The following is a 72,089-nucleotide window of genomic DNA, read 5'->3' as shown; positions in this document are numbered from 1 at the left end:
AATATGGCCCCAACACAAATACCACCAATGGGTATGGAAAGACCACAATCAATGTTGGGTCAACAGCCTCCCTATCCTAAACTTAATGCAGTGCATGTAAAGTACATACATTCAGAAGGAGTCATGGATGAACAAGCACTAGTGCCTGTTACGCCTTATATTGAGTCTAGCCCATTTACAGTAATGGTAGAAGGAGAGTGGTATAATTCACATCCACCTTCAATAGAAGAACCTGTGACTTATGCTACACCAGAGCTTACACCGATGTACTTTGTAACTAATCAAGGTGTTAGACCTCCTATGGTAAGACCCATGATTAAGCCAAGGACTGGAAAGTTCCATAATTGTGATGCAGATGATCATTGAAAAAATGAATGTCCAGAACCTGACAAGAACATTAAGCCAGTTGAAGATTTTTGTACACAATGTTGCAAAAAGGGTGGACACTTCCTTGAAGACTATCCAAAAAATCTGTTAAACAAGGGAAAAGCAGTGGTGAATGTAGTCCAAGTGATACCTAGTAGCTCTTTGAAAAGTAAACCTATTGTTCCAATCAAGGTGATCAAAACATAACTCCTCTGATGAATCAAAGAATACTAAAAATCCCTCTCCAAAAACCAAGAAAAGAAGAAGCCAAAGGTATGAGATGAGAAAACAGAAACAAAAGGACGAAATTGAGGAAAAATCCAAGAAATTATTCCAAGAAAAAGTAAAATAAACTGGAAGTGAAATCAAGGAAACCACAATAAAATCTGGAGGATCGATTTTGGTAGACAAAATTTTTGAGCCAACCAATGCAGCTTTGGAAGCTTTCCAAGCGGGAGTTAAAGTAGGCCAAAACATGGAAAACAAATGGAAAAACTATCCTTCTCCATATATGGAAGCAGCTAAGCTTGAAGCTTATCAAAATATGGTAAGAATTACTCAAGAGATGCTAGAAAAACAAAAATCCAAGCTTGAGAGTATAAAAAAACCTGAGGAGCTTGTGATAGAAACCAATAAAGAGAAACCCCAAGTGGTGGTAGAACCCCTCCTTGAAACTAAAGAGCCAAAACTCATAGCGCCTGACAGTGAAGATGCTTTAGATAGAATTCCATTTGTGGAGGAAGAATGCCCATGACATTTATGGTAAAAAGTAATAGAGATTAATGATGGGAGCATAACTTTGAACTCAGCTCCTATAGAGGAAGTTTGGTTAGACGATTTACCTCATGATATGGACATTGATATACAATCCTTGTATGGGGATTGCGGCTCTGAAGCATTAGGAATGTCTAAACCATTGACTCTAAAACCACTACCCTCTTACTTAGGAGACAACGAAGATGAGTCCATAGTGTGCAAAACCACTCAAGTAAAAAGAGCATAATAGACCCTAGAGGTAGAGAACATCCTTTCAATCATGTCAACACCCATTCAATGTACTCTTACCATGGGAGAACTATTAAAAATCAGACCATATTTATGGAATGATTTACAAAAAACTCTAGAGAAGGTGGAGATAATAGGGCTAATCGCAAAAAAATTGGGTAAATTGAAATATAAAATGGATAACAAAGAGATTAGATCCGTCCCTATGAACAAATTTGGAGAATACTACGAAAGGGAAGAAGGAAACACAACCCTTCTGGATAAGATATAATGATGTAGAAACCATGTCAATACTAGACAGTGGAGCTGGCATAGCCATAGCCACAAAAGCAGTATGGGAATCGTGGGGAAAACCAGCCATTAGACAAACTCAAATGAAATTACAATTGGTGGATGGACACATAGAAAAACCCTTATGACTGCTTGAAAAAGTGATAGTTAATTCCTGTGGAATTGATTATCAACATACTTTTGCAATAATGGACTTTGAAAAGAAACTTAATTACGAAATCATCTTGGGAAGGCCATTCATGTGACAAGTACAACTCATTCAAGATTGACGAAACAATTACCTGTATTTGAAGCAAGTGGGATCGATCACGAGGGTTAGTTTGAAAGAACACACTTATAGAAATGTAATGAAAACACCCATTCAAGAATTTGACTTAGTCTCTTCAGTTAAATCAAAGCTTCCGTCTTGGCTAAACAAAAACACACTTATTTGGACGTATGGTACCTCAAAAAAAGGGAGTTTAAAACGAGAAGAATGTATCTTAGAAAGGGATTGCACAGATGAAGCATTTATACCTAAACCCTTTTCAAAGCATTTGTTTGCGCAATTTGAATGGGCTCAAATTTTGGCAACAATGGATGTATGTGTGAATACGTCTATGCCTACTCATTTTTGCAATGAGGATGGTTATGAAATAATTCCCATACAAATAATCTCAACCATTCACATTGAAGATGAATTTACGAAACCCCAGGACTTAGTGAAAGCTCAACAAGTCTTTTCAAACCTCTATTATGATGCTACGGATGAGTTTGAAGAACATTCAGCTACATCTAATGATTCTGGGTCAGAAACAGACCATGTTAGAGCCCAACTACTCCTAAAACGAGCAGAGAAAAAGTTTTTTGACTTTTCAAACCAAAAAACAAGAAAATAGAAATGGTATAGAAGAAAAAGAGACACAAAAAAATTGAAATCTAGACCTATGCCATCAGTTTCTAGCAGAACACAGTTTTGGATGGAGATAGATGCACATGATTGTGTCAAAGACAAAATCATGGGTAGATATCCTTTAAACAACAAACAAGGGACATCAAAAACATAAAGGAAAATAAGAAAGGAAACTCAATCAAAACCTAAGCATCAGGATGATGAATCATCCATGACATGAGTTGAAGGAAAGAATAAAATATCAAGAGTTGAAGAAAACTCTAAAGGAGGTGTATACCACTGAAATGGAAACAATCGAGGAAGAGAGTAAAGTCTTAATGAGTGTTTCATCCCATTACAAGAAATATACACTCCAATATCGAAAGATCATAGTCGAACAACTTGTAAGGGAACTAAGAAAACAGGGTGAGTCATATGAAGGACTGAAAATGCAAAGAAAATAGATATAGCCGAACAAAGAGAAGAGCCCAAACCTGCCTACATTGCAAACAACTTGATTGAAGAATAAGAAGAGCTTTTGCTAAGCTTACTGAAAGAATACTAAGATATCTTTGCTTGGTCTTATAAAGGTCTCAAGGGTGTTGATCCAGAAATTTGTCATACCTATGAGAGATGATGTAAAACCAAGTAGACAACGGCCATATACTTATAATGAAACATTTGCCAAAAAGATCAAAGAAGGGATAGAAAACTCAAGGAAGCCGAATTTATTTATGAAATTGAACACACAGATTGGGTGTCTCCAACTGTGGTGGTATCCAAGAAAAATGGAAAATTAAGAGTGGGTGTCAATCTCAAAAAAGTGAATGGAGCCACCATTAGAGATACACTCTTCCAATCACCGAGCATGTTTTAGAACGAGTTATAAGAAAAGAAGCTTACAGCATTTTAGACGGCTTTTTAGGGTACAATCAACTTTTGGTTGATCCCAAAGATCAACATAAAACTGCCTTTGCAACTAAATGGGGTATTTTTGCATATAAGGTTATGCCTTTTGGGTTAACTAAGGCTCTTGCCACATTTCAAAGATTAATGAGTCATGCCTTCAAAGAATATCTTAGGAATTTCTTGGAAGTATATATGGATGATTTATGTATACATTCATCAATCCGGGCTGATCATTTTGAACATCTCAAAAAGGTATTCGATAAATGTAGACTTTATAGGATTTGCTTAAATTCTAAAAAGTGCACCTTTATGGGCAGACAAGGAAAAATTCTTAGACATATAGTGTCTAAAAATGGCATGGCAACCGATATGGGTAAAATTCATGTTATTGTTGAATTGCCTAGACCAACAACATTCAAAGGGGTTCAAGATTTCATGGGACATTGTGGATATTACAAACAATTTATTTACATGTATGCTATAATTGCAAAACCCATGTATGGCCTGATTACACTCTTTGTATGGACTGATGAGTGTGAAGAATCCTTCATGAAGCTTAAACAAGCTCTCACTTCAGTCCCAATATTGAAAGCATCAGATTGGAATAAGATATTCCATATACATATTGATGCTTCCAATTTTGCCATTGGGTGTATATTAGCTCAACCAGGAGACAAAAAATTTGATTTTTCCATTTCTTATGCTAGTAGATAACTGAATGTGGCAGAGAAGACTTATACAACCATCAAAAGAGAAGGATTAGGGATGATCTATGTCGTAAAAAGGTATAGACATTACCTATTAGCCAACAAATTTGTGTTCTGTGGACCACCAAGCTTTATTGTACTTGGTCAACAAGCCATGCAACACATGAACAATCGTAAAATGGTTCATCATTCTTTTGAAACCACACACCAAAGAGTATATCATTTATCAAGGATTATTTCAGGAGAACCACCAAAAGGGGTGGAAGATGATCTACCAGATGCAAATCTGTTCTCCATGGAAATGATACCCCGTTGGTCAGAAAATATGGTTTCATTGATGACCATAGCTTAAGTGGATTCTCAAATACCACTTCCGATTACACCAGGATTAATTGGGCAATCAGCTATGTATCAATTACTAGCTGGAAGGCTACAAAAGAAATTGAGATGGAATATTGCTTTTGTGTATTAATCATGAGGAGAAAACCCAATACCTAAGTCCAAGCACACATGACCATAGTAGGACTTCATGTTGCTTTTGCAAAATGGGACCCAATATATCATTGTAGCTACGGACTATTTGACAAAGTGGACGGAGGCTAAGGCAACCAAAAAGAATGATGCTAGAACCACAGCCGCATTCTTGTATGAGAAGGTATTCACAAGATATGGACTTCCAATAAAAATTGTCAGTGATAGGGAAATTCATTTCCTTAATGAGGTAATTGAGTATCTGCTGAATGAATCTATGGTCATCCATAACAAATCCGCTCTATATCATTCGCAAGCAAATGGAAAAGCTGAGCACACGAATAAAATTCTTAGCTCGGTATTGACTAAAGTGGTTAGTTTAGGACGAGCTAATTGGGAAATGAATCTACATGCCGCTCTATGGGCTTATAGAGCTTCATTCAAGACAACTTTAAATGCTACACCCTTTAATCTTGTTTATGGTCTTGATGTCATACTACCGATAGAAATTTTTTTGCCGAAACTAAGGATTTTTAAAGATCTTGAGTGGACCGGACATGCATTGTCAGAGAGGCTTGAAGATTTAGAGAAGCTTGATGAACAAAGGTTAACAGCTATAGCTCACATCTATGCACAAAAACGAAAGCAAAAGCAATTTTTTGATTCACATCTAGCCACAAAATCTTCAAAAAAGGGGACCTAGTTTTAGTTTATTCCCTTAAGCAACACATTCTTAAATTCAAGAGAGCCTATCACTTATACACATCTATCTCATGCCACATGTCAAATTTGAGCCCAAACGTTTAAAAAAATCTCAGATTTTGTCAAAAAACGCACTAAAGGCTCTTTTATCCAAATTTTGAGTTAATTGTCACATTTTTTGATCCAAATCATCCCATATCTCACACAGAGGCTCTATAGCATGTCTAGAACCAACTTGCAACAAAAAATGTCCAATTTGATGAAAAATTAATAATTGCGATTATTTACTTTTTTACAAGAATGAGATCAAATTTCAACTTTGACCTTATGGGACCAAAGTACATGATGTGACAAGTCCACCAATCAAGTTTAATCGCATTTGGATCTCAAAAACCCAAAATCCCTTCATATCTACTGTTTCAGAGTTTGAAGCCTAAATCTGGCACCATTCTCACCCTGTGCACTCAAATGAGCCCACACTTCACTTAGAGTATCTAAATCACATGTTTTTCAAGCTCATGAAGTCAAAAATGCAAAAGGTTGGAAAAATTCCCCTACTGTAAATAATTGCAATTATTTACTTTGGTTGCAAATTTTGCCTAGATTGAATGATTTTGATATTTACATATTTTATGCATCTATGCATGCTGCAAAATTAATTTGAAGCAAAATGGACATCATTTGCCAGCAATTCAAACACAGGGCATTTCAGAGTGGAATTTGTGGAATTTTCTAACTACAAATTGTATTCTCCTAATAGGTGCAATGCAAGCGGCTGAGAAAGCAAAGAAGAGAATGACCCAGAAAGAAAAGCTGCAAGAATTGCCACCATATCAATTGGAGTCGAGTTCAGTGAAAACAGCCAAGGTAACCTACCTATCAAAGGAACAGCTTGAAGAACACAACACCACAGTCTTCACTGGTAGGTTCAAGAGTGAAGATCGAAATCAGGTAGAGTTGCAAATGCTACCCAAATAAGTTTATGATGTAGCCGCAAAGCTAGCAATAAAAGAAGCCAACAGAAGATTAGGTCTTCGAGAATTCTACAATCAAGAGCCATGTGGGTAGACTTTCAGTGGGCTTATGAACTATTGTCAACCATCAAAGAGGATGGAGCTACCTAGATTACTGATCAGCAAGGGCAAAAAGTCGAAGTGGTCCGTAACAAAGACATAGTGACTGAAGCACTAAAACTTCCCACTGAAGTTATAACAATGAGGGCCAAAGATAGGAAGACAGCTGGTACATTCACAAAGGATACAGCTACCGCCACCTTCTCCGACCTCATTCTAAAGCAAGTGGAGGATCCCAACTGTCTCTATCACCAGCACCCACTTCCTCTCAAAGAGACCACCAAGATATACTACTCCAAATCATGCAGTTGCAACCACCTTCACATAGGTATTGAGGTCAGCAAACAATAGATCATGCTCAGTACGTGCTTACAACACTCAAGAGCACAAAGAAGGAAGGAAGGGTAACATATCTGGGAGCTCCATAAGTTCTAACCTGGATTGCATACCATGCCATTGGGCCCAGATCAGGATACATGGGTGGTCTCAGCTCAACCATCTCCACGAGAGAGAGAGAGAGAGAGAGAGAGAGAGAGAGAGAGAGAGAGAGAGAGATGCCCTTTCGGAACAACTACATCTTGAGTGAAATTGAAATGGTGAAGATCTAGGTTTTACACTTCTACAAATCTTTACTTATTACCTTCAGTTAACGATTGCTTTTAGCTTAAATGATGGTTCTTTTACTTTTCCTCGAAGAGAGGGAATGAGAGAGTGCAATAGAAATTTGTAAAGGGAAAGAGAAAGAGATAGAAGAGGAGAATGACACCAGATGGGGTCCCAACCAACCCTCTCAAGGGCCCCCCATCCATTGTTGCCAATGTGGTATTTTCTTTTGATTGCATAAATGGAATGTACACACATGCAACACCTCAAGTGTAGACTCTACTGACTTGAATGGTGAATGTCACTTTGGTAACTCTTTTAGATGAAGCATCTCCGAGGTTGATTTGATGCACCTTTGGAACCTTATTGATGTGGGATTTTAGACAGCCACCAAGGGATAGATCTGGGACTAAATTGCACTCCTAAAGCGAGAGGAATGAAGGATTGAAAGCTGGTTGCAAAAACGCAAATTTGGCACTCAAAACGCAATAGATCTATCATGTAAACCAGGGCTGAAAACGTAGATCTCAATGAGCTCGATCATAGAAATCAATGATAGCACTTGATGGTGGCAAGGGAATGATTGAGGAGAGGCTCAATGGGCTGCCAAAGTACTAAATTACGATGAGAGGCTAGCGAGGCTAGATCCAAGCCGATCCAGAGAGGGAAGGGCTAAAAAGTGAAAACGCTAGGGGTGATATGCAGTGATGCACAGCGCTAGGGGTTGATCTGATGATGCAAGGCAAAAGTGCTAGGGTTGAATCCTACTGTTAAAACTGCAAGGCTGATTTGAGAAAAACGCCAATGGCTACTCCAAAAAATGATAGCTTATCTGCAAGAAAACACTAGGACTGATCTACTCCTCCACCTGGTGCTGGGTATCTTACTAAGATCGATGGATGCTTGGGTCTGCTTTATAAGGTTGAATTTTAACAACACTAGAGCATGGGTGCTATCTGTAAACTTATAGAATAGATAGGTTGGGATCTCCCTTTGTAGGCAAGTTTTCTGGTTCTAAACCCCTTAAGGCTTAGGTAGGGCATAACTGGAAGACAAAGCTATAAAATAAATCACTAAAATGAGTTATTAAATAAACTTCACTTCCGCTAAGTTCTGGGTGAAACTAGCACACATTTATCCACCCAAGGATCTGATCGATGCGGGCAATAGCTTGTTGGATTTCAGTCACCCAAAACCACATGCACGTCATGCCATATATCCACCGTAGTGTTACAACATCTGTCAAAACGCATGTACAAACCATTCATGGAAGAGGGTTCCAAACTAGTAAATTGGCTCTAGAATTCAATGAAGGATGTCCATGTAGCACATAGAATCATGTACACATGACATTCCCTCATGTTTAAGGTGAGGTACTGGTACCGAACTCCATGCACTCCATAAGATGGTCTTGGATGAAGTTCCATCTTGGCAAACAATGGACTATCTCTTGGATCAAAGATGCCCGTGTTGGTTATCGAAAAACTGTAACCTTTGCTGCCCCAATTTGGGTGGTGCGAACCAAATCGCAAACCAGAGTGCATGGCTGGATAGGTAAATGTCGATGTCCATGAAGGTTACCGGCAAGCCTATGTTGCTCCTACACGGGAAGATTGGCAAGAGCAACGCCAAATTGGAGATGAAGATGGATATGTCCTATGGAATGCCCATGAACCATGGCAAGTCCTCTGTATGATGTCTCATGAAACCACCAAGTAACTCCCCAAAGATAGAGGCTCATATTAGGGATTCGACTAGAGTGCTATAGAATGGAATCTTTAGATAACTCCTCGTCTCTGCAAAAGATGTGATTGCGAATGTAGGCTCACGATGCCTGTGAACTCCAGTGGTGGTTTCCTCAGATTAGAACCCTTTGGCTTCGGATTAATGGCTACCAATTGCTAAGAAGATGTAGATCCCGATGTGTTGCCAAAGATGCAATGGCGATGCAATGCCTCTTTTGGAATGATGGAATTCTCCAAGCAGATGAGAGAGATGGGTCTTCAAAAAATGCCAAGACTCCAAAGCTAGTAGGCTAATCTAGATGGGGTCTTCCTCTGTCATCATAGGCCGCTAACAAATCCTAATACTTGCAATCAATATCTTCATGTTTCCTGTCTTCAATGATGCGGTCTATCATGTCAAAGAAGTTATGAATGCAAATATCCATGCTAGGATCTCTTTATGTCAAGATGGTCGAGCGCACACACCAAGTCAACTACCCTCTCGCAAGCACACCACAATTGTAATTCTTGGTATAAAATGTTTGCATTTCCTACGCTCAAGGTGCACAATCTTACGTGCAATGACAAGTTCTGCAGTTCTCTAAGTGAGAGAAGCGTCCTTGGACAAAACGCTATCACACACACTCAAACACTCAACGAGGAAAAAAATTTCAAAAGATTAGCGGATAAATGCAAAACCACAAAGCTTTGATACCAATGTTAGATTCAACGGAATTAAAATGGTGAAGATATGGGTTTCAAACTTCCACAAATCTTTACTTCTTTCCTTGCATTAATGATTGCTTTTAGCTTAAATGATGGTTCCTTTTACTTTTTGTACAGAGGGAGAGAGAAAAAGAAAGAGAGGAGAAGAATGACAGCCGATGGGGTCCCACCCAACCCTCTTGAGGGGCCCCATACCATTGCCAATGTGGTATTTGCTTTTGATTGCGTAAATGCAATGTACGCACATGCAATACCCCAAGTGCAGACTCTATTGACTCGAATGGTGACTGTCCCCTCAGTAACTCTTCAAGATGAAGCACCTCCGGGGCTGATTTGTTGCACCTTTGGATCCTTCTCGATGTGGGATTGTGGATGGCCACCAAGGGATAGATCTGGAAAAAAATTGTGCTTCCGATGTGAGGGGAATGAAGGTTTGAAAGCTGACTGAGAAAATGTAAATTTGACATGCACAACGCAACAAATCTATCGCATAAACTAGAGCTGAAAATGCAAATCTTTATGAGGCTGATGATGGACATCAATAGGAGCACTCGATGCTAACGAGGAATGGCCAAGAAGAGGCTCCATGGAATGTTGAAATATTGGACCATAATGGAAAGGCTAGCGAGGCCAGATCCCAGCTGATCCGACAAGGAAAGGGCTAAAAACTAAAAATGCTAGGACTGATCTGCAGTAATAGGTAGCTCTAGGGCTGATCTGGTGATGCAAGGCAAAGCGCTAGGGCTGCATGCTGCTACTAAAAATGCCAAGCTGATCTAAGCAAAAACGCCAAGCTAAACTAGTTGTTGCAGATGCACGAGGACTATAATTAGAGCTACATGAGGTGGTGTCGACAAACTTAGGGCATGCTGCATGGGTGGAGAAACCCGAACAAAAGCTTGATGACCCGTATGTTGTAACCTCAACCTTCCGCACACATGAGCTCATCCAAGGATGCTACGACCATTGCGTAGATATATGGAGCCTTGTGATCCTCCTCTACCTCATGCTCATTGACATCATGCCCTTCATCTAGCACCTTGCTCACAATGCATGTGACGACAACATCCGTACTGCCAACCTCTCTACAAGCAATCTCTGGATGGCTCCACCCTTGTTGCCTCAAGTAAGAACCTCCTCAGAGGCATTCTTAGCAAGGACCCCAGCATTGCATCACCCTCCAACATCATCCCTGGATTGTCCTCAACGTCTTCAAATGTGACCAAAAGCCTAGTGCTAATACCTTGAACCATGTTGAGAAGAGCCCCATGCCAAACGCTGGCGGCATGATCCACACCACTATAATGAGTAAATCTGATGGCTGTCTTGTATCACCTCAACCTGTAGCTGTGCAACCCAAGGCGGCAAAGAAAGAACTTGTAATTCCCAATACCTTAAACCATAATATTGTTGAGAAGCAGTACGCAATATGCAAGTGGAATAAATATGTGCATCGTGTTGAGGACACCTGCGCATCAACCACATCGCCTCAAGTTGTACAACCAAAGGCAAAGAAAGAGACTATAGTCTCCAATGCTCCAAGACATATTTATACTCGTGCACCACTTATACTTATACCAATATCTTCCACTATGCCGCTCAATGTCACACTAGCAGGGCAAAATATCTATATGCTGAGAAATGTAATACCATTGCAAACAACAGGTGAAGGTTTCCCAAGTTTACAAGGGTAAAGCAACAACGTCGAGCTGAATTGCCATCAACTGCATGCCATCAACGGCATCCGCGAGTCAGAGGCTCATGAAAAAAGGCCGGCTTCCACACCCACCACCCCAATAATACCTACAGAGGTCTTCCTCCTTGCATCTGCTGGCATTTATTGAAGAAGGAGCTAATTAGATATGATGATACAATGAAGTGGACATGTGGAATCTCCATGGGATCCGAATGGTGGTCATGTACATAAAAGTTGGGCGGGATGCATCCTACATAAGGTGAGCACCAATACATGGAACAACAAAGGTTGTGTGGGGGGAAGCAGCAACTCAAAACAACATGTTAAAGCTTTAATTAATGGTGCAACATCTTTCTGGTAACTTCTTATGTTTATTCATTTTCCGGATAGATTCAAAGAGATTCCTCCACACCCTTGAGTGTTGTCTAGTACTCATTACAAAAACATGATCACAGTTTTGAACCTCTACCACTCAGCACAATAGAGATTACAGTGCTTGCCATAAACCAGCAACGCAAGACCTCACTGTGTACAAAATGTCGCTCGCAATAGTTTTTTTAATACATTTTGCCTGCAATCGTCCATTGTTCGTGATGATAGACCTGCACAACAACTCCTCTCCTCCTTGTTTTGCTCTCCTTTCTCCCTGCTTTGTGACCCTTGCTTGACAATGGCCCTACTTTCTATCCAAGGGGCTATGAGTCCTTTTGACAATAAATAACAGAGTGCGCATCCTGTAAGATTTCTGTCAATTCAGGATTTTAAAAAAATCGTGCGCACATACTAATAGCAGTTGATAAACATACTATTAAGTCTACTTGCAATAATGTGGCAACCGAAGATGTCTCATCTCATATAATTTTGGACTAATTGGTGTGTACTCATTTGATGCTGCAGGATCATAATGAAAGATCCAAAAGTGGTAGAAATCCATGTATATTCAATTATATGCCCATCCTGCAAAGCTCTCCAAGCTTCAGGTCTTGAGAGTTACTTGATTTATCCTTCAACAAGCTCATAGGATCTATACCCATAGAGCCGGGAAGCTTGAACATGCTTGCCAAGTTTAATGTTTTTGCAAAGCTCTCCAAGCTTCAGGTCTTGAGAGTTACTTGATTTATCCTTCAACAAGCTCACAGGATCTATACCCATAGAGCTAGGAAGCTTAAACATGCTTGCCAAGTTTAATGTTTCCTTCAGTTAGGGGCTCTCCAGAGAGATAACTATGGGAACACAGGTAGAAGATCAGAGCAACTTCTTGGGAGAGAATAACAAGCTATGCAACTTTCCCAAGCCGGATCCCTGCCCAACCATCCAAGACATTGCAAGTGACAGGCATCTTCAATAGCATTTTGTAGAACAGGTGCAAGGCTGGGAATCTACACAAGGATTGATGTTGGGTTCGTTGTTGGCTTTGCCTGCACTATCATCATGCTTCATGAAAATTGGTGATCATGCAAAAGGACATCTTGAGTACAAACAAGAAAAGATGCAAATCAACCTTATTGGGGTAAGGGCTTCAAAATGCAACCTGATACTCCCATGGTGCCATACCCAGAAGAGAGATGGCTAGGACCTAGATAATCATTACTTTTAGAGATGGGTACCCCCGAAAACAACTGTGGGAATGACGGAGGTTGGAGGAGAATTTGAAGGAATTATCCTAGCAACTCCATTGCACATAGGAGCTCAGAGAGCCTCATTAGCATGGTGAAATAGAGAATTTGTTGCCGCATTCGGAGCATTAAAGCCCATGATGTGAGACACAAAAGATTGGTCATCTCACTAGTAAGCTTGCAAGTGAGACTAGCATTCCAAAAATCACCCTTGCCTCTTTCTGCACTTGCACCTCCTATATCTACAAGGTCAACAAACTCAGTGTGATGTATGACCATTTTATCAATGCTTCTGTCCACCTTGACAAAGCTAGTAAGGTTGGATGAGCTGAGTCTGCTGCAACTTTTAAACTACCTGAACAAAGCAAACAATGTAGATAAAAATTAAGAGAAGCACGCGATAACCCTGAAAGAAAAAAAAAAGAAAGTGTAACGCAAATACCAAGTTACAATAAGCACACTTGCATAGGTCACGCATCATGCCCTTCCATCTTAGCACCTTAAAAAGCAATCAAATGGCATGCGGCAAGTATTATCACAACTGCCACAAAACAACTAACATTTTGGCTGGTTGCATGCATATGAATATTGTACATTGAACCCTGGCACGCCCTCTGACAAGAATTTACCCCAGGGAAAACACCACGTAGATCCTTTGTCTTTGTAACAGGCTTGAGCAGATGGCGAAAATATTCAGCCTGTTCAAATAAACCTAAAGCAAGTAAGAATCATGCCTTGCATTTCCTGTAGCAACTTCTGATCTAAGAAATTAGATCAGACATGACTGATCTTACCTGACATGTTTCCAAAGGTTGAAAGCAAGCAAAAACTCTGACAATCATTATAACATGTCTAGGAATCCCACCTTCGTGTTTGAGTGCTTGGAATTTTCTAGAGGTGGCTCCTTGGCACATCATACCCTTTTTCTCACTAAGAAGATGGCAGTGAGTCTGCAAGACTTAGAATAGTAGCAGTTAAGTCAAAAAGCTGATCTGCTCAAGGGAGGGAGCAACAAAACAATTGGATGCAAAATGTCCACGCACCAATCCACTGTAGATTAAATGCAAGCTTGCGCAAGAGCGGAAACAATATTGCAGGAAGACAAGGGTTGAAAAAAGAGTCTCCAAATGTGAAATGTTAAATTACCAAGGTTGCACAAGTACATGAGCACTAGCTTATATATTTCATGGATTTCAAAAACCGTGGTAAATAGAGAACGACACCCATTTATGCTTAGATATATATCTTGCAAATACTTCACGCAAAGCGTGTGCAATTCAAGACTACTAGATCAACATGATGCAATGTACAAGGAGGGAAAAAGGGTGCTTGCATAGGAACTTGATAGACAACGTTCACAACATACTAGCAATAGGCTATACATCTTAAAGGGGAAGTTGGACAATGTAAAAAATGTAAGTACAAATGCAAGAAGACACCTCGAATGGTGCAGATTAGAAAGATGGTGTAGACACACAGCTAAAGCACCTCACAAGCCAAATCAACAAGTAGTTAAAATTCCTTTCAAGAGCATGTAACATGCTAGAGATGTCAAGATGGCTAATCCAAAATTTGCCATCTCCTCATACCATGCCATCATCAATGCAATATAGCATGGTTGAAAAGCAAGTAAAAAGTCAGGCTAGAACATAAATTATAGTGAACATGTATCACCACTTTACAAAAAAATTATACCATAATAGGCTCTCCGTTACAAACAAAATCAATTATTCAAAGTAAAATTTCAAGATCCCTCGAAAATTAACAGCTAAATTTCACATGCAATGTCCAAAGGAAAGACTTGCTCTGGTTCTTCAGAAAGGATAATAGTGAAGTAAGAATTCATCTGTTGTCAAGTTTCTGGCAGAAAACATAGCATGAGACTGTAAAGCAATGCAAAATAACCGTTATGCAAGGAAGTGTATCCAAAAGAGACCCACCACAAACAAGTGAAAGAGCTTCCACATGGCCTCACTAGATGGTAGACATGCAACTTCTGCAATTGTGGGTGTTGCCCAAAGAATAAGAAGTGATTTGAGTAAATTTACTCGATGTACAACAAAACGAAATGGCATGGAGTAAGCTAGCCATTAGAGGCAAGAGTTAACCACAAATGTGCTCAGGTAGAAATTCTCAAAGTTTGAAAAATGAATGTATGTGCCCTCTCATTGAAGCATCGAATGAGATGAAAGAGTGCAGCATCAAACGAAACGTGTTGGGGCAAGCTTATGGGAGCAAGATAGGCTCTGAGGTATAGTGGGGTGACCAAGGAGGGGTTGGCAAGTTGACTGTAGCTAGGTTACCAAAAGGAGGTGTTGGCAAGTTGAATATGGGACCTGCAAACCCATAAAGTGCACTGAGCAAACCTAGACCTACAAACATGCCTAAAATAATGTGACAAGAATGTCATCATGAAATGAGAAACTAGAAACTCCAAGCATGCTGGCTCTAAATATGACAATCCGAGGAGATCCCTTGCCCAATTAGAAACAAGGAATGGCCATAAATAGATGATTACACAAAGATGACAAATAAGATGATTTTCTAGTGTCGATCGACATTGACCTGGAAGAAGGGATTGCACACAATTTCACTCCCAACTACCCTGCAACATCTAGTAGCTCAAAGTAGTAATAAATCTTGCACATCCTTTGAAATGAAGCCATTCTTCATCCTCACTCTGTTACACCATGATCAACATGAGGTCAAAAGGATAAAAAATTCTTACTAACACTGCACACTACCTACAACGCAAGATCCTGAGTGTATCTGAGAGCCCAAGAACTAACCAACCTTCATCAACAATTTGTAATCTGAGAACTTCTTTCTTAATCATGACACATAAACCTATTTTTCTTCCAGGAAAATAGTGATATTGAGGTAGTCATGTTGCATCCGGCCTCTAGAAATAGTAATATGATAGATTTACATCACAAAAAGCACAAGAGAGTGTGTGTAAAGGCATACACCCTGCTAGCACTTTTGTATCTCCAACCAATGAAACAATTGTCACAAGCATCTGACTAAAGAAGCTAGCAAGCCTCAAGCCACATAAATTTTTGACATGATGTACCACCAGACTCAAGAATGAAGCTACTCCTGGCAGTTCCCAAAGACTTATGCAGAATAGAACCTATGAGAGAAGCTATCTTCCAACAAAAATAGACCTGGTAAAGGTGGCAGCAAACACATTACAATAGGTTCATCCACCAACAGGCGGACCATGTAACAACTTAAGATCACAAAAGTTACAAAAACATTGCTCACAAGGTCAAATTTGTCTACAGCTTACAAGCCAATTGAAAAACCACCTAATCTCAGTTCCAACACACGATGAGCAGAGTGCGTGTGCCCTACACTAAAATTACACATATGAAGCCATAGTATCGAGAAATACGAGGAGAGCTTGGCTGTCCATAATCCATTAAAGCCAAGATAACAGGAGCCGACGAGGATGGTTTGAATCTTGGATCACATTGAGGTGATGTGTCCATTAATATTATCAAGCTGCCCCCGGGGGGGGGGGGGGGGGGGGGGGGGGCACAGTGAAAGTACAAGTTCCAAAGGCCCTACAAGGCTAAAGTTGAAAAGGCACACCTCCAAGATCATCACCTTTTTGCACATTCCTTCTAAAGGAGGGACTGTCTTTTCTTGTGAAAATGGACTCTTTGCTACTGCTTGAGCCATTTGGAGACCTTGACAATGCAGATTTCGTGTGATGCTCACCGTTTGGCTCCAAGTCTGTCTTTCCTTCGACTATACTTGACATTTCCACCAATTTCTTGCCAGAGTAGTTCTTTTTGAAGGATCACTGAAGGGCCTTTCTAGGATGCCTCCACAATTTCCTGTGTGTGTATGATGTTTGAGCCTCATTGGGGTTGAATTTCACGGATGTAGTGTTGCATGAATCATCACCTTCATACATTATGTCATTACAGTAGTTACAACCGTCAATTCTTTTGTCTATGGGCCACCTCTCTGAATCTGACTCCATTACATGAAATGGAGATTGTTTGTTTGTTCTGCATGGAGATGACAAAGGAGGAGAAAAAAATAACGCTGATCGATGGTTTCCATTAGCTTGGCTGGTTCAATCGTCATAGGAAGGGAGCAGGTGCTCCAGCAAGGAAGGACGTGCGCATGACAAGAGAGGGAGAGGTGAGGGAATGCTGGACGAAAGCATACATGGGGTAGTAGAGCATACCCGCTTTGAGAGAAAAAACTTTCCTTTTGTCAAAAAATTCGCGTCCAAAATCTATCAACTAGATGCAACAAAAACGGCAATTGCATGCATGTCTTCCACATAGAAAGAACACCGACCCTCTCATGGCAAATCTGGATTGGTCAAAGCCCCTATCACAAGAAGATTTGGAAATTTCCTCATGTAAGAAAACGGAACCTTTTTCAATGTTTTTCATACAATGCATAACATCATGAGCTTCTGCTCGAGAGGCACCGCATACCTAGCTAGGTATGCGGTGCCTCCCTCAGAGAAGCTCATGATGTTGAGGTAAGTTAGAATGTGGGAATTATTGTGAGAATTTGTCCAAAACTTCTTGTGATATGGCCATGGTAGCAAAATAGTGCCAACAAACCTTATCGTGTGCAAATAATGAGCAATTTTAATGGTTATAATTAACCTTATTAATGCGCTTAAATAATTTTTATACAAGCTTTTAGGCCGACGCAACGAATTGCTTTCCAAAAAATAAAGGGAAAATTACCAAAATTCCCCTCTAATTTGTGGAAATTCCCAATATACCCCTCAAATTTCAAAAATTCCCAAAATACCCTCGTATCTATTTTCGTTGGATTCTTCAAGATTTTCTAATCTATATTCTTGTTTGACAATTGAGATCGGTTTTTGAGTGCTTACATGTAATTTGTCGCCAATTACCTCACACAAAAAAGTGAAATATGTCTAAAATTAATGCAGCAATTCATCTCCAAAGCCTACATAATTGACTCAAATTTTAGTTTTAGCATCCTGTATGGTAGACAATCACTCTTCTTATGAAAAGCTACGACTTTTTTTGTTTTTGGAGAAATTTACTCTCACAACCAGGGGTAATTTGGGAATTTTGGAAAATTTGAAGGGCATTTTGGGAATTTGTGACAAATTATGGGGGTACTTTGGGAATTTGTGAAATTTGAGGGGTATTTTGGGAATTTCCACAAATTAGAGGGGTATTTTGGTAATTTTCCCAAAAATAAATCTGTCCCTCCGACCAGCAATCTCTGCGTGAGTTTCCTCGCAACAGGCTCCCTGCATTCCCCCCACGAGAACTTCCCCCAACAGGTTTCCGCGACTACCTCTCTGCCGCTGCCAACAGCTTTCCACGATCGCCTGCATTCCCTCGCTCTCCTCCTCGACACCTTCCTCTTACCGCTCCGTTCCCTCCACGACACTTTGCACGGAAAACGAAACAGACGGGCGGAAGTCACAGATGAGGAGAGAGAGATAGCAGAGAGAGAGAGGGAGAGAAGTGACAATTTTGGGAGGGCAGGAGAATAGTGTGAAGTTTCTATGGCGGGAGTGTATGGATCCAGGCTACCATCTTCCGCAGCATGCGCATCCTCCTCTTCAGCTTCTTCTTCCTTACATCGTGTGCTCTATTTGTTGACGCTGCTTCTGCTTGCGCTTGCAGCCTTTGCGTTTAGCCTGCAATGGCGCGGAGAGCTCAATGATCCCGCTACCATCAACCGCTTGGCAGGTGACAATTCGAAGCTTCCAGGCACCTCTCCCACCAACTCACACTCGCCTTCTACCCTTGATTGCTCGGATCCCCTTGGTCGATCTGCCTTCCCTGCCTTCCCATATCGCTCTGATTGGAAGTACCGCATTGCCCAGGCTCATCCAAAGGTAGCCTTTTCGCCTTTGCTTTAGCGAACAAGAAAGAAGCATACGAATCTTCTCAGAATCAAGATGGCTATATCAATGGCTGAATTGTTATGGATAGACAGAATGAAAGTTTTCCTGTCTAATTGATTTTGATGGATCTGTCCTGCGTTTAGACCATTCATCACTCGTGCTAACATCAGCATTTGAGATCAAAAATTTAGGAGTCTGTTAGCACGATTCTACATTCAATTCTTATTGCTTTTGGAATGTTGTGTGATGTCCCTTGGTGTGGTGATGGTGAAGGTGACTGTGCTCCATACCATTGGATTTTTTCACTGCTGAGGTGCATTGTATATTTGTCAATGATCGGCTTCTTTGTAACTACAGTTTTACAAAGTCATACACATGTCCTGTATGCAGTGCTTCAAGCATAGTGTATTGGCTTGCTGTCTCATGCTTGTCTTTTCATGAGAGACATTTACATGCTGTCTCTTCTTTAACAGATATGCATTACCACAAGCACAGCTGGTGGCTTAGATCAGATTTTACCTTGGCTATTCTATCATCAAGTCATTGGAGTAACCAATTTCTTCCTATTTGTCGAGGGCAAAGCAGCCTCTGTAAATGTGTCAGCAGTTCTCTCCAGCATTCCTGTAAGCGTTTTCTTTAGTTTCTAGTCTTTTCATAGCTGTGCCTCTCCAGACTACTGTTTAGTTTTGTTTGATTGTTAAGGTCAGCTTTTGAATTCTTGACCTTGCCCTTGCTGATTTTCTTTACAGGGTGTGAAACTTGTTTTTCGGACCAAAGAATTGGAAGAGCAACAAGCGAAAAGGTGATTGTCATGAATGGTGTCTATGATATTGGTTTCTCGTTCCCATTAATAAATTTCACTGCTTTGTTGCAGCCGTATATGGAATGAAACCTGGTTATCCAGTTTTTTCTTCCGGCCTTGTAATTACGAGCTTTTTGTGAAACAATCCCTGAACATGGAGATGGCCATTATTATGGCACGGGTATGTTTCACTTTTAAAGCAAGGAAATGTGATGTTGCAATGCTGATATGATTGTAGGTCAGAACTTCTAGTTTTGCTTCTTGGGTAAGCCTGGCTGCTAGTCTTTTTAAGCCTGTACATAAAGTCTGGGTGATGCTTAGGCTGGCGGGATGAGATGTTGACCGTGTTGTCATTGCGGTTTGACATGTATGCTGAGCATTATGAATAGAATTTGTTGTTAATTACTTGCAAAGGAACTTGACAAGCTAAATGAATAGGAACTTAAACAAAAGGTCCCTCCCATCTCCTGTGGTCCAAGCCTTGAGTTCTTTGCTTTGCATTGCTAAAGTGATATCCTTTTGCAGTGTGGTTTTAACAATCATCAAGATTGCCCAGTTCTTTGACTGAAATAGGTGATGTTTCTCTTATTGACTCACAGTCCTTGGTGCTACTTTTTAGAGCACTTAGGTGTAATATTTATTGAGTACAACAAAGAATGTTTACAAGAAGCTCAAGTCTCAGGCCAATGTTTTTTAAAACCTACTAAAAAACTAAAGCATCATCGTTGTTTAATCCTCCCCTGAATAGTGTTTGTGCACTGATCATCATTGAAAGGTTCAGCCAGTATTAATTGACCTCGGTTTGCTGATAGGAAGCTGGCATGGATTGGATTATCCATCTGGATACTGATGAGTTGCTTCATCCTGCTGGTGTAGGAGAATATTCCTTAAGGCGACTGTTGGCTGATGTTGATAAAGATGTTGATACAGTTATATTTCCCAATTATGTAAGTGGAAACTTTTTAAATTGTTTACTTCTAGTCTTTTCTGGGACTTTTTTGGTGTTTTAAATTTGAGAGACTCTTATGTAGGAATCTGCCATCGAGCGGGATGACATTACTGATCCTTTTACTCAGGTGAATTCTTTGCATTCTTTGAGCTTTGGTATCCTTTCCTTATTTTGTTAAGGTATAAAGTAGTAGTTGCTGTCTTTTTTATTTGGGACAAAAGAAAATCCTTTGACAGAAACCTTTTGATTGTACAAACCCTAGGGTAAGTAAAATACCAGAACAAAGAAAATTGCATCATAAGACATTCTAAGCTTGAGGCTTTTAAAGGATTGCTAAGAGTTTTTGGCCCCATGGTTTCATTTATTTATTTACTGAACAATTTTGTCTGATATGGCGCACACATCTTACACACTAATGTACCCTCCTATGTTAGATTTATGCATAAATGTAAAGACTTAAAAAAAGGCAAAGCATTAGCATTAACATCAATTAGTCCCATGATTACCAAATTATCTTCATCTTTAAGATTTGGCCTCAACCTTGACAAAGTGCTTCAAGGTTACACACATATTTTCATTTTCATGGATAAATTGTAGAGATTGGAGCTATGGTGGGTGCAAGCGTAGCAGAGACATGGATAAGGTAGGAGAGGAGAAGTAGAGGAGTCCACATAAAAAAAGAGAGTTTGAGTAGGGTTTATTTGTCCTTGTATAGGCTTAATACACCTAGAGGATGCTCACATTGAAGCCCAAGTGTGGCCTAGACCCACCAACAACTGCCCCCTTAAGCAAGACTTGGGACAATCACTCTACAACAAATGGGTATTACAATGACAATCTGCCCCCTTCAACAACAATGGGTGGACATAACACGACTGGCCAACAATCAACACGGCCATTGCAACCGCAAATGAACATAGGATAGACATAAATTGGATTGATTGACATGCTAACACGGCTATCTTGACAACAATGCCTCCTTCATAACAAAGTTTTTAGGATGATAACAATGGGTTCACAACATAGGATGAGGTGACAAGGCAACAAGGCTGAACAAGCTCTCCTAGCAACAGTTACCCCAATACAAGTAGACCCACAACCCAAAAAAAACATGAGGGAAGGTCTTACCTTTGGCTCATTCTCATTACCAAGGCAGTGGCTTGTCTTGTACAACATTGAGTATATCAACAAATACATAATGGTTAGATACTTATTTGAATGTGTTATACATAACACGATGATACTTGTGTGAAAAACCACCACTTGATGCCTTATGGCTCTTTGAAATGTGCACTATCATGCAAACCTTGCTGAAAGGGCTTTGCTCACAATTGCCAAGCTCCAAACTAGTTCAAACAACGAAGCCATTTCTCTTTTGTAAACATAGAGGGCAATTTGATCAAACCTTGGGGTGAAAAGGATTGAACATTCAAAGCTTTTGACTATGAATCGAAAACAACTATGAACGCAAAAACGATCTTAATATTATCTTTTTTTGTATCTAGTTAACAAAACTATTGTGTAGCAAACCCAATTGACATGTATCCCAGAGAGCAACTTACTACACAAGGTGGTTCCAAATTGTCAAAGTCGACGATGCGGAAGGGTATAGACCAAGGGGAGAAAGCACAAGATAGAGAAAGAGAGAGATACTGCGAACCAACCAACCAACCTTGGCAATGAACTGATGATAATACAATGGGGGCTGAGGGTTGCTTATATAGCAACCTTAGTGAATTGCCCTACCCAGACTATAAGTCCCCATTCATGAATTGTGAACACATAACGTCCAAAATACTTTCCAAATAATGAACTTTGAAACACATTTTGTCTATAATCCGACCAACAACAATGGATTGGTGCAATCATCCATAGTGTTTGATACGTGTGATTGGTTTCCTGCCAGATGTATGTGATTGGACTCCGACCTATGGGTCCAAACACCGATAATTTGAACTCCAACACAAGGGTCCTAATTAATTATACGGAGCACTTCTTTGCCCCTCTGTGCCACTCACAAACATCCCTCTGGCTGAAGCTAGTGGCGACACTTGCACTTTGACTAGAACTCTGACTTCGAGGCCATTGTGGCCGCTGCCACGTCTGCCATGCCGATCTCCTCTATCAAATCTTTATTATCGTAATCTCTGTCAAGCTTGCCTTTATCCTTGTCTATTTGTGAGTTCCTGCTTTTGCCTTTGGCTTCAAACTCTCGAGCCAAACAAAGCGTCGAGTCACATTCATAACAACTGTGGTCGCACCTCATGGGTACCAAGGCAGCCAATTGAGTACTGGTATTGCCATCCATGTCAAGCTTGCCTTTGTTGTTGTCCTCTAGCGAACTCGTACATTTGCTTTTGGCGTCACAATCTCGAGCCAAACAATTTGTTGGTTTCCTTGAGAACTGTGTTAATGCATAAGCTGCTAACTTGATGGTTGATCTGCTGTCCATAGCCGATAGTTGGTTTTGGCCTATGTCGTCGCGGGTGCTCAAGCAAGGGGAGGCCATGTTGAAGTTGCAAGATCTGAATTTCTTGTGCTCCTTCTCGCACTCCAAGGGTCGTAAAATTCCTCGAAGCCACACAAAATCTCCAAGCAATTTCACTCCTATGGTACTCCCAAGCCGCTCCTCACCCTCCCTTGAGCTCCAATCTCCTCGTTGCTTCCAAGCCACACTCGAGGAAAACTCGTCCGATGCCCTTCTCCGGGGTTATGAACTCCCGAAGCTCCTCCAATGCCCAAAGCCAATCCACACCCTCTCGAGAAGTCATAGTCTCCACAATTTCCACTTCGAAATCCCTACGACAATCCACCCTGGGTAGGTCTCCTCCTAGCCCAAATGGGCCGCTTGTGGTTGCCAACAATAGGGGTTCTCACAGCATGGAGTTCTAAAACGCAAGGGAGGGGAGGTGGTTGGGGGACAGCGTTTTAGAATGCTGTCGGACAAAGCTTGAAGGTCGTGGGAAGTCGCAGTGTTTCAAGACGCTACCTGCAGGAAGGAGAGATGGTGGATGTCGTTGTCAAGCTCTTGGACGCGTGGGACGTCTCAAAACGCAAGCGGGAGGGGGTGGCGTTGCTGCAGATGATGGGTGATTGCTGGGGGCAGCGTTTTGCAGGGCACTTGGTCACTGTGGGAGCCGGCGCCGCCAAGGGCCACAATGGTGCACCTCTCAAAACGTTGTCGCAGGGGGAAGCCCGCCAGGAAATGCCAAGGAGAATGCAACGCAACATTTAAAAAAAAAAAACGCTAGGGCAGAGTGTCGTGGCGAGCTCTTCTTCTTCACACCTTGGCTCTCATCTCCGGACCGCCTTGCTCGCCCAAGGTCCTTTAAGCACATAGCTTTGATACCATGTCGAAGTCGACGATACGGAAGTGTGTAGACCAAGGGGGGGGAGAGAGAGAGAGAGAGAGAGAGAGAGAGAGAGAGAGAGAGAGAGAGAGAGAGAGAGAGAGAGAGAGAGAAAAGGAAGAAGAAGAGAGTTTTAACGTTGTAGGAAACTATCCCAAGAGACCTTAAAGATCTAGCCGACGAGGAGTTGAAATCAAGACCTGTTATTTAAGAGGGAAATGGCATAGATACTGCAAACCAACCAACCTTGGCAATGAACTGGTAATAATACAATGGGGGCTGAGGGTTGCTTATATAGCAACCTCAGTGAATTGCCCTACCCAGACTATAAGTAAAATAAATACCTAAAAGCGAAACTAAATAATGGGAACATTTTGGGCAGTTCACTTGAGATGCCACAACTCCAACACAAACGTATACAAGTGGCAGATCTGTACGTGTCACAAACTGGTGACGTGGCAGGCCCCCGAACAAACACACATACACATGCATTTGCCGACGTGACGGTACAGACAGTTGCTGACGTGGCAGTACGGCCGCCCTCCGAAATTCCGCTGACATGTTGACGTGGCAGTTTCCGTACGGTGCTGACGTGGCATGTCCGAATTTTACGTTGATTGCTGTATGGATCTTCCGCAAATTACGTTGATGCTTTTTTTTTGAAAGATTTTGGGGATCAGTTGCTTTTGGAACAATTGCTTTATTTTAAAAGCTTTTAAAGCTTGAATGCTTTTGAGTTTAACTGCTGTTGGGGCTCTGCTTTTGGCATCCCTTGTAAGGTGCAACGGAAGTGAATGTTTGAACTTTGCTCAAGATGGGTGCTCCGAACTGTGCTCAAGATTCCTTTTGTTCTTATGGAAGGGAGAGCCTTCCGTTCTTAATGAGAGAGTGCAATGAACACAAACAAAGTGAATGGACACTGTGCGTGAAAGTGTGTGAGAATGAGAGATAGAGAAGAGAATACGACACCAGAGACGTAAAACCCTCCTCCGAAGGCCCCACTCTCTATGGTGAGAGCGTTCTACTTATGATTGCACAAATCTCTACAACGCTAGGCCTTTTGTTGAGAGAAAACGCTAGAGTTGTCGTGGGGGTTGGTCTTGCTGAGAAGTTGTCTGTTGAGCAAGGTGCTCCTGTTGCCTCTTCTGCTAGAAAGTGCTAGCTATGGTTTGCTTATATACAAACTTAGCAAAATTGCCTTACCTACTTTCCAACAAAAGTCACGTAAAAATAATAAGTGAAAAATATCAAAAATAGGAAAAATAGGTCTATGCACTGTAAAAATGCTCCGAATGGGTTCTGATGGAAATCTGATAATCATTCTGTGCGCAACCAGAAGATATGCATGTTATCTAAGTGATTGGTGATGCACGGTCTGCGAACAGACTCACAAAAGTGCCAGATCACTTCCTATTCTTGACTGACTTGACTGAACTGAACCCTGGTCATGCTGTAGCTTGTCCACGGACACATAGGGTTGGATGTGTCACGTGACATCCCCTCCTTTTCAAAGTGAGGTACTGGTACCGAACTGTATGGCGTCGAGGGAGATCGCCAACAACATCCGGAATCCTCAAAAGGACTCTTCGTCGGCCCACTCTGAGGTGTGGGTCGTGCGATACTTGAACTTCATAAAGGTCTGCAACGCTTGCTTCTTTGGGCCACGCTGAAAGCGACAAAGTCTTTAGTAGCTCCTTCGATGCTTTAACTTCGTCTAGAGTCATGCTTCTTTCTTCTTCAAGAATCTCCATGGTTGAAAATTCCTAAAACCACTTCCAACACAAAAACATGAACATACCCATTCCATGTAAAGTGACTAGAAAAAATATCGTCTTCCTAAAAGACTGTGCATGCAATGCAGATGAACCAATAGACGAAGTGCTAAACCGTTCACCACACACACGCAAACAATGAGATCGAATCTTGTCTTGCTGATCTGAATCAATCAATTGTGGCAATTCACAACGGAAATGCCCATGCTTGGTGCTCATATTTTCATGTGCTCTTTCTACAAATGTGTCATGCCAAAGAAGAGACATGGAATGTGACTTCCTTGAATGCGTACTTTTCAGCTTTTCATGAACAATCCGCATACATTCGTGCTCATTCATGAGTGAAACGTGCTCAACGTACAATATGTCATGTCTAGGAAAAGGGATCACATAAAGACGCTTACGAAAATACAAGAAACGATCACGAATGAAACACTCGAACAATGCGCGCTGACGAATCATTCGAACACATAGTACTTCCTGTAAGGGTTCTTAGACCTAGGCTTGAGAGCCAAGATCGGTTGTTCCTGAAGGGGTTCTTTGGACCTAGGCTCGAGAGCCAAGATCGATCCTTCGTGATTGATCGAATCTGCAACGAGGTTAGCTTCGCTAGAAAAAGCATCAACCTACATCATCCTTGTGAACAATCATGTAAGGATTCTAGGTACTAATCCTTAATTAAGTACTTAAACTCATGATTAAGACTTAAGAAACTTGAACTGAACTCAGAAACAAGACTCAAAAGACTCTGTGTTTGATTGATTGAATGACTTGAAACTCACTACAATAGGCTCCTTATATAGGAGACGAAGAGACACAAATGAAAAGACATGTCTCTTGGTGAAGAGACATAACTTTATACGTAAAGACATCCTTTCGGCGAAGAGCTGCAACCATTGGGCGAAGAGTCGCACCCGTAGAGCGAAGGGGGTGTGACCAATCGTCAAAGGAGTGTGGCTTTTGACGAAGAGGCACGTCTCTTGGGCGAAGGGGTGTGACCATCCAAGCGTAGGGGTTCTCCTTGGCATGGCACTTCGCATATTTGCATCAATGAGTAAGTATGTAATGTAACTAAGTCACAAACGTGACATTCCCTCCCTCTTTAAACAAAACCCAGGGTAGTTGAAGAAAACTCCGGGAGAAGGAGTGTATTGTTGTTGTGCTTCTGCATCCATGTTAGGTGCAGCGGAATGAATGTTGTTTTTCTCAAGATGAGTGATCCATATTTGCTCAAGGTTCCTTTTAGTTCTTATGGAAGGGAGAGCCTTCCGTTCTTAATGAGAATGCTGTGGTCACGAACAAAGTGAGTGGATTGTGCGTGCAAGTGAATGAGACTGAGAGAAGGAGAGAGAAGAGATACGACACCGAGGGGTTGTAAAACCCTCCTCCGAAGGCCCCACTCTCGTCGGCGAGAGTGGTCTATTCTTTGATTGCACAAATGCGTACAATGCAAATGCAATGGACTGATGCAATGGGACTATGCCGGTGACGACGACGGTGGTGACGACGGCGACTCGATGGTTGAAATCTGTAGGCTTCTAATCGCTGAATTCGGGGACTGTTTGGTGGCTGAAAATGGACTGTTTTTGGCTGAATTGGTCTACTTCTATCTGCTGTAAAAAGGGGGTAACTGCTGCGGTCCTGAGAGGTCTTAGGGCTGATTCACATGGCTGAAATTCCCTGTTTTGACAAGGAGATTAGGGCTGAACAAAACGCTGGAAAACAGGGGTCAAGGCTGCGTTTTTGAAGAAGCTGCCTTGGCTGAAAACGCTGGCTTGTTGCGGTTCTAAGGGCTGAAATCTTTGCCGTGTTTAGGTGCTGCAAACCTGGCTGAAAACGCTGCCAATCATGGTCCAAAAACGCTGCCCAGGTTGATCCAAAAACGCTGGAAAGGCTGGTTATCAACGATCCCAAAAACGCTGGCTGAATTGGACTGCTGGCTGGCGTTAGTAATTCTTGAGGGACTGCTGCCAGGTAGGGATGGGAAGGCCAGGCTTGAGGAGGGAAGGATGGCGATGCTGATCCTGGAAACGCCAAGGGAAGGGAGGTTATGGCGATGGTCTACTACGGCGGGGGGGTACTGCTAAGAAGTTGCTTGTTGAGCGGGAAGCTCTTGCTGCCTCTTCTGTCAGAAAGTGTGAACTTTGGTTTGCTTATATATTAACTTAGCAAAATTGCCCTACCTACTTTTGTTGGAAAGTCACTTAAAAATAATAAGTGAAAATCCCAATAAATAGGAAAATAGGCTAAATGCACTGGAAAATTCCCCTAACTGATGCTAATGGATTCTGATGGGAATTCCGATGATCATGCTGTGTGCAACCGGAGGATATGCATCTATGCTAAGTGACTGGGCATGCACGGTCTACGAATAGACTCACAAAAGTGCCAGATCACTGCAAATCTAAACTGACTGAACTGACGGGAACCCTGCTGTGGTGTAGCTTGTCCACGGACACATAGGGTTGGGATGTGTCACGTGACATCCCCTCCTTTTCAAAGTGAGGTATTGGTACCGAACTGTATGGCGTCGAGGGAGATCGCCAATAGCATCCGGAATCCTGGAAGGGACTCTTCGCCGGCCCACTCTTTTGTGTGGGTCGAGCGATACTTGAACTTCATAAAGGTCTACAACGCTTGCTTCTTTGGGCCGCGCCGAAAGCGACTCAAAGTCTTCTGAATCTCCGTTCTAGCTTCAACTTCGTTTAGAGTCCTACTTCTTTCGTCTTCACGAATCTCCATGGCTGAAAATTCCTGAAACCATCTCCAACACAAAACCATGAACATACCCATTCCATGTAAAGTGAAGGAAAAAAATCGTGTCGGCTCTAAAGACTGTGTATGCAATGTAGATGAACATAGAGACGGAGTGACAACCCGTTCATCAAACACATGCAAACAATGCGATCGAATCTGTTCTGTTTGATCAAAATCAATCAACTGTGGCAAATCACACTGGAAATGCCAATGCTTGGTGCGCATACTATCATGTGATCTTTCGGAAATTGTGTCATGCCAAGGAAGAGACATGGAATGCGACTTCCTTACATACAAACTTTTCAGCTTTTCCTGAACAATCCGCATACATTCGTGCTCATCCATGAGAGAAACGTGCTCAACATACAATATGTCATGCCTAGGAAAAGGGATCACATAACGATGTTGACTAAAATACAGGAAACCTTCACGAATGAAACACTCGAACAATGTGTGCGTATCAATCATACGAACACATAATACTTCTTGTGAGGGTTCATGAGACCTAGGCACGAGAGCCAAGATCTGTGCTTCCTGAAGGGGTTCTTCTTGAGTGGGTTCTTTCTGAGGGGGTTCTGTTGACCTAGGCTCGAGAGCCAAGATCGATCCTTCGTGATCTATCGAATCTTTTTGTGGGGGATCTGTGGACCTTGACTCGAAAGCCAAGATCGATTCTTGGTGATTGATCGAATCTACAACGAGGTTAGCTTCGCTAGAAAAAGCATCAACTAACACATCATCCTTGTGAACAATCACATCATCTTCATGCAATTCATCATGCTTGTGATTGTCATCCAAATCATTATGCAAATCATTGGCATCCAAATCATCATGCTTATCATTGTCATTCAAATCATCATCATGCTTCACATCATCATGCAAATCCTGTGTGTCATGCTGTGGAGAAAAAGAGACTAAGAGAGTCTCCTTATCTCGAACTCTTTCAATCTTGTCCTGCATATTAGCAATGAGAGATGGAGAAGGAGAAGTATCCACTCCATGAAAGACAGTAGGAGAATCACTTTTGGCATTGAGAGTTAAAGTGCTAGCCTCCCAATCAACGAGAGGGTTGATTTCACGAAACCATTTCATGCCTAAAATCATATCACATCTTGAGAGAGGAGAAACAACAAATCTTCTAGTGAAGGCAGTCTATTGAATTGCAAACAACACATCAAGGCACTCCTTCATGATGAGAGCGTCCATACGAGGGCGAAAGCAAGAGACCTCGATAGGAGATCTCGGACTAACTTCAAGGCGGGCTCTCTCAACAAGAGAGGGGCTGATTACATCATGCATACTACCTGGGTCAAACAATATGACAAAACGGTGCCCTGACGTACGACCATAACATTTAATGAGAAAATCATCAATTGGAGGGTCCTGAGAAACTGTGGGCACAATCGTGTTATCATACATTGCATTGACAGATGTAGTGGGTGCTGTGGGTTCTTTAGATTCATTCAATTCAAGCTTAGGACATGTTCTTTTTATGTGACCCTTAATGTGACAATGAAAACAACGACCTTCTTTAGAATACGTGCTTTGTTCTTCCGAAGTGATGTAACCTCCTACAATTCCTTGTGCTACCTTTTCATCTGGAGTAAGCTTAGGTTTAGCAATTGTGTTAGCCTTACCCTTAGATTCATTGGAAGAATTCTTTGATGAGATACTGTTGGTAGAGTGGTTAGAAGAGTTATCATTCTTACCATTCTTACCGTTCTGAGGAGTCTGCGAGGTACTTGTGGAAGTCTTGTTCTCCTTGGGCTTTCCCTTGTTGTGCTTCATCTCCTGTGCGAGAGCAATCGCCACCGCCTTGTTGAGATCGATTGGATCGAATACCTCGACATCGTACTTGATATACTCGTCCAATCCAAAGAGAAAAGCCTCTTTGCGTTCATCATCTGACATGCGTAATTGGGTACCTAGCTGCAAAACACGATTAGAAAAAGACATAACCGGCATACCATTTTGCTTGAGAGCGCGCCAATGGTCTTTCAATCGTGCGAGGTACTAAGGTGGCATAAACCGCGCCTTGAGCTTGTCTTGGAAATCAGCCCAACTAAAAGAGAGGGGCGTGAAATCGTCGGCTGCCTCTAGGTGCGCGGCTAGCTGTGCCTCTTGCCATGCGTGGTACCAATTAATGGCATCACCGGCAAGGTACATAGCTGCCGTCAAAACTTTGCTATTCCCTGTCTTCTTAGTTGTCGCAAAACAAGCATTAAATTGATGCAACCAAGAATGAATCACTGTAGCATCCATCTTACCGTCATACTTACTGAAAGTCAACTTTTCTGTAACTGGATGGTTGGAATCCGCGTCGTGGCTTGCGCCACTTGACGAACTTCCACGATCTTTGGGTGGTTCGGTCTTCGAGGCTAGGACTTGGGCAATAAATTCTTGATTGCGAAGCTCCCTTTGAGCTTCACGCTCGGCCTCCATAGCCAATCTATGCGCAGCACGATCGGCCTCCAATGCTGCGTTTCTTGTTGCGGCTTCTTCCTTCCTTAGTTCCTTTCTTTCTTTTCTTGCGTCGCGCTCGCGTTCCAAAGCAAGGCGCTTGTTGTCCCGTCGATCCATCATGGCCATCATTTGCTTCATCATGGCCTCCATAAGGTCTGGCGTAGATGGCGAAGGGGGAGGGTTGGAAAAACCTCATGGTGGGGAGAATCCTTCGTCGCCTCTCTCATGCTCATCACCTGAAGGCAAAGTATCCATGCCCCTTCGGGTGACGACCATGCACTATGATCTTGGGGTCTTAAGCTCGCGAGGAACTTGGTTCTTGAGGGTCTTGAGGTCCTTGATTCGTGAGAATCTTGGGTTCTTGAGGTTCTTGAGGGTTTCTTTTGCTTGCAAATCGCGTTGGAGAAGGATCTTCTCTTCACCCGAGTTTTACCCTTTTCTGCGGGCGCACCCCTTGGCGGCCTTGCGCTCACACCAAGGTTGCTTTTTTCCACCTCACGTCGATTGGCCGGCCGCTAAGTGCACTGTCCGCTCTCAATGAGTGAAAAGAGACACAAGGGGAGGCTGGACAAGCCCTTCTTTCTTGGGATTCCTGTCACTTTTCAACAAAACACGATTAGGAATCGCCACGCCCAAGTAAACTTGGGTTCGTGCGATCGCAACAGCAAAAAAATATTCTCGTGGTTCTTGTGGTTCTTTCCTTGAGTAATGCAGAATACTTCCAAAGCTCTGATACCAATGTTAGGTGCAGCGGAATGAATGTTGTTTTTCTCAAGATGAGTGATCCATATTTGCTCAAGGTTCCTTTTAGTTCTTATGGAAGGGAGAGCCTTCCGTTCTTAATGAGAATGCTGTGGTCACGAACAAAGTGAGTGGATTGTGCGTGCAAGTGAATGAGACTGAGAGAAGGAGAGAGAAGAGATACGACACCGAGGGGTTGTAAAACCCTCCTCCGAAGGCCCCACTCTCGTCGGCGAGAGTGGTCTATTCTTTGATTGCACAAATGCGTACAATGCAAATGCAATGGATTGATGCAATGGGACTATGCCGGTGACGACGACGGTGGTGACGACGGCGACTCGATGGCTGAAATCTGTAGGCTTCTAATCGCTGAATTCGGGGACTGTTTGGTGGCTGAAAATGGACTGTTTTTGGCTGAATTGGTCTACTTCTATCTGCTGTAAAAAGGGGGTAACTGCTGCGGTCCTGAGAGGTCTTAGGGCTGATTCACATGGCTGAAATTCCCTGTTTTGACGAGGAGATTAGGGCTGAACAAAACGCTGGAAAACAGGGGTCAAGGCTGCGTTTTTGAAGAAGCTGCCTTGGCTGAAAACGCTGGCTTGTTGCGGTTCTAAGGGCTGAAATCTTTGCCGTGTTTAGGTGCTGCAAACCTGTCTGAAAACGCTGCCAATCATGGTCCAAAAACGCTGCGCAGGTTGATCCAAAAACGCTGGAAAGGCTGGTTATCAACGATCCCAAAAACGCTGGCTGAATTGGACTGCTGGCTGGCGTTAGTAATTCTTGAGGGACTGCTGCCAGGTAGGGATGGGAACGCCAGGCTTGAGGGGGGAAGGATGGCGATGCTGATCCTGGAAACGCCAAGGGAAGGGAGGTTATGGCGATGGTCTACTGCGGCGGGGGGGTACTGCTAAGAAGTTGCCTGTTGAGCGGGAAGCTCCTGCTGCCTCTTCTCCCAGAAAGTGTGAACTTTGGTTTGCTTATATATTAACTTAGCAAAATTGCCCTACCTACTTTTGTTGGAAAGTCACTTAAAAATAATAAGTGAAAATCCCAATAAATAGGAAAATAGGCTAAATGCACTGGAAAATTCCCCTAACTGATGCTAATGGATTCTGATGGGAATTCTGATGGTCATGCTGTGTGCAACCGGAGGATATGCATCTATGCTAAGTGACTGGCATGCACGGTCTACGAATAGACTCACAAAAGTGCCAGATCACTGCAAATCTAAACTGATTGAACTGACGGGAACCCTGCTGTGGTGTAGCTTGTCCACAGACACATAGGGTTGGGATGTGTCACGTGACAATGCAAAGCTCTTTCTGTTAGTCCCATGTTATGGCACTGTTATTGACCATGACTATTTTGCCAAAGTGAAAATTAATCATATTTTCAACTTGATAAGTGCCTTTGTCAAAGTCATTTGTAACTTCGAGCTTTGTCCAATAAAAGATTGATTCTGTATCTGCTTCTAGTGAAATTATTGGTAAACTAACTTGAGTTTTCTGTTAAGTGATGACCATTGGTTGTAAATCTGTAAGGTATTCCATTGGTTTGTGTGGAATAGTAAAATCCTTTTGAAGGGATGTCGTAGACTGAGACAGAGTAGTGTTTCGAGGTATATCCATCTGTAAAGGTTTATCAATAGAACAAGTTGTGTTCAAAGATTCAATTGCAGCGACTAAAGTCGTGCTGCAAGAGTTTGTATCCGCTTTATCCTTTGCACCATTGAAGGCAAGGACTGGAGTCTATAAGTTTGAAGAATTATCATTCACCACTGCATTTGGTATCTGTTCAGAAACAAAGACTGTTTTTTCCAAGGGCGGTGATGAGGCTACTTTTCCTGCCTGGATCACGGCCAAAGAAGGGGTTATGTGCTTGTCCGTTGTCACACAAGAACTGGAATCTTCTGAATCTTCTTCTTTCTCAACGGGTATTAAGGCTTCCAATTGACAAGGGGGAGGTTGAGGAAGTTGTCGCCTCTTAGACCTCTGAAGGATTCTCTTGCACAAGGAAAGGATCAGTAAATCTTCAACTTTACCACCATCAGATAAGAAAGACTTAAATGTAGGTATGGCTCGCGAGGGGGAACTTGTCCAGCATCGCGGCGTTCACGACCGAGTACTCGACCAGGGTCGGATATATGTGCCACTAAGTAAGCCCATCTTGATATTGCTGATGATCTGTTGGAAGCTTCATATTGCTGCTTTTGCTGCTGATGATTCTAATAAGAAGTTTGTTGCTTAGAATTGTAACTTTTCGAAGAATATTCATGCTGAGACTTTTGCTGCTCGCATGATGATACTTTGCGTCTAGTTGTCTCTGAGAAACCATGCTTTGGGTGAGAAAATTTCGGTTCTGAAGGCTTATGTTTGAGTGGTTCTTGCTCGTCGACCACTGAAGCGTCGGAAGAAGATGCATGTATTGTCCAAGAAGCTGTTGGTTGACTCCGAGAAGAGTTTGCATTTGCATATGATCCAAGCGACTGTGAACCGATGCGAGGCTTGATGAAATTGCTGCCATCTCCTTTTTGAAAATTGCTATCGGATCTTCGGTGACATATTGTCATCGCCATCTTGTCTCCATCGCCGATTATGTAGCAATAGCTACTGGGAGAAGAGAGTGTGCTGAACCATTGTGGGGCTCTGCTTGTGTGCAAACCAGGGGCACAGATGATGGTGAAGCCATTCGGTAGGTCATAGGTGGTCAATCGACAAGAGCAAAGGGTGGGGTTGGCGAAAATATTGAACCCACACGATGATGCTGAATTCTGTACGCTGGAAGGGCTGAATTCGTGGGTTTTTTTATTAAAATATGCACTGGCTGCCCAAATGAACTAATGGCCAAACTTGTTTAAAAATTTGGTCTTGCTCTTTTAACTTGCCCGGCCACCCACCATGTGAAGTGTGCAATAGGCACCAGCGTAGGAAAATCACCAGCAAAAGGCAATCCCAAAGCGCACGTAGACAGCAATCACCAGCGAAGAGGTCCGAGAGGGTGCGATCTTTTGGAGAGGGTTCGAGACTTTTGGGCAGCCACCAGCGGGTAGAGGTGCCAAGAGGTGAGAGGGTGTGTCCCTCCACCAAGGGGTGTGTTCATATGAGGTTTTTTTTAATAAAAAAATTGAGGCTGGCCGGTCACATTAAAAAAAACCTTTATCTTGGTTTAATAAACTTTATGCGCTGATGGTTATTAGCGTAAAAACAGACCAGCGAAGAGGCAGCGATTCAGCCCAGCGTATCTGTTTAAACCTTTGCTGATGTGGCATAAAAAAAACCTCAAGCGATGCTTTTAGGCAGCGTATGTGACGTTTGGGCTTGCTGCGCATCACAAAGATCGCGTAGGCACGTTATGAAGCTAACGCAGCAACGGTCGAAGAAAGGGTACCACCCTTTGACGAAGAGGTGCAATTTCATATGAATAGGTGCACTCTATGTTGAAGACAACACATTGGTGATGTTTGCTCTATGCTTGCTGGGTTCTCTTGGTAGCGCACACACAAGCCGGCGACACATGCTTATAGAGGTGCTCTCCCTTTGCAAGGAACCACATCCCACTAATACTCTCTCGTATGTTCAGGGCACGAGGAACATAAATCATGGAGCATTAGCATGAATATGAACAAAGGAAAGAAAACGAATGCAGTTGAGTCCTTCAAACCGGTTCATAACGGCAAGGCTAATTCTTCCATGGGTATGGGTGGGTTGGGATGCGAAGGGGTTCACATCAACCACTTACGAATAGGTTGTTTCCACCATCTCTCCGCAGCTTCCATACAACTCCGGGAAGGGGGTAGAGTGTCACAAACGGGAGCGCATAACAATATAAAATACATTCGGATAAATAGGATTTATCACTTATTAATGAAGCCAGAGGGTATAGAGAGAAATAAATAGAGAGAGAGAGAGAGTGAGAAGATCGACACAGTACTGGGGACCAAAAGATGGGTTGGTCCCCCCCCGTAATAGTATCTTTATTATTGAGGAGAAGTCTATACAAGCACTTGAACCGAACGTATTACCACGTTCGTTCTAGAATAAGACTTGATGGTTCCTGGAAGCCTTAGCTTCCGATTCCTAGGGCAAAACCCTATTCCAAGGAACTTCCGTTCCTTATTCCAAATCCTTGAGAACCAAGGTTCTCGCCTCTGGATCTCACCTTCCAGACTCAGGGCATGACATCCGTGCAACTCTCTTTTAGAACTCTATTTCCAGAGTTCTCTTCCTGCAGATTAACTCCGCTTTCCTGGACACGAAGTCCTTCCCTTGGGAATTTCAACTTCTGGATTACATCTCGAGAATCTACCTCTCTTCGATCCGTGGATCTGCTTCCCAAACTTGGGTACGAAACCCTTGGGCTGATCTGGCTCTAGTTCCTCAGAGCGCTTTTCTCGTGCAAAGGCTCATGCCTTCCTCTGCTCCTACTCCCTCACAAAGAGGAAGTACACCTGCAATCAAATACTCAAAGATCATAACATGAAAATCGTTACCTTCAAAGTCTCGACGCTCGAAACGCAACTCGATTCTCGAAGAGCAATTCCCCGGAAGAGATCTCTACATAGAAAATTCCTCTCTTCCAATCCTACACACAAAAGAGGTGTGTTCTCGGGTTCCTTCTCGTAAATCAGCCCCGTCTACGACGTTTATGGGATGAAAACAGAGAAAAACAGCAGCTTGTCGCGATGGAAACACGCTTCGTAGGCACTTCTTCGCGAGGGAACTCGCGCACTGGGTCTTGGCGACATCGGGTACACTTGGGGCAGCCATGGGCATCACCTGCAACATCTTCTTACGGCTGAAATTTGCAGCAGCATCTCCTCCTTGCAAAGATTGGTCCTCCCCTCTGAGTGAGGGCATGTGATGCTTTTATAGCTCCTAGCCACGGGTACGAATAGCTGCTCGCGTAGAGATCGTGGCCGTTTTTTTTTTTGTTTTTTTCCAATTTTTTTGTTCATTTTTTTTTTCCGTTCTGCTAGGAAAAGAGAGAGAGAAAACGCTGGCTGATCTGTTGCCTTATTTATCAGATGGTTGCCCACTTATTAAGTGGGTGGCCGACGTATTTTAGAAGTAGTATGAACCTGCCCAAAAACTCAATAAAATCTTATAAGTTAAAACCAATGCTTTCACAGCACTTCCCAGGCGTCCCTGGATGCAATCACATGCACAGTTGCAATGCAGACATAGACTTCCTCGCGGGAAAGCATCTGCTTTCCCGAAAAGCAATCCCGCTTTCTCAGAAAGCATATGTTTTTCCTCAAAGTTTCCTCTGAACCCATCTTCATTCAAGTGCTTGCTTTTCCTTGTGCACAATTCCAACACAGTTCGGAATTTCCTCCCGACTATGGATATTCCCTTTTCGATGCACCCGTCACCCACCTTGTGACGCATCAGGAATACCCATCACCTAGTCCTTTCCTACCGAACTTACGGTACAATCTCCTTCACGATGCTCTATGTCACCCATCCTATGACGCATCAGAGATGTCCGTTCCCGGATGGTCGGATACTTCTTTCCGATGCTCCCTGTCACCCATCCGATGTGACGCATCAGAAGTACCCGTTCCTGGTGGCCTTACATATATTCCTGTTCTGAGTGTTCGCGTCATTACTTTAAATGACACACTAGGAATACTCTGTACTCGGATGTCTCCAGTGAGAAAAGCCCTCTCACTTAAAATTCCAATAATTCATTTAGAATTATTTTTCCTTGGTGTTCCAAGTGAGAAAACCCTCTCACTTATAAATCCAATAATTCATTTAGAATTATTTTTCTATAAGATAAAGCCAATTTAGCAACATAGAGTGTAGCGGCAAGGGTGAGAGGCTCACAACCGTCGAGTCCCGGGAAAAATTTGCTCTGATACCAGTGCAAGGATTCTAGGTACTAATCTTTAATTAAGTACTTAAACTCATGATTAAGATTTAAGAAACTTGAACTGAACTCAGAAACAAGACTCAGAAGACTTTGTGTTTGATTGATTGAATGACTTGAAACTGAGTACAATAGGCTCCTTGTATAGGAGACGAAGAGACACAAATGAAAAGACACGTCTCTTGGTGAAGAGACATGACTTCATACGTAAAGACATCCTTTCGGCGAAGAGCTGCAACCATTGGGCGAAGAGTCGCACCCGTAGAGCGAAGGGGTGTGACTAATCGTCGAAGGAGTGTGGCTTTTGACGAAGAGGCACATCTCTTGGGCGAAGGGGTGTGACCATCCAAGCATAGGGGTTCTCCTTGGCATGGCACTTCGCATATCTGCATCAATGAGTAAGTATGTAATGTAACTAAGTCACAAACGTGACAAATCACATCATCTTCATGCAAATCATTATGCTTGTGAGAAATCACATCTTGATCATGCAAATCATCATGCTTGTCATTATCATTCAAACCATCATGCAAATCCTGTGTATCATGCTTTGGAGAAGAAGAGACTGAGAGAGTCTCCTTCTCCTGAATCTCTTGCATCTGTGCTTGCACTTGAGAAAAGAGTCGCAAGATCTCTTTCATGTGTCGGTCGTTCATTGCTTTTCTTGCTTTGGTTTCTTGATCAAATTCTGCTTTTCTTTCTTCGGCTTCCAAGCGCGCTTGCTCGTGCTCACGCTCTATGGCTGCCATTCTTTCTTTGTGTTCTGCCTTTCTTTCTGCTTTTCGTGCTTCGCGTTCTAACTTCATGTCCATCACCATCTTGTCGAAAGCCTCCATAGGAGTTAGTGCAATCCTTGTCGTAGATGGGGAAGGGTCAAAAAAACCTCCTAGTGAGGAAAATTCTTCTTCGCCACTCCCATGCTCACCACCTCCAAGTGAAGTATCGATTCCGCTTCGAGTGATGACCATCCACTGAAGTCTTGGGTTCTTGGGGTTCTTGTGGTCTTGGGCTCTTAAGTTCACGAGGAACTTAGGTTCTTGCGGGTCTTGAGGGTCTTGATGTTCTTGAGGTTCTTCTTTAGCTTGCAATTTGTTTTAGAGAAGGATCTTCTCTTCACCCGAGTTCTGCTCTTTTCCGCGGGCGCACCCCGTGGCGGCCTTGCGCTCACACCAAGGTTGCTTTTTCCCACCTCACGTCGATTGGCCGGCCGCTAAGTGCACGGTCCGCTCTCAATGAGTGAAAAGAGAAACAAGGGGAGGCTGGACAAGCCCTTCTTTCTTGGGATTCTTGTCACTCTTCAAAACACGATTAGGAATTGTCACGCCCAAGAGGACTTGGGTTACGTGCGACCGCAACAAGCAAAAAATTCCTTGTGATTCTTGTGGTTCTTTCCTTGAGTGATACAGAACACCGCCAAAGCTCTGATACCAATGTAAGGTGCAACAGAAGTGAATGTTTGAACTTTGCTCAAGATGAGTGCTCCGAACTGTGCTCATGTAAGGTGCAGCGGAATGAATGTTGTATTTTCTCAAGATTAGTGATCTTTATTGCTCAAGGTTCCTTTTAGTTCTTAGGGAAGGAGAGAGCCTTCTGTCTTATGGAGAGTGCTATGATCACGAACAAAGTGAGTGGATATTGTGCGTGCAAGTGAATGAGACTGAGAGAAGGAGAGAAAAGAGATACGACACCCGAGAGGTTGTAAAACCCTCCTCTGAAGGCCCCACTCTCGTCGGCGAGAGTGGTCTAACTTTGATTGCACAAAGGTGTACAATGATGATGCATGGACTGATGCAAATGGGGGCTATGTCGATGACGACGATGATGACTTTAGGGCTATTTTTGGTCTTCTTCTATCTGCTGAATTTCGGGGTTGTCTTGGTGGCTGAAAATGGCTGTTTTACTGCTGTATTAAGGGCTGAAAATGGTGGATTTGTCGGGGGTCATGCTGATGGCAAAAACGCTGAGGAATTGTATCTGTCAGGCTGCGTTTTTAGGGCTGTTTGCACCTGCTGAAAACGTTGCAAGGGCTGTGGTATCCATGCTGAAAAAACGCTACAAAAAACGCTGAAGGGGCTGGTTGGCTAGCGTTAGTTAGTAAAAACGCTAATGGCTGGGCTGTGTTGGTCGCGGGGAAAACGCCAGGAACTGGGAGTTGATGGCGATGGCTGTGGAAGATGGAAACGCCAGGGTTTGGAAGAGCTAGGCGATCCCAAAAACGCTAGGGCATGAAGGGGGTGGCCTCACCAAGTGGCTTGACGAGGTTCTTGCTGAGAGAGGGAGGGAACACGTGTTGCTTGGGGAAGCCTGTTGTGCTCTCTGCTCATCTGCCCAATTGTGCTAACTTGGGTTTGCTTATATATTAACTTACCTAATTTGCCCTACTGAGTACCCAACAAAAGTCACTTATTAAATAAGTGAAAAATGTCAAAAATAGGGAAAATGGGATAAAGTCACTTGAAAAATCCCCAAACCGACTCTGATGGAAATGCTTATGCTTATGCGGTGTGCAACCGGAGGATATGCATCTATGCTAAGTGACTGGGCATGCACGGTCTACGAATAGACTGCCAGATCACTGCTAATCTAAACTGACTGGATTGACTGATTGTGGTGTAGCTTGTCCACGGACACATAGGGTTGGGATGTGTCACGTGACAGCTCAAGGTTCCTTTTGTTCTTACGGAAGGGAGAGCCTTCCGTTCTTAATGAGAGAGTGCAATGAACACAAACAAAGTGAATGGACACTGTCCGTGAAAGTGTATGAGGCTGAGAGATAGAGAAGAGAATACGACACCAGAGACGTTGTAAAACCCTCCTCCGAAGGCCCCACTCTCTATGGCGAGAGTGGTCTACTTATGATTGCACAAATCTCTACAATGCTTGGACTTGTCGACGATGTCGACGACGATGAGGACGACGACGAGACGGGCTGAAATCTGGAAACTCTTAAGGGCTGAAATCTGCAAATCTTCTATCTGCTGAATTTTGACTCTATGTCGATGACGATGTCAATGACGACGATGCAACGACGACGCGCTGAAACGCAGATGCTGAAATCTGCGTTTTCCAGGCTGAAACTGTAAACCTTGCGGGGTCTGACCGTGTGGCGAGGATCTGTTGCGGGAAGGTGAGATCTGCGAGGCTCGGGACTTGATCTGCGATTGCTAAAGGCTGAAAACTGAAAACGTTGGTCCTAGGGCTGATTCTGTCGTGATGATTTGCAAAAACACTAAGGTTGATCTGCAAACCAAAAATGCTAGGGCTGAAAACTGACCTTGCGGGGAAATCTGCTAACGCTAGGAACTTTGCCGTGTTGCTGTGGGAATCTGCTAACGCTAGGGCTGATCTGCTGTCTACTGTCGTCGGGAATCTGCAAGTGCAAAAACGTTGGCTGATCTGGTGCAAAAAAGCTAGGCCTTCTATTGAGAGAAAACGCCAGAGTTGTCGCGGGGGTTGGTCTTGTTGAGAAGTTGCCTGTTGAGCAAGGTGCTCTTGTTGCCTCTTCTGCCAGAAAGTGCTAGCTCTGGTTTGCTTATATTCAAACTTAGCAAAATTGCCCTACCTACTTTCCAACAAAAGTCACTTAAAAATAATAAGTGAAAAATATCAAAAATAGGGAAAATAGGTCTATGCACTGTAAAAATGCTCCTGATGGGTTCTGATGGAAATTTGATGATCATGCTATGTGCAACCAGAGGATATGCATCTTATCTAAGTGGTTGGTCATGCACGGTCTGCGAACAGACTCACAAAAGTGCCAGATCACTTCCTATTCTAGACTGACTTGACCGAACTGAACCTTGGTCATGTTGTAGCTTGTCTACGGACACATAGGGTTGGATGTGTCACGTGACATCCCTTGTAAGAATAAAAGAGTCCGGCTTCACTCTTCAGGGCATCTGGACGTAGAGTCTGAGAGCAAAGGACTCTGTGGAAGTTGTACTTTGCTCTAAGGTTAATATAAAAGAAATACCGAAAGGGGCGCTAGTCTTTGGGGCCAATCTCTAAGGCGGAGATTGAAGAGATGGAACGTCAACAATTGGTTGACGATGCGACAAAGATGATGAGCAATCTTGCGAAGGATCCGAAATTTGCAAAATTTTTGACTTAGCAATCCTTCGACGAAGTGCACACCCAGTGGCAGAAAGCCACAGAGCCACCCATCAAACCGGCACTCAAGAAACCTCCTGCTCTGAGGATGTTTACAGAGCAAGAATTGGAAGAGGTGGTTGATACACGGATCAGTCAGCTTTTGGACGCGAACAATAAAGTCAAAAAGCATGAAAAAAAGCAAAAGAAAGGAATTGACTTCTCGGGTTATTTGGGTCGTCAATCTACTTTTATATCGGCGAAAAAGGAGAAGAAGCGTGTATGATTTGAAGGACTATCGAGTTCTTCTTCTTCTTCTTCTTCTTCTTCTGACAGTTCTTCTAGCTCATCTGATTCGAGCGAAGAAGACAAAAAAGGGAAAAAGCAAAGCTTCGGAAAGGGCAAGAAAAAGGCAAAGAAGACTATATTTTGTCCAATTTCTGACAATTCTACCGAGGACTCATCCTCCGACAATTCGGACTCTGACGATTACAAGTTTTATGCCAAAAGAAAGCATTTTTACAGAGCCAAACAATACGATTTCCTCGACAACAAGGGAAAAAAGCCCAAAGAATTCAAGGAGGGAGGACAGGAAGTAAAGTTTGAGCACTTTTCAGGGTTTCGAGATGCTCCCAAGACTTTAGCCTTTATCCAATAGTTTAACATAGCATTCTCTGGAGGCCGCTATACAGAGCACTCCAAGATCAGACGGGCAACATCCTTTCTGAAAGGCAATGCACGGACATGGTGGTCCACTCTGTTGTTAAGGAAACAAGCGCCGACAAAGTGGTTGAAATTTAAGAAACTCTTTATTCTTCATGGCTCACACAAGAATACGAACGAGACGTGATTACTGACTAGAACCATGTTCGGATGGTCAAGACAAAATCATTGGATTCTTACTGTGAAAGATTTTGGGAAATTTTTCTACCTGTTTCATCCTTTAAGAAGATCAGTTTCAGGGAGCAGATTGAATGATTTAGTTGTGGGCTTCCCAAAGAAATTCGAGACTACTGTCTCGAACAGAAGTCCGAGTCTATACAAGAGTTGATGGGACATGCGAAGCGCGGATTTGCTATACATTTGGGTAAATTGACTTACCCATCAGATGAACCTTCAACAAGTCATGACAGAAATAATCGACGAAGAGATAGACGACCTTCACTAACAGAAGATCAAAGAGATGAATATTTGAAAGCAGGGAAGTGTTTTGAATGTGGAGAACAAGGACATATCGCTACAAAGTGTCACAAAAAGACACAAGAATCAGAATGACTGGCACATTGACAGAATAGCAGAACGAGGCGATACCGTTCCAGAATAGCTTTCTGAATTAGCATTATTTGGCTTTATGGGTTTATGAAACAAGACGATTTTGAATTTTGAATAAAACTGATGTTTTCTGAAAAAATCCGGAAAAAAAGAGTAGGATTAAGAATGAGATCGAGCAATGACAGCTCTTGAAAGAACTTGATAACGAATCATGAATCACGACTGATTCAATGGAATGAATGACTGGACCACTATGATCAGTATGAACTTAGTGATGGATTGAGATCCCCAGAAAAGATTTCTCGCACACGAAAGTGTTTGAGGCGACAGATTCTCGCACACGACTGTGCTCAAAGTGAAAGATTTCTCGCACACGACAGTGCTTGAGGCGAATGACTACTTGCACATGACAATGCTTGAGTCGAAAAAAAATCTCTATGAACATGATCGCAATATAGGATTAGCTAACCCGACATCAATGAGGTCCAGAATGGATCTAGATGTGGTTACTAAATACGTTGCTGGCAGTCATTGTCTAAGATTTGGAATGATTTTTGAATGTGATTTGTCTTGTGATGTCCTGTGATGTCATGTGCAATAATGTGACTATCGTCTTTGTACATGTGCTAGATGTGTCGTGTCTAGTGCGTCGGTACTAAGAGTTAGTGTCTACTAAGACAGTTTATGGCCTCTGTCTGATTTGCAAGCATAATCGAGGGCAATTACAGTTTTTTCAAGAGGGTGATATGTCACAAACTGGTGATGTGGCAGGCTCTCGAACAAACACACATACGCATGTATATGCCGACTTGACGGTACGGACAATTGCTGACGTGGCGGTACGACCACCCCCGGAAATTCTGTTGACATGCTGACGTGGTAGTTTCCGTACGGTGTTGACGTGGCATGGCCGGATTTTACGCCGACTGCTGTACGGATCTCTCGCAAATCATGCTAATACTTTTTTTTTTTGAAAGATTTTCGGGATCAGTTGCTTTTGGAACAATTGCTTTATCTTAAAAGCTTTGAAAGCTTGAATGCTTTTGAGTTTAATTGCTTTTGGGGCTCTGCTTTTGGCATCCCTTGTAAGAATAAAAGAGCCCGAAGGGCCTCACTCTTCAGGGCATCTGGACGCAGGGTCTGAGAGTAGAGGACTCTGCGGGAGTTGTACTTTGCTCTAAAATACCGAAAGGGGCGCCAGATTTTGGGGCCAATCTCTCTTGGCATGGAACTACGCCGGGCCGTGTCGACCAAACTGAACTGTGATTTTGAAGTTGTGAAGTATTTTAAGTGATTCTCTCTCGTGCCGCGACAGAATCTAGACTTGGGGTGCCCACGTTTGTTACAGTACGTACCGTAGGTTCCGTATAGAAAATATTTTATGTACGTAAAAATACGTACTCTTGTAAAGAAACCTTAATTTATCGAACTTTCTAGGACATTTTCAATTAAAAACAAGATTACATGCATCAACTTTTAGAGACACTTGAAGACATGTTTTACAAGACATCTACATATGTTATACTGTATAACTATTGCAAGAGACTTTAGATGAACATTGAACAGTGAACAGTGAACATGCATATTAAAGTTCAAATGAGATCTGAATAACGCACTAATACTAAAAACATCAAAGTATCATAGGTGATAGCCTACAAGCTATAACTAATTGCTCATCATAGAGAATACAAATGTCATAAATGAAACCATGGAACTCAATAAGTGAGTCTATGTAGTAGAATTGAGTAGCTAGCTAGCCCATGTAACATGGCTGATGGCCTATCCTAAAAAATTATCATCAGATGCAGATGATACCTCTATTTGTGTGCCCAAAAGTGTGTGGAATGGCTCAAAAACCCTCACAAAATCACTCGATGGCCTTATCTCCCCCCCCAAAAAAACAAAAGAATTTTTTTTGACTTGTATGGATCGATCTGTACCATACGGATTGTACAGTACGGTGTACGTGTGTACAGAAACAACCTTGCAGATGATACCTCTATTTGTGTGCCCAAAAGTGTGTGGAATGGCTCGAAAACCCTCACAAAATCACTCGATGGCCTTATCTCCCTCCCCAAAAAAACAAAAGAATTTTTTTTGACTTGTATGGATCGATCTGTACCATACGGATTGTACAGTACGGCGTACGTGTGTACAGAAACAACCTTGAACTTATATCCATTCGAGTATCTCTGTCGTCGAGCCGAATCAATCGGAGCACAGTACTCTCCGCGAATGTAACCACACTCTTTTGGCACACCATGTAATGTCTGGTATAAAGCAACTTGCTTGAGAGTTATCTTTGTAGGGAATGAGTCCAAATGTGAAGGAAGATGATCAAGTCGTTACAATCCACTCACCGTTGTATCCCCTCCTACTTCCTGGTCGAGAGCTTTATCTACACCTTATGCTTGTCAAATATGACCACCATGCCAAGTCTACAAAGCTCATACACTAACAAGACGTGGTATCCAAGACGAGGCACATATGAAACATGTAGATTTACATTCCCCTCTAGAGTCTTCGAATAAGCTCCATAGTCTCCTCATTGTGCTCACGAGCCATTGATATGTCTCTTAATATAATTGCACCTTTCTACGGCTTTAAATTGTACATCAAACATTAGGAGAAATATGGATTTTGCATGGGCCTTGTAAGGAATTTTAATTTTTAGGGATTAAGGCTAATGTTGTGTAGGGTTAAGGGGACAAGGGCATTCAAGAACCTAGTTTTGAGTAGGCTTTTTTTCAGACACATGTAGGATGTGGACATAAGAGGTGACTTTCTCTCTCTAGCTTTTTGAAGCGAAGGGAGTAAAGGGGTGTGGTCGCATCAGCAAAAACGTGGGTCACTAAGAGTCAAAATTTGACTTTTTTTTTCAAAAAACTCATCTTTATTTATTTATTTGACTTAAAACTCCCCTCCTATATATATACATATCCAAAAATCATTTTTTGACCTTTTTTTTAACCTTCAAGCATTGAAAGTCCATTTTTTCAAAATCTTGTTTTCATCAAATAATGTGTATCGTTTTCTCATGTGAACCGCATATCTTGTTTGCGCATGGTGCATTTTTAATGCACAAATATGGTTCGCTTGAGATTTTTAGCACTCTAAGCATGGAGAAGTCCCATTATCGAGTAAGGGGGTGTACTTTAAAAATACTTGACATGGTGGTGGTATGGTCCAATCCAATTATTTGGAGGAGATGTTCAATTGGTTTTTTCGCACGACATTTTCTCGTAAGCTCATAATGGAACGTGCGCGACAATCCAAGATTGCTAGGGAAGTGTGCAAATTGAGTCGTCAAGAGCAGAAGAACAAGTGGCGAATGTTGCAAGGCCCCGCCAAGCATGCTGCATGGCGCCAATGTAGAGTGCGACAAGGGTCAAAGTGGATTCTGCGCGAGTGACTACACGTGAACGCAGGGTCCAACTCTTCTTTAAAGTTTACATATTTTTTTAATAGAGTTTGGTGCACCCTTTAAAAGAATAATAGTTTTTTTGTAAAAATTAGTGTTAACAGGGCCCTTTTAACTTGGGGCTCTTTTAAAATGGGCCCTTATAAATATTGGATCCACTCATAAACCACTTATTTCTTCAGCACAGGTGAGCTCTTACCATATCCAATGGCGTGCACCAAACAGACCGCCAAAGAGCATCCGCCTGTCAACAGAAACATTCTCCAAGGATGTGAGAAGCCGGCGTGGCTTAAAGGCACAAAAAAACGACTGCGAACACCTGGCCGTTCTAGACACTCTTCAAGTTGTGGGCATGGTAGGGCCAAGGAGTAATCGCGGGCAGAAGATTCGTCACGTGCACAACAGCAAACACCACGACATAGAGTAAAGCAACGCATCGAGCGTTGGCGAGAAGAGGAGGGCCGTTAAACATCGGAGTCTGACAGGGAGCAGCCGCTGCGCCACCAGTTGCAAGCAGGACCATCGAGAGCTCGGGTGGTCCATATGTATATTGAATCAGAGATAGAGCCACCATGCTGAGATACCGCGTACACACCGGGTGCCAGTGGGGAGGAAGACCCTGTCCGTGGCCAAGGAGCTCTCCCCACGACACAAGATCGGGAGGCAAGGGGAGAGGATGAGTCAGAAGAGGCGGCAGATCCAACGCCAAAGCATGTAAATAGGCGCAAATCTAAATTTTTCAAGAAGCCCAAACGCCCCCACCAACCCTCTAGACAACCTCAACGGTGTCGTAAAATAGCAAGGGCATTTGCAGAAATCCGGCACCAGAAGACAACAGAGCTTCTTATTCGACGAGCCCTCTTTGCTCGCACAGTGAAGGAGGTGCTCCAAAGCTATGGAATATAGAGTGCAAGCAATAGCGTTGGAGGCTTTTCAAGAAGCTGCAGAGACCCATATTATCTCTGTGTTGGAAGATACCAACCTATGTGCCATACATGCAAAAAGAGTGATGATACAACCAAAGGACATGCAGCTTGTACGCCGATTGCGGCAGGACTTCGAGTATTTAGATGAAGTTACACCTACCTTTTTGTATTGCACACCTTGCTTTTGTACTCAGATGATTTGGCAATGACAAAATGATTGAGAGTTTTGTATATATTGTCTCCAAATTCATTTGCCTTTTTTGCTTTTTCATGTGTTTGAAGTTAAGTGATTCTGTGCATGAACAATTAAATTTAAACTAAATATTAACATTTTCTGGGGTCCTGGAGGGCATACAAGGCCAAGAAAAGCCAAAAAGAGGGTGGCCACAAGGGCGCGCAGATGGGCCAAACAGAAGTCCTGTTTAGCCTATCTGCACGCCCTTGTGGCCACGCCTTTTTGGCCTTATATGCCCTCCAAGACACCAAAAGATGTTAATATTTAGTGAAAGCAGATGTTTATGCAATAGAACAATGTAAATTCCATTTCTTTTCACTCAGATGATTTTTATACAGTCCCCAAAATGATTTGCCTTTTTGGCTTTTTAATGTGCTCAGTTAAATGGAAGGGAGTGATCATGTGCATTAACAGTTAAATTAAGCTTTATCTCACCATTTCTGGGGTCCTGGAGTGCAAACAAGGCCAGAGAATGCCTAAAAGGGGGTGGCCACAAGGGCCCGCAGATGGGCCAGACAGGACCTCTGTTTGGCCCAACGCCGCGCCCTTGTGGCCACCCCCTTTTTGACATTTTCTGGCTTTGTTTGCACTCCAAGACCCCAGAATGCTCTAGGCAATTGGGTCCCCCATCAAACGGGGTCCCAGAAGTTGGTGGGAACTTTTTTAAAACTAGGCCACTCAGCGAGGTTTTGTAAGTTGGTAAAACTTCTTCTGCTACTTCTACTTCTTATGCTGCTGCTGCTGCTGCTGTTGCTTGGTCTGCAGGTTGGCTCTGTTCTGCGAGCATTCTTACGTAACCGGACAAGATAGTGTCCACTGCAATAGGGCAAGATTCTCCTACTAGTAACAAAAAGAAGGGCAAGCAACAAAAGAAACCCACCGTCCCAAAGTTATCAGTAGAGAAGCGTGCAGAGTAGTATAAAGAGAACAAGTGTTAGGGTTGTGGGGAGCTAGGGCACATTCTTACAAAGTGCCCTAACAAAGCCACCATCCGAGTTGGGGCAGCAAAGGCTGGCCGTTAACCAATAAGGGGTTCGTTGATCCAAGAGGTAGTCGAGTGTTTGCGAGCACATATATCATCACCATCTCTATCTTTTGGACATTTCCACATCACCGAGGGACCCTTTCTCTCAAAAGTAGCCTTGGAGCAGACCATTCAATAGAGATCATCTGGGCTTTCTGGAGTTCGGTACCTGTACCTCACCTTAAGCAGGAGGGGATGTCACGTGCACATGGCCTTGTGTGCCACGTGGACATGCTTCATTGACTTATGGAGCCAATTCTGCACCTTTCCCTAGATAGGAGTGTCTGGAATCCTAGGAGGATTAGTACCAGGAATTTTGTGAGCCTGCTCACAGGACCTGCATGTCTGGACAAGTCCAATAGATTAGGTTTTCCGTTTTGGAACCCTCTTGCATAAATGGTTTGTACAAGCGTTTTGACAAATGTTATAACACTTCGGTGGGCATCACACATGACGAGCATGTAGGTCTAGGTTAGAGGAATGTGTCGGTCGAGTCAGTTCGTCAAATGGATCACAGATCAGTGAGTTATCATCAAGAACTCCAATGTGCGCATTTATCCTGACCTGTCCTAAAATTCCTGACCCAACCAAAATTCCCTATTAAAGAAGTAGTAGAGCTAGCGTTTTGCATCAGATGAGGCAATGCTTGCACCTCCACCCTGCGTTTTTGCACGTCTGCACCCCGTGTATTTCAAATCAGCTTCTTGGGCGTTTTTGCTCACCCTCGCAAGCGCATCCTCGTTGGAGATGTCCCGGATCTGCTAACGCTCTCCCTACCGCAGCCCGGTACTTCGGCAGCCCATGGAGTCTCTTCTCGGCCATTCCCTCAATGCATCGAGTGCTCCTATTGCTGTCCATCATTGGCTCTATCATCATTTACGTTTTCAGCCTTGCTTTACGTGACGGGTCGTCTGCGTTTTTGCAGCCAGCTTTCAGCCCTTGAGTCAATAGAGTTTGCACTTGCATTCCATTTTGGTGTAGAAACATAAGTGTGCTCCATTCGGGAGCGGTGTTCTGTTTTCATACTAGATTATGTTTTTATCCTATTTGATAAAAAAAAGAAAAATCTCTCTTTAAATTTGTAGTTGCATTTATTGTATCCTATGTGTGTATTTTGTGTTAATGCTTGAACAGTTTCCTGTCTATGAGACAGCTTATTGACAGTATAATCAGGAACGAACACTCACCTATTTCTGTGTTGTCAAGAAGTGTTTGAAGAACCATGTGTTTTGTATTCAAGAGTACATGATGTAACATGCATCCCTTGTATCCCAGGTTTCTATGTTCAAGAAAAATTATGACCATGTCACCAAAGAGTCTTATTTTGGATTGTACAAAGAGGCAACACGAGGCAATCCAAATTATTTCTTGACGTATGGCAATGGAAAATCTGCAGCACGTGTCCAAGAGCACTTGCGGCCGAATGGTGCTCATAGGTGGCACAACTACATGAAAAATCCAAAGTAAGTAGCTGTTTTTGTCTTTTCACATCTGTATGCTCTGTTTTCAAGGAGTGTCTCTATTGATTGAAAGAGAATTATTTTCATCTGACTGCTAGTGCTTGTTTTTTCTTTCACGTTGTGGTCGTGGAGATGACATATCATTGTGAACTATTGGTCTTGAAGGCGGAAGCCTTGATTTTAAATTTTATGAATGAAGGAGGGATGGCAATTGTTTGGTAGAGTTAATGAAGTTCCAACTTATCAGTGGCATTGAAAGCTGTTGATATTTTTACTGGCAGGGCTGACGAGCTAGTCAACAAACACCAGACATAGGGTACTTAGGGTTCTTGCTAATCCAGATTGATTGATGTTGGGTCAAGAAAGCGGGCACTGTTAGCCTCTAGATTAGCTAGTCACTTGTCAAGTTAGTTCAAGCACTTGGCTGTTCTTGTCGTGGTTTGAACGAAGTTGGCAATATCAAACTGAAGATTAGCTTCTCACTTGTCAAGTAAATGTTCAAGCACAAATGAATATTTGTATTTTTCCCTCTGAACCTATTCATTTTCAAGTCTTTCCGCGCGAGAGATTTGGAATGAAAATTGGAATAGCACACTCATTCATGTAAGACCCATCATATTTGTGCAGGGAGATAGCACACTCATTCATGTAAGACCCATCATATTTGTGCAGGGAGATCAAGTTTGAGGAGGCTGCCGTTCTTCACTTCACATACACCAAGTTCTCTGATTTGACATCAAGACGAGATCGATGCGGCTGCAAGCCTACAAAGGAGGATGTAAAACGATGTTTCATGCTGGATTTTGATCGTGCTGTAAGTTTTCCTTTCCTGTGACTTCCACTCTGAGCAGAGGAGCCATGTACGCAACTTTTATTCTCATTGTGAGCGGTGCATTGGATGAGCTGTTTCTTCGTTTGTGAAACAGGCCTTCATTATAGCTTCAACAGCATCAGAGGAAGAGATGCGAAACTGGTATCTGTTCATCCTTTCCTCTTTTCCTTGTAGCTGATGTGAGCTGCTGCGGAGGCCTAACAAGATGTCTGTGGGCCAGGTACAAAGATCGAGTTGTATGGACTGACAAAGACCTGAATTTGAAGCTGATGAGGAAGGGCCTTTTGACTCGAATATATGTGCCCTCGGTGAGTGCTGTTAGTTGTGTATTTTCTTGGTGGCCTCAGCTTGCGATACTGGTTATGGTGGTTATGGAAGGCAAGTGTGAGAGTGTTTGCTGGCTGCCAGGTAATTATTCAAGGTTTGCGGGAATCCAATGTTTTCGCTAATGCATTGGCAGCAGCTGGGAAACCATCACAACAGCAACCATCAGCATCTGTATCTCACCCGCCTAAAAAGAGCAATTTAACGTCTCGGAGTCAATTCCAAGGGGAGAGCGATGCAACTGCAAGAAGGCTTCTGACAATCGAAGCTTTTGAGGAGCTGGCACTCCCTCCTCTCCCACCTCCCTCATTTGACGATGAGAGGTTCTTGTAACATCAGTTGTCTCTTCTTGATGTAGACCCAAAATCATACATGGCATGACCAATCTGGGGCAGAGTCTGCTCCCTTCACACTTTTATCATTCTTTGTACGCACATGGAATTTTATGAGAGCATGTTCAGCCTATATCTTGTAACATATATCTGGCAAGTGCTTACTGAGAATTAAGATTGGAGGAACAATTTTACGTCTCTGCTCATGAACGTCTATTGGCAGAGTAAAGATAGCCATAGTTGGTGAGGAGACACTTGAGGGGTCTCTCATGTGTAAAGTCAATACTGAGTAAAAAGGAAAGGATATTTTCTCATCTCCTAAGTCAAGAGGGAGTTTGAACTTTTTGCCAATGCTTGTATTTGCCAGGTAACTGAAGGCTCTTATTGAAGGCCGCAGATGTCTTTCTGTTTTTGGTGGGGAAGTCTCATTTGGTTGTGAGGACATTTATAGCAATAAGCTTTATAGGTGGAGGGTGAGGCGCCTTCAGATTTCTGTATTAGAATGTTATGTGTCGAAACCACGCACCCATGTACGCATTGCCCACCATCTCCATCTTGCTTTACTTGCTCACATCATAGTTTTGCACACTTTCAAAGTCTCTTTTTGCTTCCTCTTCATTGGCTTTTGATCTTGTAAGGTAACCAATGGGAATAGTGCTCAGCACTGAGGAAATCAAATCCTCTATTTTGCTTCACTGTAAGCCAAAAGAAAATATCCAAAAGTCTGACTAGAATTAGCATCAACATTGAAATGACCGATGATGATGATGATTATAGCCGGCCTTGCAATCAGCGATGATGATTGAAGGATGATCATTGAAGGATGATCGATGACGATGATGATTATAGCCGGCCTTGCAATCAGCGATGATGCGACATGGCCTAGTGCGTGGTGGACATAGATGAGTTGTACAAAGGGATTCTTATCTTGAGTGTACGGTGTCGCTTTCTCTCTACCTTGCATTTATCTTTACTCCTTCAAATGGTCAGGTGTTAAGATTGTGGACAAAGCTTGCAATGACGACGACCATGATGTGGAAGGTTTGGGGCATTCTCAGAAGATATGATGTTTAAGCAATAAGATTGGTAGAGCATTTTAATCAAATATAAATATGTTTAATAACTTTGTAATCTTGTTTCTTGAAAGCATAGTATGTGGTACATGGGATGGTGCTTGGAGACTCTAGCATACACCATTGTTTTCCTCGTGTGGCAAACAATGGTGTATCCTAGAGACTCCAAGTCTAAACTGTGGTGTATCCTCGAGACATTAAGTCTCCAAGGACGTTGGTCGAGGTCACTGCAAGTACCACTAACTGTTGCCTAAAATGGCCAAAGCATTGCTCTAAAAAACCGTTTTTTTGTCAAACTAGATTGTATTTGTCAAACTCGATTATAATGTAAACTTCTCCTTTGAAGACAAAAAATTCTAACTATAATGTCATTGGATCTTGATTTTCATTTTCAAGGTCGAAATTTAGTTTTAAATTTCAAGTAAATAAGTCCTTGAAAGGCTAGCATGTCACTGTTTTCTTATTGAATCCCTTCTAAAGGCAACTTAATTGTAATGATACTCTACTTACACTTGCCTTGATAAATAGTCTTAAGAAGCAAGCCTTTCAATCAAGCCAAGATTTGAAAAAATTGGATCGAGTTAAACCGTCCCCTTGTGCAGTTCTGCCAAAAAGACTAGAGAAACCCTTTAAATCTTCTTCCAATTTATAGTTTTTTGCAAATAATGCCTCTACGTTGGGCATATTATAGAGACTTTTGGGATGGCAATGGTGAAGGCCTTCGTGTTTGGTTGGTTTTTTTAGCTTTGGAATAAGGTAGTGATGGTTTTAGGTGGATACCTTCATGTCATTGCCTGTTCTTAAATGCTAAATCTTGAGGTTGAAAAACCCAAGACTTTTTGCACTCATTTCTCTCTCTCTCTCTCTCTCTCTCTCTCTCACACACACACACACACACACACACACCTAAGTATTGATACAACAAAAGTTCTATAGCTCTTCACTAGGCCGGATTAGCTTACAACACTCTCTCACCTTCTTAAAGCTTGATATGATCGGAAACACTGCACCAAGTTAATAGGGGATCTTTTACCCCCTAATTGGTTCTCCCATGGAAGTGGACCCTTGAATGGGCGCATAGTGGAATAAGCCCTAATTTAAGTGGATCCGTGAATGGGTGCATAATAAAGGGCGTGATTTTATTCACCTCTACTCAAGGCCCTGATTACAAATAAAAATTCAGTTTAAACATGTGTATACATAGCCATTCACATAGTTCGGGACCCTTTTTGATAAAAATAAAGGTATAAAAAATTCTCCCCTGAGGGCATCCACTAAATCCCCATGGAAAAAGGCCCTTGACTAGGGCGCTCGACCTCCTCTCGTAAAAACTACGAGTAATTTTAAAACCTACCCCCCAAATGGGACGCATGGCGTATTCATGTGACAACTTTAATACTTGTTGGCATGTGTTCACTTTACACCCCACTCCCTGCCTCACGTTCGAGAGCCTCTCTCTGCTATACATGCGAGCATCAGGGTCCATAGCTCTCTCCCACTGGAGCTTCCTCGGCAATTGCCGCCTGAAGCATAAACCTCGGGATTCTAAAATATTGATGACCAAGTGTGGAGTGGATCCTCCTTGCTGGCACTATGAAGTTCATCAACCGGACGTGCTTCGCTATTTAAATGAGGTGAGGGTTGCTCTATGCCCCTCACTTAGCCTTGTCCTTTTCATATCGTGTGTGTGTGAAAGAGAGGTTTTTTTGAGGGCTTCCTTTGCTCGACTACTTGCTGTGTAGCTATGGAATTGGTGGAACATGGGGGTACTTCTCAGGTCGGTACCTTGTGGGAACTATCTCACCTTTTTTGGTTTTCAAACATAGGATCTGCTCTCGCTTGGGTGGTGATGTGATGAAAACACCGTGTAAAAAAAAAAAGAACAGAATCGGACTATTCAAAATGATTAAGGTTTTGTATTTTAAAGGAGTTGTTGGCATCATGTGTTGGTGGTTGTTTGTTGGCACCCAACACAGGCGATTGTCGTTGCATACTGGTCTTTTTCTGGTTTTTGTTGCATAACGTAACTATACCAAACAACGTGTTTTGTGAGCTTGGTGGTTCATTGTGATTGAGTTTTGTTACACCATTGTGAGGCGGATAACTTTGGGTATGGTTTGTTTCTGATGAAATTTTTAGGTACTGGCTATAAGAATAATGGTGGTATGTGAGTTACAACACCATGGATGTTTGGTTTCTTGCCCATAGGGCCTTGGTTACGATAACATTTTGATGTTTTTTTATGTTACTGCACAATGATGTAATGTCTTTTTACGGTGTGGAGTAAACTGCCTGTTTTTCTGCATGAGAATTTGGTGTAGCTTAAATACATAATATTGTATTGATTGAGCTGAGTTGGTTGTTAGTTGGAGGATTTGGCAATGCTATCTTTCTAACAACCCCTTCTCTTGACCTAGTAAACGAAAAGGTTTTTTTTCGCCGGACGCAACTAGTGCCATGGATGCAATAGCATGTAGGTTTCAAGGCTTGACTTGGTTTATTTCTGCTCTTGGGTAGACTACACCCAGCCGTGATAACTTACTACTATTAATCGTGCAGATTACAGGTTTTTTTTTGGAATGGATGGTACATAGTTTTTTTTGGGATAATTTTTTGGTACAGTTTGACTCTGGCAAAAGACCTTTACATGCAAAAAACTTTGGGTATAAAAGATACTAAATGCTTTATGAGAAAAAACAGGGATTATGACACTTGGATCGGAAGGGGTGGTGGCCTTTTGATCAAAATTTTAGTTGTTTAAATAAGCTATTTTTAAAGTGAATGAAAGAAAGGGTATGTAATAACCTTATCTATAACCTATATTAGCACACTTGTATCTCAAAGGAGTGATGACCTTTTTTACTACAAGTTTAAAAAGAACAAAAAATTACTCACATCCTGAGACTTTTTTTTCAAACACAGAAGTAAATGATTGGACATTGGTTTTAAGTTAAAAAAGGTTGTAAGACGGACATGGATAACAATTTATAAAGTCCATTGACACCTGTAAAACACATTCAAGGCTAACATATCTGTTGTCTTGTTTGAATGGATGCAAATGAGGACTCTCTGCTTTCTTGGATTATTTTTGGCTTAAAGAAAATGTCTGCCTTGACATACCATGCTCTTGCCACTTCATGGAACATACATTTTAGATTGACCATTGTACTTTTATACTAGGATGAGACCTCATTCTTATAGCAATGTACAAAAATAATTATAAGACTGAGTAGTTTTTGTACTTATCATTATCACCTATCTAAAGCCAGCTCTCTTTTGAACTAAAATGTTAATCTATGTTTTATTATATAAGTAAAGCATCCCCCCCCCCCCCCCCCCCCCACACACACACACACACACACACACACACACACACACACACACAATCTATGGAACACGCACTGACATATCACACACCTAGGCCTACATGGTCAACCCCTTGGTATATGTTCGACATCTTATGCCCCAATTTTTAAAATCGGCTCTATGTTTGTCATACTGAACTCAATGCTTGCAGATTTAAGGTATAAACACATTGTTCGAGATGCACACACACACACACACACACACACACACACACACAAAAGCGCACAATACATGGAACACAAGGATGCATGATGTCCAACACTTGATAATATTAAGGACATACAACCACATAACACACACATGCTAACATATTAACAAGACGTAAGTTTTACTAACAGATTTTTTCATAAAAATGACACAGACAACAACATCATTGGCAGAGGAGTGATAGAAAGACGAAGACATACAACACGAGCAGGATGATGGATTATTCAAGCAAGAACCCCTCCTATTTTTTGTTTTGTTCTGGCATAGACAAGCCGGAAACTTTGTAACTGTTCTCCAGATGCATGTTAGCATCCTTGAATTTATCAAATTTTTGTAAATGTGCACCCTATGGAAAATAAGGCATGCGTGTATCAAGGTCTCACTGGCATTATAGCGTCCGCATCTTAAGTTCCCCCCCCCCCCCCCCCCCCCCCCCCCCCTTTTTTACAACTGGAGCACTTACTAATTTAACAATGTAACAAAAAAAACTGCGTACCTACTGTAGGGTCAACAGGGTAACTGGACATTATACATAAAAAAGCGTTTTTTCTAAAGCTTAACAACTTGCAAGCGGTACACTTGCTAAAAGTAGCAAGCGGCATAATGGAAACGCCGTATGCCAGCTCTGGTGCAATTTCGCTGCAGATAGCGTAGACAAAGTCCGCCTTTAAGGCACCGCACGGGGGCTCGCAATAAAGCAAGGGCATCGCAAGGCGTGATAGAGCAACATCACCTATGCACAAATACTCACCATCAAGCAGCCCAAAGGCATCGTCTTCTTCCACACACAAGGGCAACTCGTAGGCTGCAAACAATACAGAGAAGGTAAAAACGTTTTTTCTATATAATTGTCTGTCAAAGAGCATAAACCTTACTCTATTTTGAAACACCCTTTATCTACAGTTTCTCACAAAGCGTTTTTTGTAAAGGCATAGCATTACTCTCTCTTAACACATCCTCCATTAACAGTTTCTCACAAAGGAGGTACTCAGCTATAGGCACACACATGAAAAAGTACATTATCATAAGCTAAAATTTCCCGCGGTAGAACTGAGACTTGCCTACGAGCGTGAAATCCGGTTAAACATAGGCAGGTTATGCGTAGCAATAGAATGTTTCACTTATAGTTTTAAACAAATATATACACCCCATATTCATGTAAATGGCACGCGATAGGCACAAAATGAATGCATTGATAATCCACACTCGTGTTTTTGCATACTTGTCCATATGGCTTGGCATTCATAAGCGCAGTTAAGCAACATTTTGGCATGTAAACCGGTATATAGTATACCTAAAAGGATGTGTAGTCGGATTAATATCTATACACAAAATTATTTGACAATTGAAGGTAACGGTTTCAAGGAGTGCACTACCTTGAACATCAAAAGGCAAAAGGAGCACTACAGATGTCTACTGCAAGTAACAACTAGGTGAATTGATACTGAAAGCCTTGAGTATAGTTGTTTCTTTAAAAAAATAAGAGCAAAAGTTTGTTTTTGCCTTATCGGTTTTTCTTTTAAATACTATCGGGCATAAAGAGGTATCAATACTTTGCATGAGGGTTTATGATAACCTCATATAAAGACAATGTCATTGTGTAAAGACGGGATTTTTTTGAAAAAAAGAGGGATAGAACAAACAAAATTCTGCCAAAATTTTCACGAAATCGATCGTAGTATATGCTTTCTTTTAAACCATAGAGAGAAAGGTTGCCCCTAAGGCAACATATAGTATATAAGAAGGGAATTGGCACAGAAAACCTCGGATATAATATTTGTAAGTAAAAACGAAAGGTTTTAAATTTGCTCTTCTTTATGATTATTACCTAGCAAAAGAAGGGATCAATGAGTTAGTGTATAAGACACCTCTTGTGAGGACAGATGTCTGTTTTGATTGGAATATGGTTTTTTTGAAAAAAAAAAACAGTTTTACAAACAAAATGCTGTCGAAATTTTCAAAAAATCAGGAATATTTGTAGATTAGAATGCTTACCTATATACCATAACGATAGGGTTTCCCCTATAGCAACACATAGTATAGTCTCTAAAGAATGCTAAACTCATATATATAATCATTGATGACAAACAGGGGTACAGACAGACAGCTAGGATGAGCGTCACTCGTGATATATTCAAGCTACAAAGGATTTGGGACAAGCTCATGGCAGCACATAAAGGGGAAAATCAAACCAAGCCAGTAGCAATTACAGACCCCATCTCTAAGCCTTGTAAACCTGTAAGAAATTTCACAGACCATAATCGACCATACTTACATAGACGAGCAAAAAAAAATGTACATATACCTAGGAGTAGGGTTGGGCTTCAAGGTGTGACATCGATAACAAGCAGTGGGGATTGTTTGATATACCTGTCACCCATTTAGTGCAAATTAATTCTAATTGATTGTACTTGTGGTTGGTTGGCAGATAAAGATCCTTGCTTTCATCTGATAGGAGTTCCGGCTTAAAGATCCTATTTTTTAATGTATCGAAGGATTTTGTAACAAGTTTTATATTGAAAAGTTCTACTTTTCTTTGTTGAAACCATATGATAAGTGCAAACAGTATTTAAGTTCTCTCAGTATATGATTTTAAGTGATGGGATTTTTCAATCAAACACACACACACCTAAGTACTTATTCAACTACTATTTAAACTAATACAAAAGACGGCTCTTTACTAGGTTGGGTTTAGGATTTCTTTATCCCCGCAACCCCTCAAATACAAAATCCCCCCCCCCCCCCTTTTGTGGGACTGGCCCCTTAAAGCATCACTTCGATAACTTTTTAAAACCTCTCAAAGGCGCATAGAGTATGTGACACTACCCCAAAATAATGATAACTGGTGGGCATTTCTGGGTATTGAGTTAAATGACCTTGTGCATATCGAGTAGTTCACGCCTGTCTCTTACGATATCTACCTCACGACCTTACTGTCATATGAGCTCTGTGCACCCGCACACTGCATGATGATGTTCATTCTCTATGCTCTCCGACTGAATCCCCTATGGGGCCATGGCAATTGCCGTTTGTAGCCAAACACTTTGAAAACTGAGTAGAATTCAAAGATGCAGGTCTGCATCATCATGAAGCACTATATAAAGGTGAGGATGGCCCTGAGCCCCTCACTTAGTCTCTTTAAGTTGTGTTTGTGTTGGTGTAAAGAGAGATTTGAGGGCTTTTCCTGGAAGCTTGCCTACTATCTAACCATGGAGCTTGTGGAAAAAAATGGTGCTTCTCAGGTCCGCATTTTGTACAAGTATTTCTTTACTGGTTTTTTTTGCACCAAACATGCTGGTTTTATATGGTATGCAGGGAAATTTTCTAAACAAAAGTAAGGAAGATGGCATGGCTTGATATTTAGCAATCCTGAGCATTAAAAACAAACTAGTCCATGAACCTACATGTTTTCTCTGGTCTTCTTTGATGACGCAGGTTTTTTTAATAAAAAAAACAGTGGTAGACATAATTTCTTTTGATTTGTTTTGACTTTGGGCATAAAAGTCACTTAACCAGAGCAGATAAACGAGGATTGCAAGGTTTTATGAAGGGCTTTTTTACATGCCTTTTTTTTAATGACTGCACGGGTGTAGGTATCTCTACACCAATGCTTTGGCTGGCATTCACTCTGAAAAAAACTAGGATTTTGGCCATCTTTTTGATGTATAGGGATAATTGGATTAGGTCCTACCCATGCACTTCACGGGTAAGCATGGCAATAAGTTTGAGGCCTAGGTTTTGGGCTCGTAGTGCTGCGTTACTGACTCAATATTTTGGGCTATTAGCTGTGGGTTAAAGCCCTTGATGCTAATAGCCTAAAATATTGGGATAACTGTTAAAAAGGGGTCCGGGTCCGATGAGCCTTTGTTGCATTTGATGCCTGGTTTTTTGTTGGGCTGCTAGTGTAATCGTGGTGTCACATTGATGATGTATTGTGCACTAAGATTTGGGTCATATTGCATACCATGATGGAGGTTTTTTTGATAACAATGTCGTGACTGAACAATTTGGATATAATTGGGTTTTTTCACTTAAGTCATGGCTTATTTACACTTGTTTGTACAGTTTTGGTATTTTTTGGTTCCTCTTACTCAAACTAAATCTAGAGGATTTGATATGCTTACCTGAGTTGTTTTTGCCTAAGCCAAGAACCAAAAAACTATTTGAGGTGTAACACGATGTTTTTTTGAGGGTTGTACCTAATGCTAATGACAAAGTTAATATGTTTTGACTAATGGTTTTAAAGATGGAGGTCGTAAGAGATTTACCGCATATACTTGATTAGTCTAGGAGAATTGTCTGACCAATTTTGCCACACTAAGTAAGAGAATGACAAACTTGCTATGTAAAATTTTGATGTGTATGGTTGAGAAGTAGGCACAAAATAACTTTGAACTATGGTATTAAGTCACTTGGATCAGAAGGGGTGGTGGCCTTCTGATCAAAATGATACATATGTAAATATCTATTTAAGGTCTATTAAAAATTGGGTTATATAGAAGCCATATAATAACTAGCATAATATAAAGGGGTAATGGCCTTTTTTACAAGCTTTAAAAATAATTTTATACAAAATTGAAATACATGTACACTTTGGACGTTTGTTTAAACTAAAAAAGTGTTGGACATGGATAACAACATATATAGTCCATTGACACCTGTAAAATACATTCAAGATTAACGTACCAGTTGTCTTGATTGAATGGATGAAGGTGAGGTCTCTATCCTTTCTTGGAAATTTTTGTGGCTTGAAGAAAATGTATGTCCATGATTACACTTGATTCTACTACTTAGGAAGTACTTCTTTAATGAGTCATTATCATTGTATACTAGAATGAGGCCTCATTCTCATAAGCCATGTACAAAGATAATTATAAGACTGAGTTGTTTTTGTACTAATCACTGCCTTTTCTCTAAATCTAGCTGTGTCTTGAATGTTAAAGTTCATTTATGTCTTATTATTTAAGTAAAACCAGCTACACACACGTCCTATACAAAAGGTTTTTCCATTGTTTTAGGAAAAACCATGACATTGGCTTTGGAAACTAGCTTGAATTTTAGTTCTAAGTTGGACCCACTACTTATAATTCCTTTTTTGGCTGGTGTTAGGTGGTCCTTCATAGGATAATGTTTTGGTTACCTGCTCACGGCTATTATAGTCTCTGACTTGGCCAGTTTAAGGATTGCATGTCCAACCTACAGGACTAATTATATATTTTCTTTTAGAATCACCAAACATTTTAAATTGACAGCTCGTATGAGAGTAAACTACGACCCAGAGAAGCATACAAGGATTTTAGAACAGATTAGGTTTTACCTAAAGGACCATTCTCCAAAGAAAGCCTTAGCGATTAGAACTAGACCTTTTTTGGCTCAACGAACCAAATGATGTGCTACATATTACCATAAGTAATCCCTGGCTCACTAATAATTTTGTCTACTGCAGACCCTTGCTCTCTCGCAAGGCATGGAATTTGTTGGAATTAGGGTTGCAGAGAAACACACACAGCTTGGAGAAGACGAAGGAAGCTCAAGGCACACAATAGAGAGTGTGTTACTTAGTGTGCAATGGAAAGATTGATAGCCCTAGAGTGATGGGCGTATATACAATGCACGGGGGAAAAAACCTCCTAAAGAGGGAAAAAATGCCCCGGCGGTCCTAGTGTGTTCACACACATCACTACCACATGTATATGGTAACAAATCCCCCCTGGAGTGATGCGGTGAACGAGAGCTGGCACATGAGTAAAAGGAAGTGCCATGCCCTGAGGACAGGATCAGTCCACAAAGGGGAGTAAGACCAAAGCTTTGCGGAAAGCTTCAAGATTCTCACGAGACAATGCCTTTGTGAAAAGATCTGCAAGGTTGTCCTGTGTTGGCACATAAGCCAAGCTGATCTCTCCTGTTGAGAGCCTCTCCCTGACATAGTGGTAATTCACCTCAATGTGCTTTGTGCGAGCATGAAAAACTGGGTTCCTCGCAACTGCCAATGCGCTCTGACTGTCAGTGTAGATAGTGTTGGCAGTGTCCTGTCCAACACCCAAATCAGCCATAAGGCGTCTAAGCCATACACACTTAACCGTAGCTGTGAAGACTGCCCTATACTCAGCCTCACAACTCGAAGTGGCCACAGTAGGTTGCTTCTTGCTCAACCATGATATACATGAACTGCCAAGCATGAAACAAAAACCACTTGTGGACACTCTCGTGTCAAAACAACCAGCCCAATTTGAGTCCGAAAAAGCATGTAAGTCTGGCGGCAATGATCCCCCCTTGGGATAAAACAAGCCAAGATGTAAAGTGCCACTAAGGTAGCGGAAAATCCTCTTAACAGCCTGCCAATGCTTAGACCCTGGGCTATGCATAAATCTGCTGACCTGTGAGACTGCAAACTGAATATCCGGCCTTGTGTTGCATACATAAATGAGGCAGCCAATAGCAGTTTGGTAAAGAGTGACATCAGCAGGATCGCCAGCATCATGTAGACTCAACTTCAAACCTGTTTCCATGGGAGTGGCAATAGGTTTGCAATCCTCAAGTCCAAACTTACATAGCAATGTCTCTATGTAACTTTTCTGTCACAAGGCAATACCACCATCACACTGCTTAAACTGTATACCCAAGTAATGATGCAACAGCCCCCCCAAATCTTTCATCTTGAAAGTAGCATTCAAATCAGCCTTAAATTCAGCAATATGTCTCTCATTTGGTCCAGTGATCAGCAAATCATCAACTTAAAGAACCACGATGAGAAATACATCACCCTCACGCTTTACATACAATGTGCTTTCTGTTGGACTGTTATGAAAGCCTTGTTTGACCAAATGAGTGTCAGCTTTCTCATACCAAGCACGAGGAGATTGCTTCAACCCATACAAAGCCTTGTTACATTTGCACACTTTATCCTCTTGTCCTTTTATGACAAAACCGCGAGGCTGCGTTACATAAACTTCCTCAAATATGTCACCATTCAAGAAAGCAGTAACAATGTCTGATTGATGTACATCCCAACCAAAATGAGCTGCAATTGCACATAGAAAATGCACAGTAGTCATACGACAAGTGGGAGCAAAAGTTTCTTCATAATCTATGCCTTTTTGCTGTGCATAACCTTTTGCAACAAGTCGAGCCTTATGGCGATCAATCTCACCATCCGGCTTGCGTTTCAACTTGTAAACCCACTTCGTACCAATGGCCTTTTTTCCAGGAGGCAAATCACATAAAGTCCATGTGTCATTTTCTATAAGTGCATCATATTCTGATTGCATGGCAACCATCCAATTTTCTGAATTCTGTGCTTCATCAAAAGACAGAGGCTCCTCAACATCATGTAAACTAGACACAGCCAAAGCATAACAATCTAATGCATAAGATGCATGGTGAGAGCCTGAACGAGTACGACTAGACAAAGGTGCATCCAATTTACTGTCACGCAAAGTGTGCACCAGCCATTTTGGCATACCTCTAGCCTGCTCATTTTCAACCCTTTCCTCATCAAGTACATCATGTACATCTGCATCAGTAATAGGCTGATCTAAAACATTTTCAGAAACCCCCATAGGCTGTACATTTTCCTCATTGGAACTTACATTCGTATTTCCACCACTGAAAAGAGGCAACAAAGTGTTATAAATGTCCCGTGAGCTTACATTACTGTCTCTAGTACATGACAGCAAGGGCTGAACAGAATCTTCCACAAACACTACATCCCGAGAAACCAGAATACGTTTTGTTTGCGGATGATTCAACATGTAACCTTTTCTTTCAGCACTATAACCAACAAAAATACATTTGACAGCCTTATCATCCAATTTTCTGCGCTGCACTTCTGGCAGCAAAGCATATGCCAAACAACCAAAAACACGTATGCTTCATATGGAGTAATAGACTGCAAAGCTTTCGTAGGACACCTGTTAAGTACATAAGTGGCACACATGATGGCCTCAAGCCAAAAAGAATGCGGTAAAGCTTGACTTTTGACCATACATCGTGCCATTTCCGTCAGTGACCTGTTTTTCCTCTCAGCAACACCATTTTACTGAGGTGTGTAAGGCACTGTACATTGGTGTTTTATCCCACGACTAGCGAGAAATGCATTAAATTCATGAGACATATACTCCCCCCCTCGATCGGAATGGAGGGTTCCCATAGTACATTTCGAGACATTTTCAGCCATAGCCAGAAATTGTTTGAAGCACATAAAAACTTCGGACTTCGCTTTAAGCGGAAATACCCATGCATGCCTAGAGTAATCATCAATGAAAGTCGCAAAGTACAGGTAATTGCCCAAGGACGGAGTTTGCATGGGCCCACAAACATCACTATGCACAAGCTGCAACCTGCATGTGGCCCGAATTGAACCATCCTTTGGAAACTTAGAACGCTGCATCTTACCCAAAATACAGCCTTCACAAACATGTTTGACAGGTGCTTCAAGAGGTGGCAAAGAAGCAACCATATCAGATTTCTGCAAACGCAGCAAACTGGCAAAATTCAGATGACCAAAACGTGCATGCCAAAGTTTTGCATATGAAATAGCCCTTGAATATGCAACAACATTTGCAAAATTTTGTCCACACTTGTCATACAAAGTGAGCTTATATAGCCCATGGCACAAAAGGCCAGATGCAACAATTTCATCACCAAAACTGAGATCATGAACTGTACATCTGTCATCCACAAATTTGACTACAAGTCCAAGTCTAGCAAGCGCGGATACAGACAAGAGATTCTTCTTGATCCCAGGTACATAAAGTGCATCAACAAGTGTGAAGGAACTGCCTTTAGCAGCAGTGAGCACAATCTTTCCAACTCCCTGAACTGGATAAGAGGCGTTGTTGGCACAAGTGACTGAATTCCCATGAGGGACAGACTCGAGAGAGGTAAACAATTCACGATGTGAGGTAATGTGCTTTGTAGCACCACTGTCGAAATACCACACATGTGAATCTGCAGCAACTGACAAGCATGCATCATGAACAACAGGATTGTAAGTGCACTCTGCGCTAAAAGCCCATTCTGCATCAACATCAACATTACAGTCTCCTTTCACAAAAGACTCAACAATGGCTGCATTTGTAGTGGAACAACATTTGCAGTGGAACCACCCTCTTTCTTCTTAGCCTCTTTGGCCTTCAACTTAGGACACGACTTGATCAAGTGATCATTGGCTTTACAATAATGGCAATGCATCTTCTTTTTGCCCTTATCACCAGAATTACCAGACGAAGTACTGCCAGCAGAAGCATTAGGAACATAATTTTTGCCACTCGCAGCAGAACCATAAGAAGTGGCTGCATTACTGTTACCACCCTTTCTTTGAGAAGCAATAAAAGCCTGTTCAACTGCACGCTGCCTAGTCCTGTTTTTTCTAGAAAGTGACTCTTGCAACAGCAATGTGCATAATGCATCAAACTTGACAACTTCAGGATTTCCTTGGGTCATGAGTCTCCAAGTACTAGCAAAAGTCTGGTAGGAATCTGGTAAGGCATCAAGAACAGTCTGCACAAGGGAACTGTCTGAAATGACTTCACCTGCAGAAATAAGCTGTTCATTGATATCCTTGACACTAGCAAGGAAAGTTCCCATATCATCTTCCTCATGCATAATCTTCGACTCCAGCTCTTTACGCAGCAAAGCAATTTTAGCCTCATTGCGGCTTGCATAAAGACCTGCTAGAATATCCCAAGCCTGTTTTGCAGATTTTGCTGAGCGGATGTGAGGAACAATGGTGCGCTTCACAGACAACGCAATCAATGCATGAGCCTGCGCATCCTTAACATCCCAATGAGCTTGTTCTACAGTAGGCAAAACAACTCTAACAGCTGCAATCCTTGCAACAAGACCTGCAACATCCTCAATATCGCCTACATCCTTAGAACCAAGACGTACATCAATGCCCTGCACAATGTTCCAGACACCCTTTGACACAAGAACATGTTGCATCATATAAGCCCACATAGGGTAGTTGTCCCCATCCAACCTGTCCTCAGCAGCAAACATCTTGAACACATCTGTGTTGTTGTTGTCAGCCATGGTAAATGCTGCACCTGATGTGAGAACTGCCCGAAAATAGGATAAACGGAGCGGGAACAACCTGTGCTATATAGCACAAACCGTAGAAGACTGTAAGGCACCTATTATGCAAAAAACGGCACTGACAGACTTTCTGCACAAAATGACAAAATAGCCTGTGCAGTACTGCATGTAGTGGAAACGGAGGCCGAAATGAGCCCAAATCAAAATTCTGAGCAGACCAAGCTCTTTGAGCCTACCCAAAATTTTTGTCGACCTGCGAACGCTCACCAAAGCTCACTGAAATTGGAGAAAGTGAGCAGGCGTGTGCTGGAGCAGCTGGCGACTAAGCCCGGGAGGACGTGACCTGCTCTAATACCAATTGTTGGAATTAGGGTTGCAGAGAAACACACACAGCTTGGAGAAGACGAAGGAAGCTCAAGGCACACAATAGAGAGTGTGTTACTTAGTGTGCAATGGAAAGATTGATAGCCCTAGAGTGATGGGCGTATATACAATGCACGGGGGAAAAAACCTCCTAAAGAGGAAAAAAATGCCCCGGCGGTCCTAGTGTGTTCACACACATCACTACCACATGTATATGGTAACAGAATTGGGCGTTGTGGAAACCTCTCTTGTTGTTAGTGGGTCACCGCGACGGATGTCTGTAGCATAGCGATCTGGCACTAACATATTGTCAATACTCAGGGAAGTCATTAGAATGGGGCACGGAGACTCTTTGAGATCGTCAATCTCAAGAAGTGAACCTTAAGAAGCAAACACACCACCTCAACAAGAAAACCAACACTCAATGATCAGGGAAATCTACCTATGTCCTTTCTCTCACAACTCTAGGTCATCACTCCATTTCTGCACTCGGACGAACTCAAAATGCAACGAAACTATAAGAGGAGGTCTATGACACCTAGGGACACTATCCTACCAAGTTTGATCGCAATTCGACAAGGTACCAAAATCATGATCCATCATGAAAAAGGTCTTAAAAACTACAACAAAACATACCATAAATGTCGCCCTATGGTCTAAGAACACTCTCCTATGGTCAAAATGACTATAAATATTGATTTAAGCACTCAAATATGAAGATTAGACTCACTAACACATAGTCTCGAACCACATCAAAACTAACAATGCTTACACTTGAATGAAAGAGCAAAGAGAGAGGAACTAAATGAAAGTTTTGGAATTGGAAACAGATTACCCAATCAGTAGAAAAGTCAATTACAAATTGGAACTGCTTCGTAGCTTGAGCGTATGTTTTTAGTCTTCTAAAAAGATAAGTCTCCTTTCACATTAAGGTTATTGAAATTTATACCTAGGGCATTTTAAATGGCCAGTGAGGACTGGTTCACATGGACCTTTACAATTGTCATGACAAAATTACAACTCAGGGAATTGACCTGCTACTCTAGAATCAAGATTTACATAGAGTATCACTACACTAGCTCGACAAAATAATAGACTAAAAATGTGGTGTTTGGCCACGTGTCTGACTAGGTGGACGCCCGTTCGATCAATCCTAAAACATTCCCCCCCTTCCTAGCTCGTGTCATCCCTTGACACAATCTTGTGCAGTCTTGTTATAGGGTTGTCTTCAGCTTTGTCTTCAAGGTTGGTCTTTAGCGTGGGAAGTGCTTTGTCGTTGATGATGCTCTCCCCTTCCTCGAGTCATTCATAGTTACTTACTGTTGAAGGGAGCAAAGCGAACCCCGAACCCCGACGGCCTCTAAAACACCAGGGATTGAATGGCACGCCTCGATCCTGTCATGGTAAAGCAAACAGGGGGCACCACCTAGCTTCAGCGGCTAGGACACAAACACACCACCATAACAAAGTTTTCATCCAAGAGAGATGGATGCTTGGGAGTAATGATGAAGAGGAAGGGAAATGAGAGAGAGAGAGAGAGAGAGAGAGAGAGAGAGTGAGTGAGGGAGGGGGTATTGCGGCTTAGTACTTAGGCACCACAGAAGGATGGCGAATCCGCACACCCTTCACACATACACAAGCTCACTCCAAACACAAGACTAGGTGGCGATTCCGCACACCTCACATGGGCAAAACATTGCAGGAAAACATACTCACAAAACCTCAAGCTTTATTTAGAGAATAAGGCGATGAAATGGGGAGCATAGGGTAGGGGAATGAGAAGGGAGAGAGTGGTAGAGCACATGGCGGATAGGTGGGAGTTGATGGCGAAGACTCGCACGAGGGTTATGGCCATCATCCTTCATTTAGCTGCCCTTCATCTTCCATAGCCCAAGGGTGTAGAGGTCATGCTCAAGACGAGCATGGTGATTGCGGTGATGGTGATGGTGATGGTGATGGTGATGGTGATGGTGATGGTGTGGGTGTGTGTGTGTGCACTAGGCACACACAATGCATAGTGTATTCTTTGGTGATGTTGTGTGTGTTTTTTTTTTCCTGGTGAGCTCTCATGGCCTCCTTATATAGGGAAGGAGGAGAGGATTTAGCAATATTTCTAATTGAAGTGAGTGTCCCACTCTGGTGACTAGGAAAATGGGGTGCATGTGACTGTGGCTCCCATCTTGTCTCCTCATTATTTAAAATACCAGAGTCAATAGAGAGAGAAGAAGAGAGAATGTGGGTAGGATGTAGAGGATAGGAAATATTTACAATAGTCTAGATTTGGCTAGAAATAAGCTTATTAGGGAGAGAAGAGAGAGGTAAGAAAATTATAAGAGAGGTTGTCGAAGGTGGATATTTGTTGGTGAGGATGGATCCTCCAAAAATGGTGATAGAATCACTCTAGACTTGCCAAGACCTCATTAAAAGAGCCTTGTCTCTTGTAATCATGCTTGAAGACTTGTAGAACCATAGCCATTCTAGAGGGACGAAAACTAGGGATGGCCTGTGTCACCATTACATGAGAAAACTGGGGTCCACTACAAAAATCATAGCTCCGCGTTCATAACTCCAAAAATTCTGAAAAAATTTGAGCTAAAAGTTGAGATCACGAGCTACATCTTTCATGTTGAACGCTCCTTCAGATTTGGGGTTCTTCTTTACTTAAAAAATTCAGCCAAATAATGTATTATTTGTGGCTGCAAAAGTCTTTTGGTGGTCCCCTTTGAGTGGACTTCTCTCTTGCCTTCAAGTGTAAGCTCCTTCATGTGTATAAAAACATGACCTAGAGTTTTGAAAAGATTGGCAATCATCTAGATGGAGGTATTATTGAAATATGAAAGTGGGGTTGAGGTTTGAAAATGAAAACTAGTGAATAAAATATTTGGTAGGGTGGAATAATATACATACATGAAAAATATATTAGAAAATACTAAAATATATAATGTAATTTATATATATTTAATATTTAAGGTCAAAAGAGAGATCAACAAAGAAAGCTTACTTATTTATGCTACATCGTGATTGATTAGCATAAGTCTTATTTATTTAATAAAGGCTAAAACGTTTGTGAAAAAGGAAGAAAAAATCAAAAGTAACTTATATAATGGGAAATATTTTGGTAAAAGGGCAAAAATATATGGGGGGGTTCCCATGCATGGAAAAGCTTGCCTCACTGTGTTGTTGATACATGATTTGAGCTTGATTGTTGAGGCAACTTTTCTTCTTATTGCACATTCTTCTGTTTGTTGCTAGTCTTGGCCTCCGTGAAGATGGAATTTGACGTGTCTCAGTTTGTAGAACTGATCTTTTTTGTGGCGTGGACATTTATTTTCAAGGTCTACTTCAATTTGAGTTGTCCGCAATAGATAGCCAATGTTGAAGCACTGTGTGAGCTACATATGGTTGCATTGGATAGCTTGCTTGCTGAATTTTTCATTGCTTGTTGTTGTATGCCATTTTTTAACTTGCCATTTTTTGATGGAGCTTTATTTCTTGCGATAAGCATATTTGATTTACAACTTTATCTCCAAGTTGTTGATGATTGATTTGGGTAGCCATTTCCTTATTGTTGATGTAGAAGGATTATATACAAGATGTTGATGATGAGGGTTTCTAGATTAGGGTCTGAAAACCTAGATCACCAAAGGAAAAAATCCGGTGGGAAAAAAGTGCCTTTGGTATACGCTCTTATTGGAGTTGAGCATTTGGACTTGAAGTACCTGTCATGCAAGGTGAGTGCTTGAAAGAAAGAAAGGAAGAGTGCCTAATGCAAGTGCCAATCATGGGACACTCTATATGTATACGGAAAATTTCTCAAAAAAAAGCATGCAGTGCAAAAGAGGGATTTTATCAGTGCTTCGAGGAATAAATTTAGCACTTGTGACATCAAAGGATGTTGCAATAGCTTCCACATTTCCAAGAAGGGTTTTCGATCTAGAAGCTTCTCCACTCATACCTCACTGTACTGAGTGTGTGAGTGTCTTTTGGACTTCCTCCTTCACTTCACCAACTATACTACAACGACTTCGACTCTTATGCTCACCTATAGCAGCATGAGCGACACAACGTAATTATGCTTAACTCTTCTAGCTTGAGCATTACCTGGAATAACTAAGACGCGTAGACCACAGAGAATATTATATGAAGGTTTGGGACTAACTCCTCGCTCATTTAGTGGCTTAGCTTCTCGACTCTGACATTTATGCCATGTATGTTTAACGACGACTTGGACTTACCTGTTCAAGGCCAGAAACCAATTCCATAAGTTCTGGAAATTTAGGCCTCTTTCATTGTGTCTGGCATACTTTGGCCCCTCTTGACTTGCTTGTCGTATGTTCCCATTGCTTTGTGAAACAAGTCCTTCAGCTCTTGTAGGGAATGATGTAGCCTTTGCGTTAATTTCCATGCAAAGTGATTCTCGATAGGTGTGGGTTTTTTGTGATTGAGTTCCCACTAGCGATTTTAGAACCCACCTTGTCTTTGGTTCGTGTGTGGTTGCCTTTTGTATTTGCTCCTTTTTCTCGATGACTTGATGGACACTAGGCTTTGGTAGCGAGATTTGATGAATTCCATTGTAGAAGCCTTGCTTTTGTAATTGATAACAAGGTATCCATCTGGAGGTTGTAGCACCCTTAGTGGTGATTGATTGTTGGCTATGCCTATTGATTGTGTGCCTTTGGGTGGAGCCTTGTGCTTCTTGATTGATCAACATTTTTTGAGGTTGAGCTACAATTTTTGGTAACCATATTTGAACGTTACCTTCATAAAATCCTTGTGCTTTGAGTAGCTTGAGTGGAATCATCCGATGCTACACTTGTTTGTGTTGAGTAGCTTTGTTGAAGTCTGACTTTGACACCCATATTTGCCGCGTTGCTTCTTTGGAAGATGTTTTTTTCTACATTTTGTTGTTGTTCCTTCTCTTGCATGAGGTGTTGGTCTTCCATTGATTGCTCGGATTTCTCCTTGTATATCTAGGCGAGTAGATCTAAGCTATTACTTTAGCCTTTTTGGCCCAAACTTTAATGTTTCCTTGGAAGTATCCCTGAGCAGTGATTGAGTCATTTGATGCTATTCACCCTGTCACTTTTTGTTGTTGAAGCTGTACTTGTGCATCATGTATCCAAACTGGGTCTTTGACTTGGATGTGCTCTTTGGATACTAGCACTTAGTTGATTTTATTTGGTTTCTTTTGGATGCTTTTTTGTGATGGAAACTTTGGTTGATAAACTTTTTGCTTTGGTCTCCATTGCATTGGTGATGGTTTGGCTGTTGATGTAGAGGGTTCGTGGGAAGTTTGATGGAGGCTCATTGAAGGTAAAGTTGTCTTGTGAGGTTGATATACTTCAAATTTTACCTTAGATTTACCTTTTTCTGCTATGCTTGGTTGCTCCTTTTTTGCATTGACTTGAGGTGCTTTTGGGGCTTTTGATGGTGTTGTTGTTAAAGCTTTTGGTTGTTGTTGAAAGAAGATGCTCCTCTAGCTTTCTGTCAGGATCAAACTCTCTTTGATATGATGGGAGAAAATTATGTGGAAAGTATCCTTATACTCCCCGGTACTCAACTTGAGTACGGCTTCTATCATGCCAAAGCTAGGAATTGGCATTTTTGAACTTGTATACACTATCTCCTTTGGCTCGATGACTGACAACTTTTCAATTATTATCCACGTGCCATAAGACATTAGATTCTTTGTCGCTTCTGGATCTATCACAGTTGAACATGTGATTTTGAGTCCTGTTTCTCTACATATGCTGAATTTAATCAATGTTGGAGACACTCGAGCTTTTGTCA

At 42.0% G+C, this 72,089-nt stretch overlaps 1 protein-coding gene across 1 annotated transcript; it reads left to right on the top strand.

The window, feature by feature from the left end:
• The first annotated feature begins 17,987 nt into the window (after positions 1 to 17,987).
• On the top strand, positions 17,988 to 51,566 carry LOC147458574 (glycosyltransferase-like KOBITO 1). Its single transcript, XM_086513229.1, has 11 exons — positions 17,988 to 18,623; positions 19,106 to 19,255; positions 19,382 to 19,434; positions 19,507 to 19,615; positions 20,247 to 20,381; positions 20,466 to 20,510; positions 49,580 to 49,767; positions 50,437 to 50,578; positions 50,691 to 50,737; positions 50,817 to 50,904; positions 51,005 to 51,566. The coding sequence occupies exons 1-11, from the start codon at positions 18,288 to 18,290 to the stop codon at positions 51,251 to 51,253; spliced, it is 1,542 nt and encodes a 513-aa protein (XP_086369355.1). The 5' UTR covers positions 17,988 to 18,287; the 3' UTR covers positions 51,254 to 51,566.
• The last annotated feature ends 20,523 nt before the right edge of the window (positions 51,567 to 72,089 follow it).

The sequence above is a fragment of the Adiantum capillus-veneris genome, chromosome 5 (assembly GCF_014529385.1).
Source record: "Adiantum capillus-veneris isolate H3 chromosome 5, ASM1452938v2, whole genome shotgun sequence".
Classification (NCBI taxonomy): Eukaryota; Viridiplantae; Streptophyta; class Polypodiopsida; order Polypodiales; family Pteridaceae; genus Adiantum; species Adiantum capillus-veneris.
The sequence above is the reverse complement of the archived record's forward strand: the minus strand, read 5'-3'. Positions and strand labels throughout refer to the sequence as shown.

Coding starts and splice junctions, on each gene's coding strand:
- LOC147458574 (XM_086513229.1), top strand. CDS start 18,288: ATGGCGGGAGTGTATGGATCCAGGCTACCATCTTCCGCAGCATGCGCA. Junction 20,382..20,465: donor CAGTTATATTTCCCAATTAT/GTAAGTGGAAAC, acceptor ACTCTTATGTAG/GAATCTGCCATCGAGCGGGA. Junction 50,905..51,004: donor CTCGAATATATGTGCCCTCG/GTGAGTGCTGTT, acceptor GCTGGCTGCCAG/GTAATTATTCAAGGTTTGCG.